The sequence below is a fragment of the Micrasema longulum genome, unplaced genomic scaffold (assembly GCF_059751315.1).
Source record: "Micrasema longulum isolate JH-2025_06_02 unplaced genomic scaffold, ASM5975131v1 h1tg001898l, whole genome shotgun sequence".
Taxonomy (NCBI): domain Eukaryota; kingdom Metazoa; phylum Arthropoda; class Insecta; order Trichoptera; family Brachycentridae; genus Micrasema; species Micrasema longulum.
In genome coordinates, this window is record NW_028279072.1 from 1 (window position 1) to 53,375 (window position 53,375).

At 31.5% G+C, this 53,375-nt stretch overlaps 1 protein-coding gene across 1 annotated transcript; it reads left to right on the forward strand.

The window, feature by feature from the left end:
* Window positions 1-20,483: 20,483 nt before the first annotated feature.
* On the forward strand, window positions 20,484-50,664 carry LOC148273604 (cytochrome b5-related protein-like). The gene is made up of 3 exons (XM_088238442.1): window positions 20,484-20,617; window positions 47,558-47,787; window positions 50,240-50,664. Exons 2-3 carry the CDS (start codon window positions 47,578-47,580, stop codon window positions 50,645-50,647), a joined length of 618 nt encoding a protein of 205 aa, XP_088094568.1. The 5' UTR covers window positions 20,484-20,617; window positions 47,558-47,577; the 3' UTR covers window positions 50,648-50,664.
* Window positions 50,665-53,375: the final 2,711 nt, after the last annotated feature.

Here is a 53,375-nt window from a genome sequence, read left to right on the forward strand (position 1 = left end):
TAACTAGGGCAGCGTATTTTAATAAAACATTAATAAAAAAATTTGAAATTTTTAAAAAATTAACAAAGATAAGAAGACGTAAGAAAAATAGATAAGAGAAAAAAAAATAACAAAGATAATAAAAAAAAACTTATAAAATTAAAAAATATGTGAAGAACTAACAAAGAAAATAAAATTTAAAAAAATTATAAATTACAGAACATAAAAATATTATTTAAATATAATGAATGAAAAACAAACATTGATTATTGAAAGCAACTAAAATTCTTATTTTCAATACCTCATTCAGCTGACTTCTTTCGATTCTGAGGAGCCTCTCTTTTACTTTAGTTGGGAATTTATTTTGGGAAGAATGAGTAATTTATCGAGGTGGTTTATTATAGCATGGAGGTCCTATAAAACTCGAGTGCCTTGGGCAAAAATTGTCTTTATTTGAGGAACCGCAAGACTACCTTTAGTTACGGCTCTGGTTATTTTGGAGTGTATTTTAAATAAGTGAGGTTTCTTATCATGGACACGTTTTAACAAGGTCATTATTATTCTTATTATTATGGATAAATTATATAGCGCCATTTTCGTAATATAATACCTCAAGGGCGCTTTACATAGTGATTCTCTTGTTAAATAAATTTAATTGAAGCTTTTAAATTTGTAATTTAATTAAAACAATTTATTTTGTTGTCACATGCTACGGATTTATTCAAATGATTTGGAGAACAAGTAAGTTTTAAGTTTTTTCCGAAAGGTCACTTCACTTTCACAGCCTCGCACCTCTGCTGGGAGAGCATTCCATGCCATAGGGCCTGCGACCGCAAATGCGCGTTCACTAAATTTAGTGCGCTGTTTGCGTAGAGGTATAATAACTTTTCCTCTCGCCGTAGACTTAGCTGATCTTAGCGTGAGACGCCTGTCAGCTAGTTCATCTGGAATGCATAGTTCCCTTAGATATTCCGGAGTGGAGTTGTGCAGTGACTTATACATAAGCCAACAGAGTTTGTATTCGACCCTCTGTGGAAAACGTAGCCAGTGTAGTTCCCGAAGTAGTGGAGTGATATGACTGAACTTCGAGATTCCGAAAATAAGTCTCGCTGCAGCATTCAATACAGTCATTATGAATAACTGTCTCACATACAAAACTTTAAATTTCTTAAACAGTGGTTCTGAATGACATTGAAATGGTTTTATGAAAATGATTCGTATAATTGCTTTCTGGACTTTAATTAAAATATCTAGTATAGATATAATATTAAAGCATTGTTACGTGTTAAAACCACGTTCAAAATTAATTCACGAGAAACTTCTATCCCTTTTTTATTTTGATTCCTTGACAAAAAGCTACGTTTAAAACGATATCACGTTATAAACTTTTTCCATAAAATATTTAACTCAACAATGTTTTGAGTATGTTTAAATGTTTGCAGACTGGCTGGATTTCCTCCCTAGGGAGTTATTCATATTTAAATTTTTAAAGGGTTTCTCTTTTACTGCCCAAAAGTCAAAAGGAGGAAGAGTTGAGGAAATGTGAATGTTCAAACATAGAGGCAGAATGGTGAATGTTACACAGTGTGTAAAGTGGCCACTTTAACTAGCCAGTGAGAGGTCATAAGCCCTGTGAATGCCTAGACTTCCATATTCTCTTTTGAAAAATGTTTTCCCTCTCTGTTGCAACGAATTTAAATACTTTACTATGTAGTAGATACTAACAACCTTAATAAATTCAAAATAAATACGGGATTGAGAACACTCAGACATCGGAACATATTTAAACTGTCTTTGTTTTCAAGCAATGCAACATACCACACATCTTTGGCCGACATGAGTCGGGAATATAACATGTAGGTACTGCTGAGATAACTAAATCGCATATATTATGATACTCACCAAACTTTTGCGAACATTCTTTTAGAAATAAATCTTAGTTTACAAGTTCACATGAACGACATATTTTATATTATGTTGTATATTGTACAAGAAATAAAAAAAAGAAAAAAAAATGTATCGACTAATACATACTCGTACCAGCAAATTGTAATTGTTTTTGTTGAATCAAATCAATGAAATAGAATAAATGCCCCGAGCATCTTCGCAAGTTAGGTTCGCGTCCCGTAGTTCTGACATGAATTACCGACAAACAGTCAGCACTGGACGTTCCGGGCTTTGATTACAATGGCAAGTTAAGCCTCTTCCATAATTTTCCATATTTCTCTGTTCTGGAAACTCTGTTTCCACTAATGTCCCACGAGTACAACGATGTCATAAGACCATCTCCTCTGTGGTCTCCCAAAATTACTTTTATTTGTGGTATTCCGGGGGTCCACCTTTTAACTTCTAGTCTCGCCACATTACCCGCCCACTGCCATTTTTGGCTTTCCAGTCTTTCTGCGATTTCGGTCACCATTGCACTGTGAAAACCAGTGATTAAAACATGTGTCGAAAACAAAACACACAAATATACGCATTTTGTACAGAAAATTATGTTCTACTCTATACAGTTTGTCTATGTCTATAGACAAAAGAATATAATTCTGTTCCCTTCCCATTGTAATCAGGATCCAGGACGTCGAGAACCTGATGCCTTGTAAAATAGACAAGCGTGGTTAAAGAACCCGTAAAGAAGAGGGCCGCAACTATTTGTAGCAGAAAATAATAATAGAAGTTACTTTAAATATGTGGTCTCTCTGTTTAAATATCTGTCTATGTAGGTAAAAATCTCGATAGTTTAAAACCAGCACCATAATTAGATTTCTTTAACAAATTACAACAGGGATGGAAAATACCTCAAAGAAGGGAATATGGAAGTCTAAGCATTTACAGGGCTTATGATCTGTCAATGGCTGGTTTAAGTTTCTTTATGTGTTAATCTTCGTTGACAATAAGTACGTTTTCTTTAAAAAAAGAATAACCATCTAAGCTTTTATTTCAAGACTTTTTAGCAGGCGGGAAAGAGAGGATACGGAAAGAGGTTTTAAAAAAACACAACATCCAGACCGATTGAGAAGTTTTTCCTTGTAACTGCGGGAATCGAACTCGCGACAACAGTTTCACAGTTTAACCAACTGCACCACAATGCCTGCCACATACACACCCAAAGTAAAGGATTCGCTTTTATTTTTGTATTATTCAATACTTTTCTTATCCGGAGACATTTTTGTTCGAGCAAAGTTTATGCTCTTGTTAAAAACTGAGTTTGCGAAAATTTCGCCCCAGAAACAAATATTTCAGGTCGACTCCATTATTTAAAAGACATAAACTAATTTAAACGACGCTATAAATTAGAGGAACATTAAAGGCACTTAGATTAAGGTAAATTGCACTTTGATCCCGAGATAACTTTAAGGATTTGTCATCCTGAGGGAGGCTACATAGAAACCGCCATCTCTTTACTATGTATTCCTATAATCTGTAGCGGTTTCAGGAATTTCATATAAATTTACTACGATTGGTCTACCGCCACTACAGCCGTTACGTTAAGTTTGTACGCTGTGCGTTTGATTAATATTAAATTTGAAAAGAATCTGAAATTGGTATTTGGTGCAGATAAATAGTATTGACTCTTTTTTATTAAAAGCACACTTGCCATTTCTGTCTAGATCATGTCATGACTATACGGTACCTATTGTACATTTACATGGATTCTAAGATTGTTCAGGTTAAGTACGTAATTTTATTGTATTATACTCGTATATCATTAATGCCAATCTATTATTAGGGCTTTCATAAACCTGTTGATTTGCTGAATTAAAAAAAATATAGTGCTTGTAATTTTCACATGCCTAGAATTTTTTAAGATGGTCTATCTTATTTAAAGAGTATCGCTATGATGATTTTAGTTTAATTATTTGTTTATTGAAATCAACAGTCATATTCAATTAAAAAATAAAAAGTAACAACAAATAACAAGACCAATTGAGGTCAGTTTTCACAAAACGAAATATCTGAAGAAAAAAAAACAAATCGCTTTTTCGATGAAATAAAATTTTAGCAAAACAATGTATCTGCGAAGTTGTGGCGAGTTGAATTGGATTGGATTATCATTAAGTTTAGTGTATTTCAGAAATAACATACCTATCCTTAGATATATTTAAGCATATAAAATATAAGAAAAAAACTATTCAATAATGATTTCATGCCAAAGTAAACGGATATGTTATATCTTAACACTAATCAACTTTTCTATACATTTCTTTCATAGAATATGTTGATACTTATATCGTTCTTGTGAAAATTTGGATTTTCTAAATAAATAGTTCCACTTCTTCTACAATACTGATTTCCAACATACGAGTGAGGACGTAGAATTTCTATAAAACTTTTTGTTTTTGTTAAAATTGAGTGGTTAAAAAGCAGGTTATTTTATATTTATTTTATTAAAATGAATAACCACAAGGTAAGTACTTCAAATATACATTTTTAATTGCATGTAGTTTACTAAACGTTGAAGCAAAAGGAATTTTTTGAAATGAGATGGTAAAATAAAGAAAGAAGAGATAATGTAAAAAGTAGTCAAATTTAGTGAATATAAAATAATACACAAAAAAACGTATTAGATTACCTATGCTACTCGTACTTCGTTTTTTATTTGAATTATCTTTAAATTCACAATTTTTTATTTCTTTAATTTTCATTTTTTTTCTGATTACTTTATATTTTATATTTTATAATGATTATATAGCTGGTTTGGTATTGCACTACCCGCCCAGTCGAGCTGAAATAAAAAAAAAAAATATTAAAAAAACATCACGAAAATTCATTATCCTAACCGAAAAATCAAAATAAAAAGAATCTCTTGTATACTTTCACATATACTTGTATACTTCACCTATTAATTTAAAGAATATTTATCTGACAAAGCAACCGAGTCGACCATTCGGCTTTTGTTGAGTGAGTGTCAAAATGTCACGTACTTCCTGCACAAGGCCTCTGGACAGCGCGTCTACAACGATTTGGATATGCTGACTGGTTGCGAATTTTGTGGGTATGTATTGTTAAAATACTATCACACTTCAAGATCCTTTTTACCCACAATAACTGTTCACTTCCCACCCAGTATTCTTTGATCATTCACCACATTTAGACATCGTGTAGTGAATTGCGCGTTTGTTTTGTTGAACGTGTGCCGCATCATAGACTTCAGATCCAGATCGGGGGCCTGTCGTAGTAAACGACATCCATTCCTAATACATTTCATTCGTTGGGATTGTGACCGATTGACACTGCATACTGCATATCGAAGATATTAACTTATTTCATTAAATTAAAATGCAGTCCACTCCACGTAATAATATGGTAGAAACTCTAAAGCTTCACCCCCCGCAATTTCTCGCCCCGCATCCACGTGAGAATTTGTTTTCCCATCACTGACAATGTCTTTAAATTAATCCTGATTTTATACACACCGTAATTTCATATAAAAGAAATCACCGTAGATTCGATTTATTTACAAAGACCGTAAAGTTTTGATTCAAACTGTGAAATATTTTGTTTGAAAGAAGGTTTATTTTTTAGTCAAAGAAACTTAATTTAATTATATCTCTAAAGAAAAAAAAATTGAGATTTTTTCATAGAAATAATGAGATATCTCGTTTGATATGTTTAATACAATGAAAGCAATTAAACAATGTAAATCAAATAGAGTTTGAGCACAAAGAGAAATTTAATCAATGTAGGTACCTAACAAAATGATTTATTCAAAGCGGAACGGAGCAAAAAGGTTCATAAATATTGTCGCGAACATGTGTTCCTGGTAATTTGTGATAATTTGGCTAATGAAACTTAGTATCATGGCGGGGCGTAGAATATCCCTAGCCGCAGTGTGGTACAGAGAGATAAATTTCCCATACACAGAATTCAGGGACATTTTTACGATGTAGGTTAGATCTTTCACACCACAAACAATATTTAATGATGTTTGGTTAGATTTTCACAACCGCACACAATTTAATGACTGGAAATCATTAGTTACCGTTTTGCAGTTTTCTTAAAAGATTGACGTTGTAATGGATAACATTTGGTGCACGAACGCTACTCGTTACGTAAAAAATATATGCCAACCATCTTCTGATATTTTATATGGCGATCGCCGTGAAGCAATAAATTGGAGTGTGAGAATCGAGAATATGTAATTTGATGAATGCTTTAATTCCAGTTGAGTTATTTTACATTTATTTATCGGTATTCGTAATATGTGATATTTCCCTATTCAAGTACATACAAATGTATAATGTATGTTTTCATGTTTTTACCTATCCTATTTGTTAACGTTTCTTCAAATATTCAACAGCCACTTCCTTTTATGCTTATTTGACTTCAAATCAACATTCATTACTCCTTTCCATTCATTTCCATACACTCGTATTCACTTTACTTTCACCCATTTTCTGCATTCCTGGCAACATTATTAAAAGCCCCACATTTAGCTTCACAAGTAAGCACCTGCATATTAATTATTTATACTAACACATCTTTGAAATTCTCCTTTCTGTTTTTACTAGAAGCTCCGTAAGATACGCTCGTGTTCAGCAACATTTTGCACACTCAGAAGCGAAGTCGATTTTCTGGACCGTAAAGAAATAAATTATTATTCTTTTCATGTACACGAGTACATACAATATATACATACATTCTATATCTTCTTACACATACACAACCTTACCCATCACGTTTTATACTCATTGGATATTTTTGCGGATACCTGTCATCGGTAGAAGGTACGTATAATGTGTTCAAATGTTTAACAACCCTATGTTAACGTGTTAGTGCCTGTCGGTGAACCAAGTAAACTAGAGATGAAGCATTCGAATGAAAGTCTGAATGCAGTCGTTTTGACTTGAACGAATAAATGAAGAGGTAGCAACAATAGTATACTTGTTTAACCCGTTTAGGTGTCTAAAGTAACCATACAATAGTTTTGTGTTAGCAGGTCAAGTAAATTTTCATTATTTTATACTCTACTATATTTACATTTTTAAAATTAGAAACTTAGCTAAGCTAACAAGGGTTCATATCCCGTTCCAAGCTAGGGAATTACATTTTGATAAATTATCGTTCACAAGGAAATTTATTTTTCTTCTTTGCGGTTTCAATCTTGAGGATTGGTTTGCAGCAAAGTCCCACATCTTGTCCTCTACTGGTCTTTATTCTCTGCAGCCTTCTTCAGCTCGGCAAATGAGGCGCAGTTTAAATCCTCGCACACTTGCTCCAAATATTCCCGTCGGAGGTGCCCTCTGTGATTTGTCCCCTCAGCCATTTCCTCTATTATGTCATGCAGAAGACCCCCATGGCGTATAATGTGGCTGATCCATTGGGCTCGCCTCTCTAAGATAGTTTTGATTAGATGCCTCCCTTCTACGATTCTGCTGAGAACTCGTCATTAGTTATGTGGTCTCTCCAGGAAATTCATAATATTTTTCTGTAGCACCACATCACGGAGGCCTCTAGTCTTTTTTAAATATTAACCGTACATCAATATGCTCCATACATATGTCTTGGCAAGTTACCTTCGGAGTTTTAAGTGTATATTATTGGACTCAAAAATCTTAGATTTTTTGTTAAACGCAAGCCTCGCTTGGTGTATGCGGCAGTCGACATTTCTTTTTGTTCTCCTATACCAGGTGGTCCTGCTTCAAAGGTACAAAAACACTTTATCTTTTTTAGAGTTACTCCTGACATTAGTACATTCATTAGCAGCTCATTACGGGCCACAGTCATTACTTTGGTTTTGCACATGTTTATTTTCATATTCTATTTGAAGAAAGAATATCTCAATAAATACGAAAAATACTAGTTTAGGTTTAGTCAAGAATATTTTGAGTTTGTCGTAATGTTTGTAGACGAGGACTGGATTTTAACTGGAGTTACAAAGATCAATATATTAGAACGAAAATTGAGAAAATTTTAATAAAAGTCAAATGAAAGCATTTGCATTTACTGGGCTTATAACCCGTCATCACTGGTTTGATTCGTCAATTTATACATGTAGATATGTATGTGTATTGTGCGAGTATGTGTATGAATTTTTATGTGTTTGCACACGTGTATGTGTGTATGTAAATGTTAAATCAACATATATTGACGCTGGAAAGGAAAAAGTTACTAAACGACATATCCCAAATTTACAAAAGAGCAAATAATTTTTAACTTTTTTATTTATTAATTAAGAATCTAGTATTTTATTTTTGTATTTAAAATATGTCAAAATCACACCGAAATAGTACGTTTGATTGATAATTTTTGATTAACTCAAAAATAAAAAAAAAACAAAAACAACTTTTATTGGCTCTTTTGTAAAGTTGGTACATGTCCCTTGGTATTTTTTTTCTTTTCATAGTCGATATGTTAGATTGCCTTAGCACGGCTATTCTCCTACTAGGCATTACTTAGAACCGTAACTCTGTGTAATAAATAAATTAAAAATAAATGTAACATTCGCCATTCTGTCAATGTTCAAAGATCCATATTAAAAAAAAGATTATTTTACTGTAAATATTTTCTGCTAGGATAGTTCCAAGACTTTTTAAAGGTATACTTTTATAACTAATTTTATTATAACTTAAATAAAAATATGCAAACTTTTGAACCCGAACTTGAATCTTTGATCTTTTGTACGCGAGATTTGCATTGGATCAATAAACACGATATAAAATATGATTGTGGGATCATTATCTTAAGCACATATTATATGGGTCAGAAAACGGTACAATATCTTGAGCCAGATCATGTACAATAGTTATTGCGCCAAATTTTGGGTAGTTTTATTTGATGTTTTACACGAAGCAGTTTTTGAAACAGAAAATCGTGCGTAAGCATGCTCAGTACGTAGATATTTTAGGCGCTATGACAGATAACGGGCAGTTTCACAATTGGCAAAACGAGCTATCCTGTGACGACGCGACTACTGACAACTAACAGTACATTATTCTGCGATGATCAATAAAAATCAGGTTTCTAAAACAATACGCATTGCGAACGTTATTGAAAATCAGTATTTCGAGAAAAGAATGACAAGCGTGAAAAGTGCAATGAAACAAATAAGACCATTGGCAGCTCCGTAGTGTAGTGGTTAAGGTGCTTGACTCACGCACGAAAGGCTCCGGGTTCAATTTCCAGTGAGAATACAAAAAATAATATGATTTTTCTCAAGCCTGGGTGTTCTGTGTTTTTTATCGAGTTCTGTTACTTTCCGTTCAATGGTTTAAACGTCAAAATTTCGACAGACGAAAAACAGCCCGATTTACTTCTAAAATCGGACTTTTATGATCGGTCACCACGATACAGCGAAAATCAGCGAAAATCAGCGGGCACGATAAAAAAACAATAGGGTAGGCCGATTAAAAGAAAAAAAAAATTATTTATCAATTGGCAGGTACACCATAAGGCCAACTAATCTCCACTTGATGTTTTTAGCAAAAATTTCACCCGCGAGTAGAAACTAAATAAATAAAACAAAAAAAAAAATAATTCAGTAATATCTACCTACCAGTGACGAATGGTGATTTAATTTACAGATATGCTATAAAAAAATATCATGTATTTGTACCTACATATAAGGTACATATTATTATGTAATATATACTATAAATTGATATTTTTCTGTGGTTCTATGTGATACAACAATTCTCAACCATGAAATCAACTCAAACGATGTAACTTCGTGATATATTATATAATATAGATATATTATCCACTACTGTAATATATAATTCATTAATAAATAAATAAAAAACACCACTATAAATTCAGTCGATATTAGGTTTTTAATTGAAATGTCAACAGGCCGCATTGTTCTAGTAATTACTAATGCTAAAAACGGCCGCGTGGAGCGCTATATGACGCATGAACGTAATTATGGTCTTATGTCAAAAGTACCATCTCAAAGAAAAATAGTCGTTAAGAAACAATGTTTGAAATACTGTTTTCCAAATCAAGAATCTTCAAATAATTGGTGGAAATGATTAAAAATAAATGATAATTATTTACTTGTTTTTCTGTAAAAAAAGTTACAGTAAAACATTATTATGGTTAGTCAAATATGATGGTAAGCTGTGCATAATCGCTTCTATACACGGTTCGCCCCTGCTACCTACCCTAATTTTACCGGACCGAGTGGATTGGCGCGATACGTGTGAAACGGGCCGGTGCATGACAGACAAAACCAATCATTTTTAGAATAGTAATATATTAGATTCTAGAATAGCTCCAGATCAAAAGTCCACCGAAAAAAGAAAGTGGTAAAACAATTTTATTTTAATTTTCTAACAAATTATTTTTTTGTTGGCAGTTCATGTGTGATTCATGTGTGGATTGAAGATTGAACTATGGTAAAAGAGAAGTTCAATAGCTGTTTGAATGCGATTACAATTTAGATATTTAAAGGAAAACATTCTTGAAAAATGAAAATTATTCATATGAATAAAAATATTATTGAAAAAATAGACAAACCTGGGCACATAAATTGTCAAAATAATGTTTTGATGCCAACGCATTAAATTGTAATTATTAAAGGTGCCTATGTTTATTATTTTTTTTAAATATATCAACCTCAAACTAACGTAACGTGTTAATTTTAAAATATGGGTTTTATTTTCTAATCGCCGTATTTTTTGTGTAAATTTATGATGAACACGTTATAAAATTTAACATCAACACTAGTTATTTTGAATGGATCTTATACTTATATATTAAAAAAAAAACATGATTAAATTTAGCTTACTGAGAATTGTTTGTTATTTTAATTAAATTTTATATTATAATGGAAATTTTCATTGATTTCATCAATCATATTTTCAAAATTACATATGGCTTCCTGCAGGTATTTATTTATTTATTTAGTTAACGAAGAATTAAAAGTAATATGAGAAAACTGACATATTCACATTTAAAAAGATAACATGTAAACTCAAATATTTAGGGGCCAATTTTAACGACCTGTCAATAAACCTACATTAGAAAATAGGAATTAAGTTGTGATAAAGCGAGGTGCGAACCTCGGGCCATTGATCCGCGAGTCCACGACACTAGCCACAGGACTACAACCCGATATAGTTATATAAAGGTTAATGTTTTATTTGCTTTTATAAATTGTCCTTAAATGTGTAGTGTTCAGTTCAGTTCAATTCAGTTCAATTCAGTTAAGTGCCGAAAATCAGCGTTTATTATTGGCATAGTATTCTTATATTTTGTTTGCAAAACAGTGAAGAAGATAAACAAATATACAAATAAGCAAACATATTAAGCACTGTCTATTCTCACTACGTATAGTAAATATGTGTTTTGAGGAAGAAAGCGTTTCTTTTTTTTAAATATAAAATACAGTATAGTGTTAACAATATATATAACAGTAAATGTCATCATTTTGCCATATTTTTAATGGACAAGTTCAGTGCATATAAGGCTATACTTTCATGTATCATCTTTCATAAACTCCTCCTAAACAGCTTAACCAATTTACGTGCGGTTTTCAGCGAAATGTAGATCTTTGCGCTGCACCTGGTCGTTCGATATTAAAATTTTCAATCGAAAGTGTAAAAAAAAAGTTAGAAGCATAAATCTTTTTTTCATCAACCTACCAGGGTTGCATTCGACGAGAATGCAAATACAAAAACTGGACGGATGTTTTTTTTGTGTTTCAATATTCGCTTTTTAACTTTCCCAATCAGGTTCTTTCCATATATTCCTTATAATTTCTTCCTATTTATTTATTTTTACTGGATTCTTGGTAAAACTGAGATAATATAAACTGACATACAATACATTTTTAGAAATCGCATTCATAAATAAAGTGCACTCCTGTTGGTGAGAAGAGCCGAGTTTGACATTTGCAAAAAAAATCTATATTTGAGAATAAATTATTTTTAGTTTTGGAATTTAATCATTAACAAGTACCCAGGTACCTGCGTATCAATGAAAAGTTATTTCCAAAATTCTGTATTTGAAAGTAAGATATTTTATGTTTTGAAGTTCAATCATTTACAAGTACCTAGGTACCTACTTAAATTCAACATTTGAAAATCAATAATTTTTATTTTTGGAATTCAACCTTTTACAAGTGCCTGGGTACCTACTTATTAATGAAAAGTCTTATTCCAAGGTAATATAGCAGGCCAACGTTCTGGCAGGACAACGTCTGTCAGGTCCGCTAGTATATATATATATATACCAAGCTTAGGAAAAAAGATTAAGAAAGTTAAAGAAACACGGAGAAAACATTTTGGTGGAGTACAAAGTGGTACCAACCAAATGTTAAGAAGGATTAGCGAAGTTTCTAGAACTTTTTTTAAGTGTCCCCTGTGGCGGGAAATCGGATAATAACAAACGTCATCTATGGCGGAGACTTCTGCCTTGCAATTAATTAAGCCGGCCATCTTTTAAATAAGTAAGGTAGGGCTAGTTGAGCATAGAAGCTAGTTGGGAAACTCAAATTTCTCCATAACTACGCAACTCACGACAACACTTAACGTAAAGGAAAGAATGGGACAGAAAAGAAAAATACATCACACGACCGTTATTTGCCGTACGGCTGACTTGTTTTTTTTTAGACTAAAAAGTAAAAAATACGTTGGTCGTTTTTTTTTTTACTCGCCAGCTACGATCTTGTAAGTGTTGATATTTTACGTATTTACCATATAGACTAATAAGATCTCATCCTCACATATTCACGTACTTACCAAGACCACACTCCACTCCCTTACCCACGCATCCTCACACAAAAAAAACTCGCACACATGCACATTTTGATTAATATCTAACTGAACTGGATTTTTATAATTGTATTTAGAGGAAAACTTAATTGGCTTTATTTTATGTTTTTCTTATGATGTTGTATATGTGTTTTCTGTATTGATGTTGTTTTTTTTAATAAACAAAATAAAAACTGATAAGTAATAAAATCTTATATGAATATATATCGTGGTCCTTCTGCAAAAAAACATTAAGCCGAAATTACTAGTTTGGAGATATTCGCGTTTAAAAGTTTGTTAGCTATTAACAAATATTTTTATAACTAAAGTTGTAAAGCCAATTATAAAAAATGCTACATTTATCTATCAACTATTGAAAATATTCAAAAGAATTTTGTCAAGTAGATGTGTTTCCGGTTAAAACTTGAGTTTAAATCCGATCAATATATTCAAATATGTAAAAAACATCACCTCTGTCAATTTATATATTAAAAACTGTCTCTGGCTCAATTGACTGCCCTAAACTACTATGCAAACTCTCTATTGAACATGCAGAAAGCAGCCAGCCATAGATAAGTGAAATTAAAATAATAGCACTTTTCTTATAATCTTTTTACATCTATAATTTACTAGGAAAATTGGAGAAATCTTCCTAATTTATTTTTCGTAACTTATGTTGTACCGTATAGTATATAACACATCAATTACATTGGAAATGTACATGATAAAAAACTTATCTGTAGTATTTATAAAATAGTAAAATATTAAGAGTTCATGAACTCAGATAATATTTGCGTTCATGATTTGCGCTAGGAACAAATCTTGTAACCAACAAAAAAACTTCTTGTCACTGTTATTAAAACGCAAGTATGAACGTCATTTATTTTTCAACCAAGCTGTATTTATTGTAAGTGTTTATATAAAAAAAAACTTATTTGCCTCATATGCATAGAACGCTACATTTTTAAAGATTGTAGTCTCATAAAAAGTAAAGAATTCATACGATTCAGCCATTTTTAATTTAACCAAAATTAAAATAAATTAAAAAACATATTTTTTTAACGTATTTCGGTTGAAAAATGTATTTAAAAGTTTCATATAACCAAAATATATTATTATTTTGATCGGCTTATTACGCTATTTAAAATTTAGACCAAACTTTGAAACATTGGATTCACATATAAATACTTGGTATTTGAGTTTTTTTTTTATTTAATTGAAAGATAATTAATTGAATAAAAGAACTGCGGCAGAAATCGTACATTTTTTTTTGAGGAAAAAAATACTAGCATTTTAAATCGCATACATTTTGTGGTATTGTTTTTTAATTTTACGTGAAATTATGCCTTCAATAATCGTTTTAAAAAATAAAACAGCAGGCTTATTCTGTCACAATTTCGTTTCGTAAGTTCATTTGTTCGTCATATCTATGATATAGTTGACATATTTGAAGGAGTCGAAGTATTATTGTTTGAAGATGACATGAAGATTTTAAGGACTATTAACAATGTTGATGATTGTGCTATATTGCAAAATAATTTAGATAAGTTATCTGTATGGTGTTCTATTAAAAACCTTCAATTGCATATAAAAAAATGCCATGTCATGAGATTTTCAGGATAAAAAATCCTATTTTATTTGACTACTCAATCGGTAACACTGCATTGGATTCAGTTACTGAGATGCGGGATTTGGGTGTGATTTTTGATCTCTAAATTGTCTTTTATCAGTCACATTAATGATATTAGTAGTAGATCTTTGAAGACGCTTGGGTTTATTTTGCGCATCACTAAGGACTTTAAAAATAAAAACACTTTGAAGATTTTATACACCTCCTTGGTGAGAAGCATCTTGGAGTATAATTCTACAATATGGAGCCCTTATTATGCCTCTCACCAAATTACCATAGAAAGAGTTCAGAATAAGTTTTTGAGATATGTTAATTTTAAATTAGGAATACGTAATGAATTTCGTAACTATGATTATCTATTAAATATATTAAATTTGATTAAATTAAGGGACAGGAGAACTATTCATGATTTATTAGTTCTATTTAAAATCGTTAATTCAGTATTGGACAGCCCTGAAATTTTGGCCCTCATTGGTTTTAAAGTACCAGTTAGAGTGACTAGGCTAGTTCAACTTTATCACTGCAACAATCATATCTCAATTTATTCTAGCAATTCAGTACTGAATCATCTACATGCGCTGGGTAATAAACATTCGGATTTAGGTGACATATTTTTATTGAAATTTCCAGCTTATAAACAATTACTTGTAAAACATTTTAGTGTGGAATCAATATTTTAATTATGTTCTTTCTAAGTAAGCATTGAAAAAGTTGTTACTGTATATACTCCACTGTAAATACTTATGTATGTATGTAATGTAAAAGGTACTTGTACCGTTAATTCTTGAAAAAATAAAATAAAATAAAATAAAATATCTCATTCTAATGATATCAAAACCATATTTCACTTTCGTTTACTCTCATGCGATACAAATGAATCTGCGAAACGATTTAATTACAGCACAAGGCCACAGTTGATTAGTACAAATAATATTTGAACTAATTGTTATTTAAAATACGAGTTTTTTTTCAAAAACGAAAAAAAAATTGTTGTGGCTGTTCTTTTATTTCATTTATTGTCTTTAAATCATTGAAACAAATTTTTATTTAATTGAACGAAGTTATGCGCAAGCCATAGAAAAGCGGAACTGAGAAAACAGCACTTTTGTGAAAAGAGTGAATAATATAATCTTAACAACAGTTGGATTGGTTTTTATTTTGATAAATGATAAATAATGCATACATTCGTTTATTTAATACACTTTTTTATTTTATGATTTTGAAGTCTGCCTAACCACACAACCTAAGATGCACATTTTGCAGAAAACAACCAGCTCGCCATTATCATTACCTTGAATTGTGACTAATGGGGGGTTGTTATTGTCATGGAATCATCAATAAGTCGATTATTTGTATTAATTTTTGTCTCGCTGGCTTGTTCTGGGTGAATCATTGTGTGATGTGCATCTAGTTTAACGTGTTTCTTCATACTGACAAATAAATTAATAATATTATTAGAATGATTTCAGCGCGCCGCCACCAGCCATGTGTCAAAACTTCAAGATAAATTTGTAAGGGGGGACAGGTGACTCTAGAGTTTCGAAATATTTACAAGGTTCGATTAAATTGCAGCGAAAATAAAGTTACTTTAAAGTAGTTTAATGCATTTAGAGTATTTTTAAACTGATTTTACTGGTTTAAATTCATTTCAACAGAGAGGGAAAAATTTTTGAGAAGGGAATATGGAAGTCTAGGCATTTACAGGGCTTATGACCCGTCATTGGCTGGTTTAAGTGGCCACTTTACACACTGTGTAACAATCACCATTCTGCCTATGTTTGAACATCCACATTTCCTCAACTCTTCCATCTGTTGACTTTTGTGAAGTAAAAGAGCTGAAACCTTTATCACGTGGGTGAGATTCATCCGGCTGAACCAAATCACCCACTAGGCAACGCCTGAAAACAATTTTTTAATTTTTATACTTCTTCTTTTACCAGGTAGTAATTCAACAATGTTTGATTATGTCCAAATGCTTGCAGACTGGCTGGATTTCCTCCCTAGGGAGTTGTTCATATTTAAATTCATTTCAACAGAGAAGGAAAAATTTTTGAGAAGGGAATATGGAAGTCTAGGCATTTACAGGGCTTATGACCTGTCATTGGCTGGTTTAAGTGGCCACTTTACACACTGTGTAACATTCACCATTCTGCCTATGTTTGAACATCCACATTTCCTCAACTCTTCCATATGTTGACTTTTGTGAAGTAAAAGAGCTGAAACCTTTATCACGTGGGTGAGATTCATCCGGCTGAACCAAATCACCTACTAGGCAACGCCTGAAAACAATTTTTCAATTTTTATACTTCTTCTTTTACCAGGTAGTAATTCAACAATGTTTGATTATGGTTTCAGCTAAAAGTTTCAGGATAAAGGTTTCAGATCTTTTACTTCACAAAAGTCAACAGATGGAAGAGTTGAGGAAATGTGGATGTTCAAACATAGGCAGAATGGTGAATGTTACACAGTGTGTAAAGTGGCCACTTAAACCAGCCAATGACAGGTCATAAGCCCTGTAAATGCCTAGACTTCCATATTCTCTTCTCAAAAATTTTTCCCTCTCTGTTGAAATGAATTTAAATATGAACAACTCCCTAGGGAGGAAATCCAGCCAGTCTGCAAGCATTTGGACATAATCAAACATTGTTGATTTTACTGGAATTATGAACGGATTTCTTTATAATATATGTGTGATAGGCGCACGAAACATGACAGAAGAGGCATTTTTATGAGTTTTTACTCAAGTTTTTGGGTTTAATTCACATGGGATTTTAAAAAAATAATTTGAGGTTTTAATAACTTTCACTTTGTGAAATATATTGACTTAATTATCCGTATTATATTCACCGCTATATAATGAGTTAATTCTTCTGTTGGAATAATGCGAAGCGATGGCCCTTAAGTATTAATTTAAAAACAAAATGTTTTTCGAAAGTCAAAAGTAGACATTTAAATAGGCTCGTTGTATCACATTTTACTAAAAATATTATTTTTTTTAACCAATAAAATCAATCTACATGCATAAATTAGAAACGTTTTAAAACTATAATTATAAGAACCATAGTGCACTTGTACAACTTTTGTAAAATATTCGTGTCCAACCGAGTTCTGTTTGTAAAGTAAAACCAATTAAACCAGCCAATAACAGGACATAAGCTCTGTAAAAGGCTGGTTTCTCTCTTTGTTGCAACAAATTAAGATCTAATTAACTCCCTAAGGAGGAAATCCAAGTCTGCAAACATTTGGACAAAACATTGTTAAATAAATTTGTCACTAGAGAACGTACCTTTAACCCAGTAGAATGTTTTTTTATTTTTAAAATGTGTCCAACATTGTATAATACCGGAGAACTCCTATTTAAGGGTGGGTCAGAATATTAATGGATCAAGTCCATCGATCCTGATTCTGAGATAATTAGACCTAAAGTTGAAAGAGTTTTGTAAAATCCAGGAATATTTTCACTGCGAACACTTAATTTCTTTTGATAGTACATGAATCAATAAAAAAAATAGACAAACAATAAGTTACATAAAGGCTTTATTAATATCAAAAGTACAAATAAAATAAAATAAAATAGACATGATTCACTATTTTTATGAAAATTTTCCCAACGAAAATGAAGCACATTAAAAAAAATTAAAAAAGAGCAACATTGAAATACAATATTAATTGTAAATAACTTCATCGTTTTCAAAACCTTCCTCACTACGGTTTTAGTCACTTTGTTTTGATTGTCGAATGTGGCTTTGTGTGGGGATATGTTTATAAAAACAGTGGTAAATAGGTGGGATATAAGGAAGCAAATCTACCATATCTTTTTTTAAAATATCAGTAACCACTCGACGACAGATGTACAAAGGGTCTTGAATGATTGTGCTCCACTGGGCAGGTCTTGCTCGATCTTTTTTAGTCAGGTCAATTTTATAAAATAGCATATCATCATTTAAATTTTCTTTGAATGTATGATACTTATGTAGAAATATTAACCGTATGATGGATTGTATCATCTAAAAATGAATATCAGTTTTGTTCAGTAAGAGTGTTTTCTTAATTATTCAGAGTCATCATAACATTGAATGAGTCCAAATATGATTTTTTTTATAACCTTCAGCTATAAAGTATTGCAAATGATTCAACCATCAATAATTTCTTCTTTGTCTGTAGATTCTTTATTTAGTAAGTATTTTGAATCACTGGAAAAACTTAAGTCTTTATCTGAACTCATTTTTAGCAATCAACAGTCAAAAAAAATTACCTCTGACGGTGAACGAGCTGTCAAAATGGACATGATTCAGTAATTTTGTGAAAAGTTTTAAATTTTGACCTCTAATCACCTCTAAACTGTTTTATCTACCCATAGAAACATTAAACTCCAACTTTATAAAATTTGGATTTGATCCATTAAAATTCTGACCCACCCATATATGAGTGCGAATCTTCTCAAGAAACCAAAATTTTGAGTGTTAAGAGTAAGAACTTACGAAAAATATCGGGTATAAGGTACTTCGGTTTCATTTCCGAGAACAGACGCAGCAGCCTCCTATAACGAGCGTTTTGAGGGTGCGGTGGTGGACCTGGTTTGAACACCTGGTGCTTCGAATGCCTCAGGAGAGCCTTAACCCTAATTGCCCTTTATTAACGTCCGCGGACTCCCACCACGCGCCGTCCTGGTAGGCCGTCGATGACGATCTTCCGGCTTTATTCGGTAAAACTACGCCGGACGGACGCCGCGCCGGATTGAGGTGACCAGAGGCGAAACTGCTAGCTGGGAATAAGGTCTCCCAGAGGCGTCTGGTACTTTATGACTGTATTTATTTGTTGTTAGATTTATTGATTGAAATAAAAACATATAGAATACAATTTTTGGTAGCAATAAACTTCATTATAAAATAAAAATAACTACAATAATGCAAATAAAAAACAATAATAAATTATTGACAACTGAATTTATTAACATATTACAACAGCGATTAAGAACATTTTAGAGAAAGTAATATAGAAGTCTAAGCATCTACAGGGCTTATGACCTGTCATTGGCTGGTTTAAGTGGCCAATTTACACACTGTGATCAATTCACCATTCCGCCCTTATTTGATGTTGATGTTCAAATATTTTTATTTTTATTTTCTTTTATTCAGGAAACATACAGTACAGTTACAAAGTTTAATATTTTACACAATTAGACTTAATTCTAATGAACCAGTGAAGTTTCCATATTATAAAGCAATTATATGTAAGGTTAGTTATGGAAGTATAAAAAAGAGAAGGAAAAAGAAAAACATACATGAAAGTTGTTTAAAAATTAAAATTTAAGTGAAAAAAAAATATTTTAAAGTTTGTAGTTTGTAGTAAGTATTTACAAATGGAAATAATATTAAAGATGAAGAAAATTGTAAGAGTAATTAAAAATTAAGAATTGAAATAAAGTATGAAAAACATGCTCAGATGTTAAAATAAAATGATAAATAAATTCCTCAATTCTTTCATCTGTTGATGTTTGTGAAGTTAAAGAGCTGAAACCTTTATTTATGGGGGTGAGATTAATATAATTGAATTATCTCACCTACATACTAGGCAACGCCTGAAAATGTTATTTTTTTAATTTCTATACTTGTTCATGGACCAGGCGGATTTATCAAAAATATTTTTAGTTTTTCCGAATTTTCGTAAACAAGGACTGGATTCAACTCCCTGGGGAGCTGTTAACATTAACATATTACAACAGCGATGAAGAACATTTAAGAGAAGGTAATATGGAAGTCTAGGCATCTACAGGGCCTATGACCTGTCATTGGCTGGTTTAAGTGGCCACTTTACACACTGTGTAACATTCACCATTCCACCCATAATTGAACATCTACATTCATTCAATTTTTTCATCTGTTGATGTTTGTTTAACAATACTTCATTTATAACGATAAAACGGAGTTGCGTTTCATTGCCTTTATAAAGTAAGACAAAAATAAATTAATTTATGGGTACAATACGAAATTCGCTAATCTAACTTGAGAGTTTATATGTTTTTGTTGTAAAGGCAAGTTATCAGAATAAAGATTATAATGTATATAAATGATTGTTTTAATATATATACATAAATATGATTTCAAAGTGCATGAGCACACATACAGAAAGATTATAATACTATTACCATAAATTATGTAAATAAATTGTGTTTGTGAAATTTATTTCAGTCGTGTTGTACTCTTGGAGTTAACAATGTGTAAAAATGCTTGTAAATAAAATAATACCAGAGTGAAATTTGAATGTGTTATAATCAAATAGTTTAACAAAAAAACGCTTCAAATTCAAACGGGTGAGTAGCTTATTTTTAAGAAATTTTAAATTCGCCCGTGCATTTCGTTTAATATTTTACTATTTTAATTTCGTTTTTGTATTTAATATATTCAAATACAAACTAAAAACCGTATTTTTAGTTTTTGTATAAGAATTTCAAGTGTATTATTTGCGTTTTAATGTCTTTTGTTTCGTTATAAAACTATTATATTATTTTATAAATGTAACAGTTGCAAAAAGTATATGTATGGAAAAAACAGGTACGTAGGCAGTTTTTTTAGAGAAATGTTAATTTAAAGTTTATTTTACAGAAAACAATTTCTTAAATAAACATGCTAATAATTTTTGAAAAATTTTGATTTAAATTTGATAAAAATATGTAGAGGATTTTTTTGTTTCAAAATTGATTTATTTATTTGTTTAACGGTATAAGTATACAATCATCAATGTTTTGTGCAAACTATTTATTATATTGTGATATTATTTTTATTTTTATACACTGCACAATTCTAAGTTTCTCAGTTACCGTCTAGCGTCTGTTTTAAGGTAACGGTTTTTTTAGATTAATTTATTACACCGACATAAATTATGATATAGCTTACAAATACCTCACACATAAAATAATATAATAAACGTTATTACAATATGCTTTGAAAACATTTAAGAAAAGGAAATATGGAAGTCAAGGCATTTACAGGGCTTATTACCAGCCGGTTGGTTGGCTGGTTTATGTGGCTACTTTACACACTGTGTAACGTAAATCAAAATTATGATTCTTGACTGGAAAAATGAGAATAGACTAGAAATAATTCAAATGGGAAATTGCGAAGTGGATATATTTATCTGGGCTCAATGATAGTTAACAAAAGACGATGCGATGCTGAAATCGAGAGAAAAAATGCTATGGCTCGATCTGCAATGGAGAAGTTGACAACAAAAAAGGATCACTAAGTTCACAAAAATCAAAATGGTCCAAGGCCCATTTTTTTCTATATTCTTTATACGCCGCAGAAACATGGACCTTTAGAGAAAGAGAACGAAGAAACATAAAAACGTTCGAAATATGTTGCGGGCGTAGAATGTTGCGGATACCATTGACAGTTTAAAGAACTAATGTTTATATTATCTGAGAATGGTATACTTTCTTCCGCTGAACGAATCCGTGTTCTCAGATAAAAGGCATGCATAAAAAAAGTGAATTTGAAAAAAAAATACAAGACATTGTTTATGCACTTAATGTCTATTTTTCCACATAATCGCTATCCCGTTCAATTTATGTAATGAGCTGTGGCACAATATTCTTTATGTTTTCCTAGAAAAACTTTCCCGCCAGCTCCTTCCATCATTTCAAAACCTCTTTCTTCACCTGCGCGTCGGTTAAAAAATTAATTCGAGACCTCGAGCACGTAAGGCAAATGAACCAATCACTAAGCAACGCAGCGGACTTCACGGACTCCACTCAATTGCCTTATGTAGGATTTTTACCTGAGAGTAGCAATCGAGTCGAAAGCACTCGTCCAGGATTCTTCAGACACAAAACTGTATTTTTAATCTGCCCGAACACACTGATTAATATTAAATGTATTATATTTTTTGTAAAGTATGATACTATGTTAACATTCCAGGGGCGAATCGTCTAAATAAGCTTTTATGCACAGCTTACCATTATATCTGACTTTCGATAATCATGTTTTATAGTAAATATGTTTATGCAAAAATAAATACAATAATTGTAATTTATTAAAATCACCTACAAAAAAAATCGATGAAGTACGCCCAGTGCTCAGCCCGTTCTCAGTTAACGACGAAATTAGCCGATTACCTCATCGCACAGTACACTATATTTTACATCTTTAACCCAAGTTCGATTTTTAGTACTTAAACAAGCCTTCAGATAACAAATATTATTTGAAGATTCTCTATTTGGAAACCGGTATTTCGAACATTATTTCCGAAGGATTATTTTTCTTTGATAGGATACCGTTGACATATTATAATATGTCACATAGGACATGTGGCGTTCGCCGTGGCCGTTTTTGGCATTATTCATTTAAAAAGAAATTGGCCAGTGCTCAATGTTGACAGTTACTGATGAATTTCATTGTGGTATTTGTTAATAAACTTTTGTACAAGTATTTTATTAAAATAGTGTAGAATAAAGCTGCGTTTATTGCGTGGTTAATAATAATTGTTCTTGGAGTTGATTAAAAAAAAACTAATTTATTATTATAAAACTTACATATTATGTACTTATATGGAGATACAAATATGATGATCATTTTTTGTAGATTACCTAATCACGACTCGCTACTACAATATTGTTGAAAAATGTAAATAAAAAAAAACAGTTACCTTTACACAGCCGCTGCTCTAGAAATGAATTTGAGGAACACTGTAATTAACAATGCATACGTGCAAAATCTTTCCTTAACTATTCACAGTTGTAATTACGATAGCCAAATTCCAAATATCAAATGTATTTGTAAATTGTTGGACAAAGTAGATTAAATAAAATATTCAGGCATTTATATAGATGGGAATTTAAGATGGACTAATCAAATCGAACATATTAAAAATAAATTGAAAAAACAAATTGACTTTTTTTTAAAGTATAGGAAATATAATAAGTCTAAAAGAACTTGTAAAAATATATTACGCAATAAGCCAATCAGTTTTGTAATATGGAAAAATTGGACGGGGATGTGCAAATGACACACTGATCAAACAAATAATAATTGCACAAAAAACTTTAATAAAAATTATCTTAAGAGTTCCAATCAGAACTAGCTCCCTCGGTATATTCGTAAATCTTAATGTTACATCTATAAAACAACTTTATGTAAAAGTTTTGTTACTGTACGCACACAAACATTATTCTCTACCTTCCATAACTTCTTTCACAAATACAAGAGTTACTAGATACTCCACCCTGATGATGCAAAAACAATTAAAAATTAAAACAACCTTCGGTCAAAGGGGATTGGCCTACTACTCGGTTAAAGTGTACACTCTATTTCCATTATCCATAAGGACAATTAGTAAATACTCACAATATGAAATTGCCATTAAGAAATGGATAGTGGAGGTGGGCTGCGCACGGATCGATGAGTGGATCAAGCCAAATAGGTAAAATTTGTTTACTGTATGTGAAATTTGATCTACAGTTTTTTTTTATGATTATTTTAGTTAATATTGCTCATTATGTTAATGATTATTAGGTTTAGCAGATAAATTATTAAAAATATATATATATTATTTTGACTTTGTGAAATAACTAATATAAAGTATGTTTCACTTTTTGTAAAATATTTCCCTTGGCACGGGACACCCCAATAAGGGAACATTATTCTTAAAAAAAAAATACAAACATTGTAAAAGTAATATAAATAAATATATTATTTAAAAAATATATATTTCAATGTCATTCAACAATGTTAACGGCGAAACAATAAATAAACAGTATAATAAATGTTATTTTGTTACGACAACCATTCCAGCAGCTATTAGACTATGAGCCTTGTATTAAGAGCGCATGTTGATGTAAATAACGTCATTTTAAACTTTAAACGTATAAGAACACGTGATTTGAATAGTGTTAAGCAAAAATCAATCATAAAAAATGGGAATGTTTATTTAAAAAGCCATTATTTTCATTTCCCAATCCACATAAGGCACTGCATTCGTACACCTAATGTAACGCATTTTAATAATTTGTTACATGACAACGCTGTGATATTTCATTGCTCCTGTAGCTCAATCACAAATAACTATCGACGTGCTAATAAACGATGTGATAAAAATTTCTCACCATGGTTGTTTATCGTATTCGCGATCACAATGAAACATCCGTGAATACCTAATATTAAATGTCAAAATATTTACGTTTCGCGACGTATAATCCTGCTGCGCAATCACATATTTGAATTTCACCGGTATAAATATGGAAAATATTCCAAAACAGCAATTTTTATTTACTTATTTAAATATTTTTTATGCTATTTATTGCATTATACCGGTGGTTGGCAAGGCAAATTTTAAGAAAAGCAGTCGCTATAGTAATTTTCATTTAATTTTCACTTTTTTGAATTAGACACTTCAACTATTTTGCAAATGGAATACATTGCATTATTTGTTCGCCAATGAACTGTATTTATTTACGAAGAAAACAAAAAATAAACTGACATGAGCGTTGACTTAGAGATTACACACGCGTTGACTTATGACTTAGCTTAAGCATGTTCATTATTGTTCATTGTGATCGCTCAAATGCTAAACGTGTTTTTAAGCACGTCGATAGTTATTTGTGATTGAGCTACTGTTCTGGAATGTAACAAAACTACTCAAGATGCGCTGCAATTTGAGTAGCAATCTTGTTACTCTATGCACCACTGGGCGTGGATGAGGAAGGGATTTTAGGTTTGAAAAATATTAGATAGAGTGATTTTAGGTTTTAAAAATATCAGGAAAATGTTGCGGTATTGACCAATGACCAGACGCATCATGCTAAAATATCATTAATAAGTTATAAGTCAGGACAGTTATCTTTAAAATTTAAAAATATTTTTTTCAAATCGGGATTGCCAACTGCATTGATTGCACCGTAGCCTGTTAAGGGGATCTAAAAGCTCGCTATCCACCCGCAGCTGTTTTAGAGCCTCAGAGGACTCGCTGTCAGCTTAGGAAAGTTAACTTAACTCTTAAGGAATACAAATTCGATGCAGATTGATGTAGGGTGAAGAGGATGTATGGACAGAGGCCAACACATCGTTTTCACCCCCCGAATCCCTTCTATGTATTTGTTTTTTTATTAATTACAAAATAAATATAAAATAATTGAATTAAAAAAAAAACATGTTTATGCAAATTATGACTAAAGACTAGCAAACAATAAAAAAAATCCTATTGAAAAGCAAAGTGGGCACTAATCTTAATATATATAATTCTTCTGCACGTGTGATGTCACTGAACTTCTCTTAAACGGCTTAACCGATGTACGTGCGGTTTTCAGCAAAATTTAGATCTTTGCGTTGCGCGTGTTCATAGACATTAAATTATTTAATCGAATTTGTAAAAAAAAAATCGTAAATCTTTTTTTCATAGACCTACCAGGGTTGTATTCGACGAGAATGCATATACAAAAAAAATGGAAGGATGTTGTTTTTTGTGCTTAAAAAAGCTTGATTTTAGATGTTTACAAACAACATTAGCTTTTAATGGATAACACTCAGATTCTTTCCTTACATTCCTTATAATTTCTTCGCATTTATTCCTTTTACTGGATTTTTGGTAATACTAAAACATTTTAAACTTATATTCAATACATTTTTGAAAATCGCAATCATTAATAAACTGCTCCTCTGTTGGTGAGAAAAGCAGTGTTTGGCATTTGCGAAAAAAAATATGCATTTGAAAGTTAAAAATTTTATGTTTTGAAGTTCAATCATTAACAAGTACCTAGGTACCTACTTAAATTCAACATTTAAAAATCAATAATTTTTAGTTTTGGAATTCAATAATTTACAAGTGCCTGGGTACCTACTTATCAATGAAAAGTCTTATTCCAAGGTAATAGCAGGCAAGCCAACGTTTGGGCAGGACAACGTCTGTCGGGTCTGCTAGTATAAACAAGACTATTTTAAAAATTTTCGTTGTGTAAAAAATAAAGGAAGCAAACTTAACTAAACTTATAAAATTTCTTCCTCTGCACGGATTTTCCCAGTAAGGAAATACATCGTTTATTTAAATAAAATAATATAATAATAAAATAATAAAATGATATGATTGATCATATTATTTTATTTTGTGAAACAGTCAAAAAAGTATTTTTTCTGAAAACATGGGTGGTAAAAAAAAAAACAATTTTTATATTTACAAAGAAAATAAGATAAAGATATACACATATTACAACTAAAATAAGATAAAGGTATATACGAAAATAAAAGAACGGTCTGGAATAAAGAAGGACTCAAAATAAACAGAGACGAAGATCACAGGAGGACAAAACAAGAGAAGGTGTGCGTTCCGCTCGGAAGGAAGCACATTCGTAACTGTATCAGCATCCCACAGGAACAGCTGCCTACCCTGCCATGTTTTACCCACGTACAGTTCAGGCAATATAAAAATATACTTTTGGTAGATTTCAATAGTGTTGCGAGAGTTTTTTTTCTTTTTCGATATCGATTTTTCAATTTTGAATAATTTTCCGTCAGAATTGAAATGGGTTTTCATTTTTACGACTAAATAGCTTAATACTTACTAAATTTAAAATCGTAAAAGAAAAAAAAAACACTTGAATTTATTTTGATTTTAGGTTGACTTTTTTGTTTAATTTGGTCATTCAACATAAATTACGAGAAAATAAAACGAGAGAAAAATTTATAATATGCCTTCCACAATAATTATAGACCCACAAAAACAGCAACAGAAATAGCAATATACAATTATAATAAAAGTAATAATTATTTTATTTACATTAACTCGGGGGTGTTATGTTTAAACATACAGAATTGTAATATTTATGTTTTTATTTAGTTCACAAACAATGAAATATAATACACAATATACAGAAATATTCAAATAAAAAAAACACTACTTATTTTTCATTAATTACATGTAAATACTAATAAAATACATATTTGAACAAAACAGATAATTGAAATTGAAATTAAATAATTCGAAAAATATTTCATTAATTTAAAATATATCTTACATACACATTTTAACATTAATAATAATAATAAAAAATAATATTTTCAACAAAAATGATTAAAATTTAATTATTTCAAAATATTCATTCATTAATATCAAAACAATTAATAAAATATCAATAAAATAACCTTCGAAAAAAAACCAGGAATGTAAGTTGTAAAAATTAAGTTGTTGATGGATCACATAATATTAATCGCGCGTAAAATACTGTTTTTTTTACGGTATTTTTGGTATAATGGTGGAGGTAGGGAATGGTGGTAGGGATGGGAAATGGTAGTGGGAATAGCCATTGCGAGAAAAATTGAGCTAAATTTACTAATTTGTAAACAATATTTTAAGTGACCATAACGCATAATAGTATATTTTATTTTTTAAAGTTAAACTATTTTTGATGTGCGCATAAATAAGGTTGACGTCAAAATTATCGTCGATTTAATTAAATAAATTGTATTGCAAACTTCTTGAAATGAACGTACATAATATAATTCGATATTTAATATAAAGTCAACACTGTCGATCAAAAGTAAAGTTTCCGGCGGTACGTCACTATTGCGGCGACTACAACAATAAAGTACGGTATTTGTTTCATACGCTTAGTTGTCAATATTTAGAAAACTTCGTGAGCGTGTAAACGTCAAAAGTTTATTCTTAAATTGCCTGAAAAGCAAAGTTATTATAGTTATATACCTCAAATTCTGCAAACAAAAAATATCTAATAGTGTAAAATATGTTTGATTAGGTCACATTTTAACAGCAAACGAACCCTCCGACATTCATTGTTACATATTTTATAATCAATCGCGTTTGGGAGTTTTTTATTGATTAAACTGATAAATATTATCTACATATATTAAAAAAAATGATTTTGTTATCGAATGAACTTTAAAAAAATGTACGATATTTTTTCCTGTTTATTATTTTCGCGACGGAAGAGTGTACAATGCGTACTGTTGGCCATCAGGTCCACATTTCACGCTGGTCGGATGACCCCTATACTGAATTAAAGTCCAATTCTATTTCATGCGGTGATATTTAATTTGGTTGAATTTGCGGCTTAAATGACTGTTGTATAACACCAGCCGTTTAATACAAAAGCTATAAAATACACGAATAGCATGTTTTAGTGTCATTCTAGATTGATCTGCTTAAAGTGACATTACTCTCAACGCTACATCGCGTGTTGTAAACATATCGCAAGCGTATTGCAAAGACTCGCTAAGTTGAAAATATCTCAAATGCAATAAAAAGCTAATATTATCTATGTACGTCACTTGTATTTAAATACGCCCGAAGACCAATGCTTAATGAACAACTAAATTGGTCTTAGGGAAAATAAAAATAATAGGTATTTTCAGACGTTGCCTAGTAGGTGAAATAATTCGGATGAATCTCATCTTTGAGCTCCAACGCTAGTTGGAGACGACAGAAGAAACTATGTTTTTTTGCACAACAGGCCAAAAGGCCCAATTATAGTAGTAAATTACATAACAGTACACCCAGGCTGGAGAAAAATCACATTTAATTTTTGTGTTCTCCCGGGAATCGAGCCTGGAACCTTCGGTGTGTGTCTTAACCACTACATCATGGAGGTCACCAATGTTTTTGGTCAATGTGTATTTATTACACGGTGCACTTAAATACAGAACAGCGAAAAGTGAATAGAACTGGCAGATGAAACTACGTGAACACTGAACGATGTTACCCCACCCTGTGGTTCCTTTATCGGAAGTATTCTTTTGTTCTTGAAGTCTCTATGGCGGTGATGAAGTTGATGCACTGCAGAGCGTTGCAAAGATTTGCCAACCAATTTCGTTATTAGGAGTTAACGTTCTGTGTGTTATAATTTAGCCTTGCACAATATAACGTAAGCATTGCGTTAAACAAAAAAAGTTTTCTTCTTCGGTCGACGCTCTAGATTTCTCGTAAAATAATTTGGCGCGTGTATATCATCGATCTACGGACGATGTACCCACAAATTTTGCAATGTGTAAAACGATTGTTAAGACGAATGACAAGTCATAAGCCTTGTTGTACGTGCCTAGACTTCCATATTCCCTTTACAAATTATTTCCCATCTATTATATTAATGTTTTTTGTAGATATTTATTGATAAAACTCCATGATTAATGATTTTGATAAAATTATAAATGAAACTTCTCGGTTTAACATCAGTTTTATTCAATTTTGACCAACGAGCGCTTTCGCCTAAAATTCCTTATATACAGGCAGCCTTTGCTGATCCGCATATATCTCGTGTACTGCTTTTTGTCTGCGTTCTTCTTCCTCTTAAAAAGTATCCAAACGGTTTTTGAACTGGTCGACGGAAACGAAATGGACAACTAGGCTCGGCAATTTATTCGAATCTGAACTCACACTGCTGGAAATGAAGTTTTTCTTGGCATTGAGGTGGAATTAGCGAAGATGGATCTTTCAGTTATGATCCCGTAATTTTGAGTTGGATTTAATTGATACATTTCATGCAGATGGTAGTCACAGTAATCATTGAGTATCTTATAAGTTTCTATCAAGTCCCCTCTCTTCCGTCGTTTTTCCAAGTATGTAAGTCCTAGTACTTTTGATCTACTGTTGTAGGGCATCCTTTTGAGTAATTTTTGGATGTTTAAAGCCCATTTTTGGATTTTTTTCAGTACCTCGATGCTTATAAATTATTAAACTCGCATTGTTATGTTCTTGCACTGCACCTTTTTATGATATTTTTATAAACTAAAATCATGAAATCTATAATTCATTTAATGTTGCATATTAAATTATATGGAAGCATGAATGAATAATAAAATAAGTCTCATAAGTAAAAGCTTTTTAAAAATATTAAAAATAAAAAGTAAAAAATGCTTTTAGAACAACGGATTTATCAAATTTGAAATTAAAATGTCTCTAAAGATAGAAAAACAGTGTGAAAAATAAATCAAAATAAAAAAAAGCCACGCGTTGTAAAAATGACCTAAATGCAAAAATAAATAAGAAGCAAACAAAAGTTATGACAAGATTTTCACAGTTACGAAACGAGAAGTGCAGGTGATTTCAGGCTTCCTAAGGTGAGATTGAGTGGAACTAAAAACAACCTTTATTATAAATGTTTAATGGGTTGCCAAAAAGTCTCAGTGAAACGGCAAGCATCTCCACTTTTCGAACGAAATGTTTTTTGTATATTAGAGATAAAGATAACTAATTTGCATTTTAATTATTAATTAATCATATTTTTATACTAGCAAGTAGATTTTAGTTTATCTGTAAATTTACCATCTAAACAAAAAGGATAAATTAATTTATAAATGATATTAATACACATTCAATTTATTTTAAAACACTAAAAGATGATTATTTATTATAGAAAAAGAATGCAAAATAAAGGATTTATTTTCAATACAAAGATTACTTACAAAACACAAAAAAAACTTAGACGAAAGACGTACCCATGTTTTAAGTTAATATATTATTAAAGTTACAATAATATTTTTCATACTGATTTTTATAAATTCTGTTGATCAATAATAAAAGGCAAATTTACATGTGGACAATACATCTGATTTGATATGACAGCGTGAGCGCTGCGCAAATAAATACACGACGTCATTTATTACGAGTAAGTTCACGAAAAATATTATTTATTTTGTACCAAGACGTATTGGAATTGTTAAAGAACAAACTAAATATTTAAAAAATATTTTTTCTGCCTCCATTTTCGTCAGAAAAAATGTGCCGGAGTAACACGTTCACGTAGAGCAAATCGCTATTTGAGGAGATAGCCAGCTCGGTGGCGATGTCTCGTGACAATTTTTCGCCTTATAAATTACTGTTCACACTTAGATAATGGTCGAGTCCAGGTACTAATTTTTTTATTTTCCATGTGTTAACGTTTTTGAAGAACCACCGCCATTATCAACAACTCAACAATAATCAATTTATATAAAAAAATCAGCTCTTGAACTTCACAAAGATCAACAGATAAAAGAATGGAAGAAATTAAGGAATATGGATGGAACCAATGGTGAATGTTACACAGTGCATAAAGTGGCCACCTTAACCAGCCAATAACAGGTCACGAGCCATGTAAATGCCTAGACTTCTATATATCCTTCTATAAAATGTTCTTCCTCTCTTTTTTAATGCATTAACAATCAATTTATTTATTGAGATTGTATAATTACCTTTTAATGTATAAATATTTATTTGATGTTATAATATATGTGTGTATGTGTCTTGAAACAGTTCACGCTTAAATAGAAGGTCGAGACATTAATATCTACATGTTTCATCATTGGCAAATATTATAGGTTTATTGAACCAATCAAAGTGTTTATCGATTTTACTAATTACAAGGAAATTTCTCTAAGATAATAATAATACGTTCGTTTGACGAATTTACTCAATCATACCATCAACAGACGAATTTCCCGTACAATAATACATAATATATCAGAAGTGAAATCGATTGGCATTTAAAAAATGTTTTTATGTCTAGGAATCTCGAGTCGATGCAATTCTTTCAATTTTGTTTATTTAAATGTAGATTTATTTTTTGGGTGATGCCGTGTGTGTTGGATTTTTTCCGATATTTTGGCTACCTACTGCTATAAAATATCCCTCTCTGTGACTGATATGTTGTTAAGAAGGCCTACAAAATGAGCCGAATCTTTCACAAACGAGCTAGTCCTTCCAGTATTCGATTGCAAATGTTTCGACGAATACTGCGCTAGTTTGTAGGTTGGAGATCCTATAGTGCGTACTATAGGCCTAAAAGGCATATCCTTTTTATGTATCTTGGGAAGGCCGTATATAGAAGGTGTCCTTGAGGCTTTCACAAATATTGTCTGTTGCGCTTCTTTGAGTATTTCTGATGTTTTCACTAATTCCCTTGTTTTATGAAAAAAAAAATATATTTTTTTGCAAAAACCCAGTAACTACAGTGCACGAACATCAAAAGAGGCAATTGAAATACACAGACACCCAAATAACATAAACAAAGACGACGGGCTTAAAATTAACTTAACATGGTTCCCAGCACCACATACTACAAAAATGAATAGAAATGTGCCCTCTGCCGACTGCGACGCGGTATAAATTACTAGTACTTAAACACACACTTTTTTCTACAAAACACTCAGTTTACCACGAAAATGGCTCCTGCAATGGTAGCCGAAACGTCGGAATAAATCTAACATACACGATATTACCCAAAAAAGAAAGATATTGATATCGGTGACCGTGAAAACCTTCGCACCAATATATGTAGAATTTATAATGTTCAATAAGTTTAAAAAATATTATTTTTATTTTGAGTTGCTAAAAAACACATTTTAAGAAAAAGTGGTTTACTCCAAATTATCTGTTAACAACGTTTTTGGTCAATATCCTACCTAACATTCTGTATCCAGGCTAATAAATACAATTCGGTGGGTAAAATAGAACCAGATACGAGTGTCTTTGACTCGTTGGCTTCTCTCAGGGGGAAAATCCTGCAAAAGGAAATCTAGAGAATAGTAGTCCGCCTCGTAGCGTAGTTGTTGGCGCGTTCACCTATCATCTTTGAGGTTCCGAGTTCGATTCCTGACAAGGTGGAGACGAACTATTGTTTTGAAAAGTGGTTTTCCACACCAATATTTTATTGTACCTGAAGCGCGACACTGACCTTCCTGCGACAGATATTCGAGATGCGCTGCTTTAGATTCAACAATGCTATGCCCTAAGCATCAGCGGAAGCGGATAGGGGTTTGATGATGATGATGATGAAAATACAGATAATAATTACGAGCTGGAGATAAATCGACTGACCTGAAACCGTTTGATATAATTCTATAATTTTGTGGCGTTAACACTGTAAATAATTACACATTTAAAATAATGTTTTATCACAATTCCTTGTCTACAAAAATTTGGACAAACTCAAAATATTGTTGTTTTTTACCACAATGATAACACATGTTTTATATTTTTTATCAGCAGTCAGGTACTATAATTCCACAAAAAATCTAAGTGGTGGAAAACATAAACGAATTGGATGGATTCTATTATATTTGAAACCGAATTTCTAAAAAAACTCGATACCATAGCAAAAATGATAACGTATAAGGGTTTGAGAGACAAATCTTATACGAACATTGTTAAAATTGGAACATTTGGCGAAACGCGTCATCATCTTTATAAAAAAGAATTGGAGACCAAATATTATTTCAAATGTATCGTAGAGTTCGTCCGTTTTAATATTGTTATCTCTTTTGATATATTTGCATTTCCCTTATTCCTTATTATCCCACTGGACCCACATTTTTCCTTAACTAATCGTATATTACGATCGGTGACCAGTAAGGAAAGTCTTAATATGACACATATACACGTTTAAACGTGATTTATAACATATTGTTTAAATCTGATTGTGTGCAACGTACTTAGAGTATATTGGCTAACTAAACCCCCCCGGGAGTCGCGATTGCTGCAGGCGTCCAACTGGGCCAAGTATAGTATTCGTAATAGTCCCAGTTCTAAGAGACCCATGACCTTTATATAAATTGTATAATATCTTAACATTATTTTTAAAATACCTAGATTATAAAAACAATAAAACGCTTAGTACTTACAGCTAATCTGCCAAACAAAATAGATTTTTTATCCTTGAAAATAGACGCACTGTATCTGAATTATGCTATTTACATAAATTATTAAATAATAAAGTAGACTCTTAACCTTCTCTTCAAAATTAATCTCAATGTCCCCTTTCGCGTGACAAGAAATAAGTATTTGTTCCATCTGCTAGTAGCACTAATTATGCCCAACACACTTTCCTCTATTGTTTTTGCTCTAACTCTTATGCTTTTTTTCCATCTATACATATATTTTACATGCCCCTTAATTTAAAAATAAATAAATTAAGACTCCTTATTTTTGGCTGCGATACGATCCCACTTACTATTTAATGATGCTCACACTTACACACACCTGAACACTTACTCTAACACTAATACACATAAACACACATTTACACTAACTCTCAAACAAATACACATAAACACACCTTTTTGTTGTCACTCAATTTAATAATATGTATGATTCTTATTTAAAAACTTTGCTGGCCTGTCTTTAAACTGTATTTTTTTTAATGTTACTATATCATTGTTGACTGTTTATTTCTTTAAAATAAAATAAATTAATCAATTAATAATGTCGATGTGTTCATTAAGATTTAATGTAACATTTTCTACCTACCTACAACTATTGCCACATGCGGCCCGTCTATAGATTAGATGTAACTAACGATTTCCTAAAAAAATGACTTTAAAACAACCAATTTGCACTTTTTCTCAGTGAAGTAGATATGAGTGGACAAGAGGAAATATTGCATTATTTAATATTTAATCTTTTTCTTTTATTTATCCCGTATTTTATATTAATTTCGAATGTTTCAAATAAGTCTCATTTTAACACTTTGAGACCGGCCGAATACACATAGAATTTACCCTGTGCCCGGCCCATTTTTGTGAAATTTCATGCTTTGTAAAGGGTTTCTTAAAAGTATCATAATTATGAAAATACCATGTTTAATCTATTGAAACATCTCATATTTATTTGAAACAATTAAATAAGTCATTTTTGTCTGATAGTTTTGCCAACATTGCCTTTTATGGAGAGCCACATTGCGCATTGCAATGTTCGTATATATGCAGGAAGTCTCTCCTTTTTTTGTGCTTTGTATCCCGGAGCTGTGTAAACAGGTGATTATAATAACTATGCATTGCGTCCCGGTCCCGTGTTATCTCGTGGTTTACCAGCGGCAAAAAAGTACTAATAAAAGTCACTAGATGTCAATAAAATGCACTTTTTTAGACAGCTGGTAAACCACGTGAAAACACGGGATCTGGACACAACGCATGGTTATATAATCGCGTGTTTACACGGCTTCGGGATACAAAGTGTTAATATTTAATTTTCAACGGGTAGAAAATATTACCCCTAGCCTATATTGAATTGTGATGAATTATTTTTATCTAATTGTTTATCAGGTGGTTTGCGAATTCGAAAAAATAGTTCTTGTTAAGGTACCTTAAGTGTTTTTTTTACATTAATACTAAGGTTTCCTACAGTTTTGACTTTGTTATATTATTAAATATTTAATTTTTTTATTTTATTTTGTTCATTCAAAATCACACTAGTTTAAATATTGATGAACTTATTAAAGCTTTTTAGGCTATGCCCGTGTCAAGCCATAATAAATAGGAATAAAAATACATAGTAAAATTAATTAGATTAAATTATAATGACATGTGATGCAATAGAATGTGATGCAATCTACAAAAAAAGGTATAGGTAAAAAATAATAAAATTCCAAAGAATACAATGCAAAAAAGATAGTCAGAAATAATTTTTAAAATATAAATTATACAAATTAAGATTTACACATAATCAAATATACAAAATAATGGTATCATTAAAATCAGCAAAATAATAGTAAATTATAGTAGTATTAAAAAAACAAAATAAGAGTATCATTAAATTAACAGAAAAAGAATGTATATACATATAATAACATAATTGAAATGATAATTGAGATACGTTTAATAGAAACCCTCTCCATACTATAGTAAGAAATAAAAGAAATAGGAGTAATAAAAATTATGCCAAATAATAGTACGTACTCAATTAATTAACACAAAAATACATAATGAAAAAACATAAAAATATCAAGATATATAAAAAGCAAATAAAAGTGAAAGTATGAAGGAAAGCAGATTTGTAAATTTTTGCTAATTGATTATCTCGAACTTTAAAAAAATTGACAACCTCCTCTTTATCGATGTGCAGCAACCAATTGTAAACATTTTTCTTAAATACATTAGCACTTGTGGAGTTCTTTATGGCTGCCGGAAGATGATGAATAAAAAATTTGGAGCCAGGAAGGTAAAGTTTCTTTGAGCTAGATTCAAATATATTAAAGAATATATATACAAGTATGTACATTCTTCATTCCCTTTCCGCACCTAATGGTACATAGAGCACTGCATTGGTACACCAATCGAAGCGCATCTTGATCATTTTTCCTACATGAAGGTAAAATGATCTGTCTTAGGACTATGAAATATTCGACGTAAAAACACCTTATTAAATCAATATTCCATGTCAACCATGGTGGTAATCGAACCCGAGATCTCTTGTTTGGTAGGCAAACACGCTGGTCACTACACCACGAGGCCGACCACTACACTTCATGTAAATTGAATAGCAATCATGATAATATAATTGGTATGTGCCATATTTATTATGTTAGGTATTTATCTTTATGAGTGATTTTATTTTGAGTTTAAAGGTCAAACAGCCATAAAGCGTCACTACACTGTACTGCACGTCGCATTGCAGTGGCACAAACTATTCTTTTCACTATTTTGGATTTTTTTAAATGCACCAGTGCTGCGCTAAATTGCGCAGAAATCCGGACAAAATTTTGACGGGCCGCGACGCTCCAGTGCGGTTAACCTTTAATAATAATGAATAATAACGAAATTAGTGCTGAAAAAAAAAAAAGCTGAAAGATTTTCTTCACATTTGCCCTTAGCGTAGTTAAGGTAGCGTATTTGAAAAAAACAAAAAGAGAGTCTTTGAACTAGGAGGACTCGATAGTATGTACATAATATATTGTATTCAGTATTCATATGAAACACATGCTTAGGACATCTGCTGGAGGGAATTCATCTCCTTGTGAAATATTTCAAGTTGCCTTATTCTAAAGTATAACATATCAGAAATAGCAATCGTTTTATTGGCACAAGAAGCCGTATATAAAATAAAATGTTAAAATAGTGATTCAAGTTTTTATTATTTACGCACGTAAATAATATTTTATATCTTTGCCGAAAGTAAGAGAGCGCAGATTGAAGTAGAATTTGATTACAAATAAATATTTGTGAGTCTTAAAATCACACTTGGATTAAGTGCCAGACAAAAAACAAAACCAATAACCAAATGCCATTATTTAAACATCTTTAGATCTCCAAATTACATTGGATAAAAAGTAATTGGTTTGAAATACATTTAAAGGGTTCATTAAGATGAGAGTCAAAGTCTCCGTCAATAATATTGAAATATTGAATAAAAAGTAATATTTTCTAAACACATTGTTTTTATTTGGAGTAGTATTTAAGTCGAACTCGTCATAGAGATAATTTATTATATTGTTGTTTTAATTTATTTTATCGTTGCTTTAATTTATTTTATCGATTTATTTTGTTGTATTCGAATTCAGATAATCACAAATTATACAAATGGTAAAAATAATAAAAAAAGATTTACCAAACGAATTGATGGCTTATCCGTGGAGATTTTTTAAATGTATACAAATTTTTAATACAACGAGTTTTAAGTGGGAGCGAAATAAACACGCGAATATTTAATAGTAAAACGATACCAAAATTTTTAAAGCACATAAAGCAGTAAAGGATACATTATTTATTTGATTATTTCATTTTATTTATTTAAAGAAAACAACAGCCAATGTTACAAAAAAAAAATACAAATAAAAGCGAAGGGCAAATATAATTTTCTATACATAAGTAAATACATTGCAAAAAACAAAAATAAGAAAAAAAGCGTACCCGTGAAAAGCCACTCTGTATAATTCCACTTGTTAAGAAATAAAATACAACAATAATAATAAAAAAGAGCATATGAATGATTTTTTTGATTACTTTGTTTTTAAAAAATCCGTCTTAAATTATTGATATAAACATATGAGTTAATTTCACAAACTACGAATTTTGGAAATAACATTATTATAATCATTCCCTTTCCGCACCCAATGGTGCATAAGCCAGTGCATTGGTACACCAATCGCAGTGTATCTTGATTATTTTTGTTACATGAAGGTAAAATGATTAGTCTTGTGCTTCAGGTACCGGTCCCGGGGCTATTAAATATTCCAGTGATAAAACAGCTTTTTATAAATATTTCATGACCAGTAAGTATGTTGGGAATCGATTCCGAGACCTCTTAAGTGGTAGACAAATGCGCTAAACACTACACTACAAGGTAGAGGAAATAATACAATTTTTAATGAAAAATAATAATTTTTGATTTCGTAAATACGTTGGTGTTGATTATTTTTGTCTAAAACTCGTAACGTTCATAACCCTCCTTTATTGATCGCCGTTGTGGTTGGAACCGTAAACGCCGCTATAGTATTTTTTTCATCCGTTTGCGATAGTGTCTTGAAGCTCGTTGTCGAAAGCCTTTAAAGTACCACATACCGGTTCTACGATAAAAGTCTAAACAAAGGCTGCTCAATCTTTTTAACAGTCGGGCCCTACGTACGATTCGGAAGTCTTCGGCACGCCAAAGACTTTTGAATCAACGGGACAGTTCCTATTTTATTTACTTTTAAGACTTGCGTAATAAAAAATCCAATACGTTTTATGAAAAAAAATAGTTTTTTTATTAAAATAATAACATAAAGAGCATCTTAAGTCAAAATCTAAAGGTAGGTAATTGATGAAATCTATTTGATTTCTGACACTGTGCTTGTTGTAATAATATATTTTTTTTACATTTTTTTTTTGCACCACAACAGGCCAGGAGGCCTAATTACAGTGGTGAATTACATCACAGAGCATCCAGGCTTGAGAAAAATCACATTTTTAATTTTAGTGTTCTCACCGGGAATCGAACCCGGAACCTTCCGTGCGTGAGTCAAGCGGCTTGACCACTACACCACGTAGGCCGCCATAATATTCTTATGTTTGGCACGAAGTCAGATGTTAACCGTAACAACAAGTTACAAATATGTTGCTCTATTAGTGATGGGCGGTATTTATTTTTTACGTAATTAAAATTTGAAAAAACCTTTTCACAAAGATATGTTGGTCTGAAACTACTTAAGAACTGCAGCGCTAGGTCAGTTATTGCACGAAAGTCTTCTTTTGGTACCAATTTCCAGAAATTTGTAATATCTTTCGAGGAATGTTGTAGTTTCGAAGATATTTTTTGGGCAAAAAGGTTTTTTTAGAGGAATATGATTTTGCAGTTCAGTGAGTTCTAACTGAATACTGGCAGTAAAGCTAATTATTTCAGTCAAACTGAGTATAAAGACTGGATTTCACCCCCTCGGGGGTCATTAAGATTAACAAATTACAACAGGGATGGAGAATACCTTAAATAAGAGAAATAATTCAGTCAGATGAATCTCTTCACAACAATAAAGGTTTCAGTTATTTAACTTCACTAAAATCACCAGATGGAAGAATTGAAGAAATATGGATGTTCAAACATAGGCAAAATGGTGAATGTTACACAGTGTGTAAAGTGGCCATTTAAACCAACCAATGACAAGTCATAAGCCCTGTAAATGCCCTGATTTCCATATTCCCTTATTTAGGTTTTCTCCATCCCTGTTGTAATTTGTTAATTGAGTATAAAGAGATTGATATTTTTTAAAAAATTTTGTTTCTTACTCTCGAACTGGGCCATTTAAAATTCATAGGCGGGCCACAATGTGGCCCGCGGACCTGGGGTTGAGCAGCCTTGGTCTAAATCATCGCAACTGCCATGCCATTAGTATACTGGTGGGAAGGAGAAGCCAGGAATAGGTCAGTGACTATTTCATCCTCGTCCATCCTTCCTAGTCGCGTTTGTGACCGACGGTTGACGATTGCAGCCAGTGTGGTTGACGCCACGCCATGCCCCGCAATATTGCTTCATTAATTATTTAACAAATACAGCTGACTTACTCTCGCATTTATCTCATGTGACACTATTCTTCCATTTTTTTTTTATGTAATGAAGGCGAAATTAAAAATATACAAATTCTTCAAAATAAGGCGATGATGATTATACTTAAAATAAATATCTATTTTAATGTAGAAAGAATGCACAAAGATGGCTTGCTCACAGTAAAGCAACAAATTAAATATAATGTAGCAATTTTTATACATAAAATAATTAAGGGGATGAATAAAATAAAAACAATAATAAAATTTAACCTGCAATTTCATACACATGAAACAAGGGGTAAAAAAAAGATAAGATTACCAATGAGGAGAAAAACCGAATCTCAAAGCTCAATGTACAAGGGATTGAAGCTGTACAATGAGTTACTTGAAGAAATAAAGGAAATAGAAAAAAATTAAATATTTAAAATTAATTTGAAAAAATAATTTATTGAGAAATTTTAATAAAAAAATTGTAATATTTTCAAAAGTTTATATTAGTTCTTAAGATGTTATGAACTAACTTAATAAAGCATAAATAAATAAAATTAAATAAATAAATAAGCCGGGTGGGTTTCGCTTCCGGGGAAGATTCGGTTTACGAGTCATTTCTTACCAATTTTCATCCCACGAAAACTCATCTAAATCATCGATGAATTATTTTCTATCTGGATTTCTTGAGATCGAAGACTTGCCTCTTAAGGCAACGTGATTGGATTGTGGGTTTGTAATTTGTTACACCAATTTATGAAGGGAATGAATTGTGTTATTTACAAGCGCTCCGAAGTTCCCTAACTTTTCCTCGTTAAGGTGGTGTCTAAGAAGTCATTGTTTCGCTTTCATAATAAGTTCACTTTGAGTTAAAGAGTTGGAAGTTCCGACACTCCCAGTTGTGAAGAAATTGAATAACGCTCGCGAAAGAAGAAGGAAAGTACTTCATAATCAAGTTATAGCCTGGATTCTGTGGTAAGCCGTAAAGAAACAAAAAATCTTATCAAAAATTAATTTTATACATCTATATCGAGAACATTATCTTCATTTTTCCTTTTAAAATTTAGCCAGGGCCTCAATTATGATGGGAAGATAAAGACGTCATACCTTCACCTTGATGGTATAGTTGAAGATTAATTCTCTCTAGCGATTATAAAGATACACCCCGACCCCCCACCTTCAAGTTTTGGGTAGGTACATCGATATGAAACAAGGGGAAGCGTACGTCACGGTACACATATCTACGCTCTAAAATAACATAGCTTCATAGCTTCAGTATGACATTAAAGTTGAAGATAAAAGTCTCCCGACCGACTATAAGGGTACACTACCCCACCATCAAGTTTTGATGCAAGTACATCGGTTTGAAAAAACCGAGTGTACATGGTAGCAACATGCGATAATTGCCGCGAAATGTCGAGTGTGACTGTAGTCGATTGGAACCTTTTGCAATTGACGATACACAGGTAAAATATGAAAATCATCAATGGAATACGAGAGTCTTTAACCAAGTGTAGTTAAAATTTTTGGTATTTGAATAAAACATGGAATTGTAAATTCTACGCTGGTTCGGAATCAGGTAAAGAAGAAACTTTCATATTGCAATAGTTCTTTACAATATTTTAAATAATCCCACTGTGCCAGTTTATCCGAAAGAGCTCTTCCAACCTTTATTACAACATGGAATATATGTATCTTCGTTCTCGAAACGAAAGCATCCTTTCAATATCCATTATCCGGTTGATTTTATTTTCTCCAGTTTCACAGTAGTAGCTGCTCGGTAAAACTTCCTTGTTCACGTTGATATCAAGATTGAAGTTGTGTATTTGCTAGTGAAAATAGTTATGTAAAAATATTTTCGTATCGACTAATTATTTTCTCAAATTAAACTGGTTGGGTAGGACGGAAGTATATGCAGTCGAACTTGGTTATTACGAAGAAGATGGGACCACTTGAATTCGCTCGTTATAAGCGTTACTCGTTATACCAGAGAAAGGTTTTTTTTATACAATCGCTATTGCACATTGTCACAAAGTAAACAAGTAAATACATATTTGTGCACGTAATTCATACAGAAACTTTTTACAGAGGTTTTGACTGATCTGGTCTAGAACTCATTTGATATTACCTACTTGTAATGTTTATTGTGTATTGAAATAAGCCTAGAACATTAAAAAAATCTAAAAAAACCCGTAAAAACCTCGAAACAAGCATGTCATTCATAAATTACAAAAACAGCTGTAAATTGTAACAATGTGCCGAACCGGCACTTACTAAGTTCACAAAATTTGGATTTTTTAAAAAACCATGTGCGTTCATTTTTTAATATTATCAGCAAAAAATCCAATTAGGTACTTAGACACATACATTGCTATCATAAACATAATCCGATCCCAGTGGCCGGCGGTATTTATCCTTAACGTTAGCCGACCGTTTAGATTTTATTACTTAGATTCTTATTACGGGAATTATGTTTTTAACAATTGAAGATTTTTTGTATAATTTTTGTTCGGTATGTCCGAGAAGTATTTCGTTATTTATTTATGTATACTTCTATATTGTTTGTATTCTTTTTTATTCAGAATAATGTTCCCTCACTGGGGTGTCCCGTGCCGAGGGAAACATTTTGCAAAATGTGAAACATGCCCGAGATTAGCTGTTTATCAAAGTTCACATAATAATAACAACACAAAAAACGTCATTAATCCAATAAATCTAATTATCATTAACATAATAAACAATGAAAAACTAAAAGAATCATAAAAAAAATAACCAATTTGTAAAGACCAATAGAACAAATTTCATAAACAGTACACATATTTGACCTATTTGGCTTGATCCACTCATCGATCCGTGTGCAACCTACCTCCACTATCCATTTCTTAATAGCAATTTTATATTGTGAGAATTCACTAATTGTCCTTATGGATAATGGAAGTAGATTGTACACTTTAGAAAGTCAATCCTCTTTGACCGTAGGATGTATTTATTATATTATTTATTTGAAGCATCAGGTTGGAGTATCTAGTAACTCTTAAAGTAACGGAAGGTAGATAATAATGTTGACATGCGTATAGTAACAAAGCTTTTACATAAAGTTGTTTTCTAGATTTTACATTAAGATTTTCAAATATACCGAGGGAGCTAGTTCTGATTGGGACTCTTAAGATAATTTTTATTAAAGCCTTTTGTGCAGTTATTATCTGCTTGATCAGTGTGTCATTTGCAAATTCCCAGCCAATTATCCCATATGACAGTCATCAATTGTATGGAGAAAACCTTGAACTTAAAAGTCAACTAATGTTTCCTCGTTACATCCGAGATCTCACTGTTTCCGCGATTGTTATAACCGAGTTCGACTGTATAAAGTTTTCGAATAAATACACTTGAAATACGAGACCTTTTATAAATGAAAGCAGCAAAAATGTCTATGCAATTGCATTGTTTAAAAATATAATAGAAGAACTTATATCTCGAAGAAATAATATGATTTTTGTTCTTTTTGAAATTCCGATTGCGTCACATCGCATCGTTTGAACGTTTCTACAATAATCTTTTACGACGACATTCTGGGCGAAGACGGTTTGCATATATCACAAAAGAGGATCGTTTATAATAATATGAGGAAATATTTGAAATGTAAACACCATGCATGGAGCGGCTGAAAAGTTCTTGGCTCAGCTTCACGGTTCTAAAAGTTCTTAGCCCCGCCAAATTTTAAAGTAAGCGTTATTTAGGCCTGGTTATTTGATCGTTGGTTAAAGTAGAGTTTTAATATTTTTTAATTTATTTACCAAAGATTTCGTTTTTACTATCGTTCTACTTTGTTAAAATGGTGATGCGCTGTTTTACTCGCATTTCTGCCATAGTAATATGTAGCGACTGGTTATTCGATTCTAAGCTAAAAAAAGAAAGACGATGTTTAATTCTTTTTTATTCTAGAAATAAAAGACGAGTGATACTTTAATCCACAAATTTGGAATATTCAGTGACCGGTTTCAACGCTTTTGCGACATTTTCGAGACCAGTAATGATACCAAGGAATTAAATGTATTATATTTATACAAAGCAGAGATAAGGATAGAGGACTCAAAATTATATGGAAGTTAACATTATTTTGAGTCTGTCCAATTTCTGTAGACAAGGACTGTATTCAACTCCCTGGGGAGCTGTTTACATGGACAAATTACAACAGAGATGAAGAACATTTAAGAGAAGGCAATATAGAACTCTTTAGAGGGGAAAAACAGGATGTCTTTAAACATTTGGACATACTTAAAACATTGAACATTCTCCTTCATTGTTTTTGCGAATCTTAAATCACTAATAATTTAACTGTGAAAAATGGTTAAGAAGCCGTAATTTTTTCAGTCAACCCTCTAAGGTACAACTCCGTGGTACTAGTGTGCAGTATATCTCTATTTCCCCGGAAAACGTGAACCCTGGGAACGTGTGCATAAAGTGAGCTGGGTTAAGATAATGGCAAATATTTCTGTAGCAATATTTACTCCAGTCGGGACGAGGAACTACGGGAATACACGAGATGAAACGTGAATTTACGAGCACACACGAGTACGAAATCTTGAAAACCATCCATAATAATGTTATAAATAGTAATTACTTGTGTAATTATTATTTTATTTAATGATTTACTCAAATAATTAGTGTTAGGGGCATTTTCAGAGCAACAGTCATCAATTGAGAAAAAGATCTGAAGTTCAGATGACTCCTACTGTTTAAATAATGTTTTTTAGAGAACATGGTGACATTCCTTTAATTTTGTACCCTTGTTTCATAATTATTAACCTGAGATATTAAATATTATTTTATAAAAGCAATGAAGAGGTTCAGTGGTTTAAAAAAATAAATTGTTAAACTAAATCGAAAATTTTGTTTTTTTTATGTATCGTATTATAAGCGCTTTGTTTTTATAAAGTTTTATTTTTTTAATCACTTCGAGTGTGACGTCTTAAGCTCTCTTCCCCTTCTTTTCAATGAGTTCTGCTGATTTGTCAGTTGATTTACAGAAAACCAGAATTTTATGGATTTGGAAGGACTAGCGACGCCATTCGTTTTCATTTAAAAAAAAAAATTCACACATTTTCGAGAAACTTCGCCATACAAAATTGAGTGCTCTAATTTTTACTGCGCCTGAGAAAACATTTTTTGTATCCAATTTCCCGTTGCATTGAACTTCTTCATTGGCCTGGGTGTCATGGTGCATTTTTCACTATTTTCTTCTATATCGTCTTTTCCGCCAGCTGACAATCCACGTGTGTCAAGCACAAATAAATATCATATTAAGAGATCTCCATAAATTTAATATGACGATCAAATTTGCGGAGAGAATTCTGCTCAAGAAAATAAACTGCGGTTTAAGGCAGGTAATTGCCGAAAGGAAATAGGTAACGGGATGAAAAAAAATAATGGCAATTTACCCAATTTTCATATTGTCAGTCAAGTAAATATGCGCATTACTTAGTGGAATATAAAAATAATCCTGCTTGTTTTTGCAGCTTTAGGGAAACACAATAAAATTGGATAGAAATTCGTAACAAAATGCCGATGACATAAAATTTAAGTCATTTTCAGAATATCAAAAGCAAACAAATATCTCTTTTCTTATTTTTTTTCAAGGAAAACTCAGATTTCCGAGGATTGTCAGCAGGTGAGAAAGAGGATATAGAAGGAAATAGTGAAAGATGCACCACGACACTCAAACCAGAAAAAAAGTTCAGGGCAACGAGATATTGGATAAAAAAAAATGTTTTCTTAGGTGCGGTAAACATTAGAGCATTTAATTGTAGAGCTAAGGTTTTTTTTTTACAATAAACATAATAAAACAGAGTATTAAAAAAAATCATAATTACAAAGCAATGAAATACATATTAATAGAAAAATAGTAAACAAAAATATCCCACAAAGGCATGGCCTGTTCGTGGGTATACAAGAAAATTTTAATGAATTTTTGCTCCTATAATAAATAATGGACAGTTATAATATTTTTGTGTAAGAAAGGAAAAATAAAATATTCTGTAAAAGGTAATATGGTTTTTTTTAATAGTAATTAAAAAAGGAAATAAAAAATATTTAAAAAAAACACAAACATATTCTTTATCATTAAAGGGCAACAAAATAAATCATAGAAAAAAAGAGTTCATATCTTTGGTTTGAATCTTATATTTAGGATACTACATGTTTTAAAAGTTTCTCGGAAATGTACAAAAAATCAATAAAAATGATTTTGGTAAAAACGAACTACGTATTTTAAACGACGTCACTAGTGAGTAGTAGAAACCAACCAACGATAGAGTGTTCTGATACGTTTTTGGTTTCCAGGAAGCCTAATCAGGACAACTTAATAGAGAACTTGCAACGCCACAGGTGGAATAATTTCCAAATCACAAAAATTTAAACAATCATAACGCTGATAAGACAATACTTACACTAATACAATATATTATGTTTTATTTTTTTTAAAATTTAAACTTCATTGATAAACCCTTACGGGTTACATACATTAAACAAAATATTTTTACTTTTAAAATTTACATTCTACTGTTAATAATAATATTTTTAACATCTTTTGTAAAGGTTGTCTGAGTCTTTTGTTTAGTTTTGTCTGGTAGTTTATTGTATAATTTCAGTACATTGTTTATTAGTCTTGATTGTCAATTTCTCATTTTAAAAGGTTAAATATGATATTTTCGTATTGTGTTCATGTTTACTACAGTTTTTTCAAGTTTTGATTCTTCGTCTACAATTACATCAGTAGCTAATTTATGAATAAATTTTAAGGATTCTAGTTTAAATAGTTCAGTTACATTTAATTGTTTAGTTTGTTTAAAAAGTTTTTTAGTTGCTGTTAGGTAGAGAAGGTCAAAAACAAACTTAAATATTTTATTTTGCTGTCTTTGTAGTCTGTTTATGTCATTTTGATTTCCTGTTCCCCATAGTAGTTGCATATAACATATTTAAGTTTTTACATAGGCTTCATACATTTTTTTTTTCCTTTATTGAAACAAAGTTTTTTGATTTAAAAAAAAAGACTCGACAAAGTCGCCACTTTGCTAATAAAATTGTTGATATGAATTGTCCATGTCTGTCTTTTGTTAGTCCTAAGTATTTGACATGTTCAATTTCAGTTAGCGTTCATTATTTATGTAATCATCTACTTTGTGACATTTTTTCTAGATTCCAAATGGATAATATTGCATTTTTTTTATTAAGTGTAAGTAAGTTTGTGTTTGTTCATTTAGCGAACATAGTAAGGTCTTTGTTAATGTCATTGTTTGTTAATAAACAAGAATATACAAAAAAAACACAGAAAAACACATTAAGAGAAAAATCTTTCTTGCAGTTGGCGGGAATCAAACCCGCGACGTCAGTTTTTCAGTTGTCAGTGCCAGTCGTCTAACCAACTGCCCCACGGAGTCTGTCATTTAGACGTATAAATTAACAACATTTTGTGTATGTCCTACCCGTGAGCACTGGATTTTATCCCAATAAGATTGAAATAAGAACGGAAATAAATAGTTTTTCTGTTGTGTTTTTAGTTGAAAGGTTACCATCAGTTATGGCACCTCTTCCCGAGGATAGCAGTTTCCCACACCTAGTGTATCCTTCCTTGAGGGACACTGGGATTAAGGACGCGGATCAATGGCTAGAGGGGAAATCCTTAGACGATGGGGCAGAAGGGCTCTGGAGAGTTGGAGACAAGTTGTATGATCTGACAGATTTTATTAGAAATCACCCTGGAGGGAAGGATTGGATTTCACTAACTAAGGTAAAAATATAGAAAAAACATCACGTCGAGAGTTTTTTTTAATAAACACTTACTGTTTTGGGTTGTTGAGTAATTACATTTTTAATTTAATCAAAAACAAGAACATTCGATACTTCATGATTGATAGTAATTTGAATATTTTTTTTGTAACACTCAATCGATTTTTTCCAAAAATAAAAGTAAATATTTGTATATAACCACTTTTGAACTTTTCTATGGCTACCGATTTCGACGCGTACCCGTCTCTTAATCGAGATATTTATTTGATTTATTTTTGAAAAATATTATACACACATTAGTGGATTACAAAGGCACTTATTGTGACAACCAGGATCAACTCATGCCTGTAAACTTGCCCCGACTCGCTAAAAAAACCGTGTTGAGTCGGGGCATTTGTAATCCAATGCATACATGCACATACATACACATATATATTCACACACACGTATATAATATTATAATTAATACATAAATATTAAGTTTATACCTATCTATTATATCATCATCATAATCATCATTCCCTTTCCGCACATAATGGTGCAAAGGACGCTGCATTCGTACACCAATCGCCGCGTATCTTGATCATTTTTTTTTACATTAAGGTAAGATGATTAGTCTTACGCTTCAGGTACCAGTCCAGGGACTGTGAAATATTCTAGTGTAAAAACATCCTTTTAAAATAAATATTTCATATCAACCATGTCAGGAATCGAACCCGAGACCTCTTGCATGGCAGACTAACGCGCTGGCCATTACACCACAAGGCCGACTAAATATACCTTACTTATTTTTAAAAATTAAATTACACTAACATGCAAATCCCACTATCGCACTTTCATAATGGTAGTTACACAAAAACAAAATAATAAAACGTGCTAATAAAACACTTGCTATAAGAAACTGACACCAACATGCACTGCATGATTATAATTAAAAAAAAACACCTTGTTTGGAGGAGTATGAGCATTAACTATATAGGATGACAATTACAATGGAACTTTGTATAATGGACTATATTAAAGGTTATTTATTTAATTAATAATTTAACGGATATTTTACGATTTATCGTAATAAAGACACGATGTACTTAACCTAGCCGGACAGAAGAGGGGGGGGGGATTTAAATCCTCCATAGACCGATTTGGTCAATTTCACTTTGTGTACATAAGCATTCAGCAAACTAACAAAAATGAATAAATAATGAAAAATACACGAAAGAGTAAAATATGTGTACGCAAAAACATGAATAAATTATTGCACGGTCATAAACACCTCGAACGTTTTATTCTCCTGATAACATATACAAGTAGGCACTGGGGTCGTTTGGTCCCCCGTTCAGATCATGTGTTATTTTTGGATGCTTATTGAGGGAAAGGTTAATAACTTTCTAAAACAACTCCACATTAACTGTTAATTTTATTGTTTTTAAATCGATATGCCAGATTTTGAGGAAATCAATTAAAGGTTTTTATTTCAATCAAGCTTATTACTTGCTGGTAAAATTTTTAATTAATTTTATTATTAACAGGCTAAACAAATATTTTATATGGATATTGATGTGTTTAAATTGTAATTTTACTTCGCTGCCAAAGAAACTAACTTATTAAGCTTACTTCTTTATTAATTAAACTTATGTGTACTTTTAATCTTTAAATAATGACACTAAATTTAAAAATGGGTAAAAAAGCAGAAGAATTAATATTGATTCAAAAGGATAGCATAATATACAGTTTAAAAAATGTTTTTTTGACATAGAAAGCAACTTTCTGAGATACGATCTTCTAAGTTCTTACACAAATCCTGTTAAGAACTGTGACTTAAATACAATAATAATTCATAAATTTGTATAAACCACTTTTACGACTTGTTAATTTAAAAACAAAATAAGTTTCAAATGTCATACCTACTACAAAGTAAAAAAAGTTTTTGATATTAAAAACACAATAATTATTGTTTGTAAATAAATTCTGTGCTAAAAATGTTGTATTTACAGCTATTTGCTTCAGTAAAACGAAAATTTTATAACTAGAAGTCTTGCCTTTTAAAAACCACTTAAAAAGAACCGCTGTGGCTCACCATGTTATCCAATTACAACCCCTCAAGGGTCCTGTTTTTTAAGGAATCGTATTCCCCTTACCGGTATCACGTAAAATTAGGCATCGGAAGGGGAGTCGTTGCCTTTTTTAAGCAATTTAATTCGGTCATTAGATTTGTTCATGTTAATGTCCTCCCTCCTCCCTCCCCCCTCCACCCGTTTCAACGTCCTACTTATTACCGTTTTCTCGATCAAAATAATGGATCACTGAATAACAGATAAATTATATTGCAAATAATTCAATTACAAATTTATTTCAGGATACATAAAACTCTTTCTCGTAAAAAAATTATTGCATTTTACATAAAAAGCGTTGTAAATTTACTGTGTAATCATTTTATTTTGTGCTTTTTCTAGGGTACTGATATTACAGAAGCCTTTGAAATACACCATTTGTCAAAATACCCTGAAAGAATTTTGAGCATGTTTTATATCAGAGACGCTAAAACTCCTAGAAATTCTCCTTTCACATTCAAAGCCGACGGATTCTACAGAACATTGAAGTCTCGAGTAGTGGAAGAGTTGAAAACCATACCCAAGGATCTTGGAAGTAAAAGCAAGAGGATTTTAGAGTTATTGGCCTTTTGTACCTTTCTGTTTGCAGTGTTGACCATAAATGCAAAATTGTGGACATTGAAGGTTATTTTTTGTATCTTATCTGGACTTTTCATGGCGTGGACGGCAGTCTGTGCTCACAATTTCTTCCACAGGAGAGATAACTGGAGAATGTACATGTTTAACCTGACATTTATGGCGTCAGAGTAAGTGTTTACTTTAATATAAATATTGTCGTTTTCCGAAAGATCGATATATTATATATATAAAAAATGTAACTATTAACCCATAAAACATAAGGCGTGAGAAGATTGACCCATCACAACTTTATAAAAATATAAGCAAAAAGTGGGCCATGGAAAGACATAATATTGTGATTACAATACGCAAAACAGAAAGTGAAAAATTATAAAGTTAATCAACAATATTTTGAGTTTGTTCAAATTTTTGTAGACAAGGACTAGATTCAACTCCCTGGGGAGCTGTTTATATTAACATATTACAACAGAGACGAAGAACATTTAAGAGAAGGTAATATATAAGTCCAGGCATCTACAGGGCTTATGACCTGTCAATGGCTGGTTTAAGTGGCCACTTTACACACTGTGTAACATGCACTATTCCGCTCATATTTAAACATATATATTCCTTCAATTCTTTCATCTGTTGATGTTTGTAAAGTTAAAGAGCTAAAACCTTTATTTATGCGGGTGAGATTCATCTAATTGAATTATTTCACCTACATATTAGGCAACGCATGAAAATGTTATTTTTTCAATTTCTATACTTCTTCATGCACCAGGTGGATTTATCAACAATTTGTTATTTATTTATTATATATATAAGTAACGAGCGCGCCATTTTTTGACTGCAAAACATTATTTTTTTTATGCAGCTAAAGTTTCAGATATGCTGTATTACATTTATCAGTTTATATTTTCACCAGAAGTTAAATCATACTGAATAACCGATAGGTACTAAAAAACGCTGAATCTATTAACAGTATAATAATTATTGAGCCTCACTCATAAACTTGGTATAAAGTTACGCCTAGGCATAGTGGTAGAATACTGACGGGAATACCATCCTTATTATAGCGATAGAAAATAGGATGGGAACCCCATCCTTATTCTACCATTATGCCTAGGCATAACTTTATACCAGGTATATAAGTAAGACCCATTATGTTCCAAAATAAAATATTTTATACGTTTTTATTCCCGTATTCAGAGAAAACACTCAAGGTGAGGAACTACATTCTAATCTCATATGCAGAGAATAGCCTGAAGACGAAGACAGTAGAATGTACTTTCCTCACCTTGAGTTTTATATGTAAATACGGGCATCAATTATTTTTGCGCTAAAATGATATTTATAAGTTTGTGGGCCAAAGTCAATTAAAATAGTTATTTGAAGAAACATATGTACAAGAAACTAAAGAAAAAAACATAAAACTATGTTAATATATTACAACAGAGATAAAGAACATTCAAGAGAAGGTAATATAGAAGTCTAGGGAAATACAGGGCTTATGACCTGTCATTGGCTGGTTTAAGTGGCCACGTGACACTGTGAAAGATGCCTAGACTTCTATATTACTTTCTCTAAAATGTTCTTTATCTCTGTTGTAATATGTTAATATCGACAGCTCCCCAGGGAGTTGAATCCAGCCCTTAAATTTAGACCAATTAAAAATATTGTTGATAAATTCACTTGGTTCATGTGGACGTAAAGATATTGAAAAAATAACATTTTCAGGCGTTGCCTAGTATGAAGGTGAAATAATTCAATTATATGAATCTCACCCGCATAAATAAAGGTTTCAGCTCTTTAACTTCAAAAACGTCAACAGATGAAAGAATTGAACGAATATAGATGTTCAAATATTGACAGAATGGTAAATGTTACACAGTGTGTAAGTGGCCACTTAAACCAGCCAATGACAGGTCATAAGCCCTGTAGATGCCTAGACTTCTATATTACCTTCTCCAAAATGTTTTTATCTCTGTTGTAATATGTTAATATTAACAGCTCCTCAGGGAGTTAAATTCAGCCCTTCTCTACAAAAATTTGGACACACTCAAATTATTGTTGATAAAACTATGAAGCAAAGACAAACAAGAACGCGATCAACATATAAGACTGAACTTATAATATATTTTCAGTTTTTTTACGCACGATCTACTACAATTTTCTCTTTTATTTATGTGATTATTTTATTTTTATTGTCATGTAATGAATCCATTTTCAAAACAAAATGTTAAGGTACTTACTATCTACTCAAACTATTTCAATGAAACTATTTAAAAAATATTTTTCAAATGTTAAAAGCAAAAAAAAAAACAACAAATAAAACATTTTAAGAAAAAATACAATGTAAACAAAGATTTGGTACGTATGGGAAAAAGGTTTAAATCGTTGTTCTTTTCCTATCTTTCTTTAAGAATTAGGGTGGAAATTTAAGGGAAAACAACAAAAAAATAGTTCTCAGTGATTAGAGATTAATGAAGCTCCTTCATTACGTGCGTAAGTCCCGTGTTTGTCGTACTAATGGTTATTAAAGAGAGCGCTTTTTTCACATGGAGAGGTGGATTGTTTCTAAGTCTAGCTGCGTGCGCAGTAATAGAATTCCTGAAGAAGGAAATATGACGTGGAATGTTAATGTGCTCTCTAGAAAACTAAAGTAGTCGACTATGGTCAGACAGATGATCTATCTTCTCGGGTAGTTTGCGTTGTAGGATAATAAATTATACAAAATGGCGTCGCGGGTTCGATTCCCGTCAGTTGCAAGAAAAAAATTCAAGATTTTTTTTTTCTTAATTGGTCTAGGTTTTGTGGTAGATTTTTCATAACTTACTTCCATATCCCCTCATTCCCACCTGTTCACAAGCCTCTAAATAGAGGCTAAGCGGGTTAATCATTTAAAAAAAATACAAGA

Coding starts and splice junctions, on each gene's coding strand:
- LOC148273604 (XM_088238442.1), top strand. CDS start 47,578: ATGGCACCTCTTCCCGAGGATAGCAGTTTCCCACACCTAGTGTATCCT. Junction 47,788..50,239: donor ATTGGATTTCACTAACTAAG/GTAAAAATATAG, acceptor TGCTTTTTCTAG/GGTACTGATATTACAGAAGC.